Here is a 72,089-nt window from a genome sequence, read left to right as displayed (position 1 = left end):
AAACAAAGATGAGTTTGTGAAATAAACCAAAAGAACACCTCATTCTTTGAGGAAGAAGGGTAAGATTACATTGAACTTGTCTTCAGACCATGAAAGTAAGAAGATAGTGGAGGGAAATATTTAAGGGACTAAAAGAATGAAAATAAATCACAAACTTAGAATTCTTGAACTCTGAATGAAAAGAAATTACCCTTCAAAAGTGAAGGAGAAATAAAGATTATTAGAAAGACAAAAATTGAAGAGACTTGTTGCCAGTGGATGTCTCTTGCAAAAAAATGCTAAAAGAAATTCTTCAAAGAGAAGAAAAATCATATAGGAACATAAATAAAAAAGAGCACTTGGGAAGGAATAAATGAATGCAAAATACAATCAATTTCTCTTATTCTTAATATATTTAAACATTTTGTTCAAAATGTTATTAACAATATAGTGAATAATTATAGCTTATGAATTAAAAATGTATGGTAGCAATGGTATAAGGAATGTTATAAGGGGAGGAATTGGGAATAATCTTTTAAAAGGTGCCTACCAAAGCTGTGGGGTGCATAATGTCATTTTAAAGTGGACTTAGAATAGATGAAAATATATATTCTGAACTCTAGGGCAATCAGTGAAATTAATATTTTAAAAGTGTAATAGATATGCTAAGATATGAGAAAAATTGATCCATATAAATGTTAAATTAAAACCAAAGAAGTCAATGAAATGTTGAAAGACAAAAAAGGAAACAATGACAAGGACAATAAGTATAAAAAGGTTATACATATGGTAAATATTAATCTAACTATATCAATGATCACTTTAAAGTGAATGGTTTAAATCAACCAATTAAAAGACAGAGGTTACTGTAGTGTGTAAAGAAAGAAAGTCCCAACTGCACATTGTGGACAAGAAAACCACTTTAAATACACACCATAGGTAGAATAAAAGTAAAAGAATGGTGGCAGATTTACCATGCTAACACTAATCAAAAGAAAGATTTACATCTCTGGTCAACTAATTTTTTAAAAGATTGTCAAGTCCACTCAATTGGGAAAAAATACTCTCCTCAGCAAATGATATTGGAAAAACTGAATATCCCCCCATTAGGAAAAAAAAATAAAGTTGGACCCCTACTTCACACCATATACAAAAATTAACTAAAAATGGATGAAATACCTAAATATAACAACCAAAACTATAAAACCCCTAGAAGAAAACTTAAGGAAACAACCTCAGGACCTTTTTACAAGCAATGGTTTCTTAAAATTTTAATGGTTTCTTAAAATTTACACCCAAATTATTAGCATCAAAAAGAAAAAAAAATATATATATATGGATTTCAGCAAAATTAAAAACTTATGCACATCAAAGGATTTCATCATGAAAGTTAAAAGAAAACCTACACAATGGGAGAAAACATTTAGAAACCACATATCTGATAATGGTTTATGAAGAACTTATGAAGAAATCTCATGACTCAAAAGCAAAAATCAAACAACCCAATTTTAAAATGACCAAAAATTTGAATAGACCTTTCTCTCAAGAAGACTTAAGGTGAAGAACATGACAGGTTGCTCTACATCATTTACCATTAGAGAAATGCCAGTCAAAAACTACAGTGAGACACAACTTAACATCCAATAGAATAGCTACTATTAAAAAATGGAAAATAGTATATGCTGGAAATATGAAGAAATAGGCATATTTGTTGTATTAGTCAGTACAGCAGTTTGATATTGTTGATGAATACCAAAAAGAAATATTGGGTTATGTTTGTAAACTGATCTTTTCCTCTGGGCATATTAACTTATATTGGATTCATAGGTTTACTTGATTAAGTAATTATGTAAACCTTTTGTGCCAGTAGGGTGGCATGGCAAAGGACAGAGCTAAGGGTTTTTGATTTTGAAGTTTTAATGTTGTAGTTTCATGCTGAAGTCTTAAGCTGGAACCCCAGGGAGAGAGGAACCCTGAACCCAGAGAGAAGCAAGAAACTGGAAGGGATGAACCCAGGAAACCTAAACCCTCACAGACATTACCAGCCATTTTACTCCAACATGTGAAAATAGACTTTGGTGAGGGAAGTCATTTATGGTTTATGTCGTGTTATCTGTAAGCAACTACCCCAAATAAATACCCCTTATAAAAACAACCAATTTCTGGTATTTTTCATCAGCACTCCTTTGGCTGACTCAGGAAATAATTGTATAATATGTATCACCTAGTATATTAGTCAGTCAAAGGGGTGCTGATGCAAAACACCAGAAATCTGCTGGCTGACGTGAGTCAGGGGTCCTCTATAGTTCAGTAAACCTGCAGGGCATCCTCCATTCAAATTCAGCCTGAGAGTCATTCTTAAGATGATGGTTTCTTCTCCTTGGTGCCTTATGGGAACCCACCCTTTCCACCAGCTTGCCCAGTGTCCATTTTCTTGGTTCTACCTCATTAAGTATCTGGGTGTCAACCAAACTCCAGACCTCATCCTCCAAGAGTTTTGGTGTGATTGCCACATCTTAACTAATTTCTGGGTTAGAGTCATGACCCTCCTAGTACAGTGACATGAAGATAACACTCTGCCTAACCTTTGTCATGCAGGCTCAACCCTCTCAGAGCAAGGGGTTGATCACCTGGCCTTCCTAATCCATGGCAGACAGGTCCACCACTCTCAGACCTGTGGAATGCTAATCTTAAATGCCCTAATCCTTGGGGAATGTGCTGCACCCTCTCTGTACACTGGGGCAGCAAAATGCTCTCAGATCATTGAGCAGGAACATCCATTCTCTTCCACTGTTGGGGCAGATACACCTTCTCTGTACATTTGGGTGGGGTTCCTCTCTTGGCCCAAAGTGATATCTTAATTCCAGATCTCAGCTGCCATAGTATTCCTCTTGAAGTCATTTCTCTTTCAATTTCTCCTTTCCACGTTCCTTTTATTCCAGGCTGACAGTGGTTTTGTCCATAAATCCCTCTCAAAAACCTTGTTGGTTTGGCATGCAAGAAGCAGGGGTCCAAGCCATCATACCATAAGACCTTCCAGAAGACTGCATTTTCAATCCTGAATTACAATTTCTAAGTTTAATTAAGTCCTTCAATGGGGCACTTTCATCTAGGAACTTGATTTCCAGAGGCTTGGAATTTCCAGAATCAATTACTGTTTTCTTTGTGCCTGACTGTTCAGTCCTCAGTGTATCTCTCTCATGTAACATTTTGCTATATGCTGCATGCGGAAGCCGAGTCACATTCTCCATGTTTACTTTGGAAATTTCTTCAGCTAAATGTCCAGGCTCACCATTTTCAAATTCTGCCTTCCATAAAACACCAGGAGTTAATCTTGCTAAGTTCTCTACTACTTTAAAACACAGATTGCCTTTCATCCAGTATCCAATAATTGTTTTTTCATTTACTTCTGAGGCATCATAAAAAGCTTCTTGAGCATCCATATTGCTATCAACTGTCTCTTCAAAGCACTGTACATCTTTTCTTCCAAGCATCTCACAATTTCTCCAAGAAATACCCCTTACCTATTTATAAAACCATTCCAGTATTTTGGTAATTGCAAAAGCACTTCCCTACTCCTCAGTACCAAATTCTATATTAGTCATCCAAATGCATGCTGATGCAAAGTACCAGAAATCTGCTGGCTGTTATGAAGGGTGTTTATTTGGAATAGAAGCTTACAGATACCAGACCATAAAGCATAAGTTACTTCCTTTCACCAAAGTCTATTTTTCACATGTTGGAGCAAGATGGCTGCCAACATCTGTGAGGGTTCAGACTTTCTGTGTTCCTTGCTTCCCAGTTCCTGCTTCTTTCTGGGCTCAGGTTTTCTCTCTTCCCAGGGCTTGCTTCTTCTTTGGCTCATCATTCCTCACTTTCTGAGACTTGCTTCTCTTTCCTCTGTGTGCTTATTTCTTGTGGCTCCAGCATCAAACTCCAACATCAAAACTCCAATATTACAAACCCTCCACTCTGTCTTTTGCCATGTCTTTTATCTGTGTGTCTCCATCCACCAAGGAGTGGGTACTCAGTGCCCTAATGCTGTGGCCCAATCAAAGCCCTAATTATATCTTAATCATGCCCAGGTATAGACTTAATTACAAAAATAATCCAATATTGGAATTCATAACCATATCAAACTGCTATACTTGTTCATTTTTGGTGGCAATGTAAAATGTTACAGCTACTATGGACAACAGTATGGTGGTTCCTCAGAAAGTAAGTGTAAAATTACTATGAGACCAATATATACATCCAAAAGATTTGATAGCAGGGACTCAAACAGATGTTTGGAGACCAATTTTCATGGTGGCATTATTCATAATTACAAAAAAAAAAAAAATGATAGCAACCTCAGTTTCCAGCAACAGGTGAATGATAAACAAAATGTTGTATTATATATGCACAATGGAATATTATTCAGCCATTAAATGGAATAAAGTTCTGATAAATTCAATGACATGGATGAACTTCAAAGATTTCATATTGAGGAGAACAAGCCAGGCACAAAAAGGCATTTACGTTCTTACTGATATAAAATAATTAGAATAAGCAAATTCATAGAATAGAGAGTAGAATAGAGTTTACCAGGAACTGGGTTGGGTGTAGGAAATGTAATGCTAATTTGATACAGAATTTGTGTTTGAGGTGATGGAAAGTTTTAGTAATGGGTGGTGATAATGGAAGCACAACATTGTGAGTATAATTAATATCACTGAACTACATATTTGAATGTGTTAAAAGGGTAAATTTTAGATTGTATATATGTTACTAGAATAAAAAATAAATATATATAAAACTGTACAACAGAGTGAACTTAATGTAAACTATGGACTATAATTAATAGAACAAGTATAAAAATGTGCTTTCATTGTTGTGGTTGTACCCCTGAAAAACAAGTCCTTAAACTTAATCCATTCCTTTGAGTTAAGGTGTGTCCTAACTCAGTTAGGATTGGTCTTAATCCTGTTTTTTGAGCACTTTGAAGGCAGACAGAGAGAAAGTCATAGAGGGAGCAGTCAGAAGCTGAAAATAATGGAACATGGAAGAGGAGGGAAAGGACAGAATAGGCTGTCATGTGTATTACCATGTGATAAAGAGCCAAGGACCAAGAATCACCAGCAGCCAAACCCAGAATGACAGTCTTTAGGAAAAAAGGATCAGCCTGATGATGATTTGGTTTGGACTTTTCCAGTCCCCAAAACGGTGAACCAATAAATTTCTGTTACTTAAGTCAACCCTTGCATTGTATTTACTTTAACAATGAGGAAACTAAAGCATTCATCAATTGTAAAAATGTTACCGCACTAACACAAGTTGTTAATAATTGGGAGTTACTTTTAGAAAGATTTTTCTTGCTGAAAAATATTTTTTCATTCTAATTAAAGAATCAATTAACAACAAAAAATTATATTAATTTCAGCCAAAGTAGAATTCAAAGCAAGGAAAAGTATCATGGATATAGAGTGACTTTACAAAATTATAATTGGTCAGTTCTCCAAAAGAATAAAATTCTGAATGTATATGCACCTAAGGACAGAGCATCAAAATCTGTGATGCAAAAACTGATGAAACTTCAAAGATAGAGAAATCCTGTTTTACACTTGGAGCTCTTACAAGTCCTCTATTAGTAATTGTCTGAATCAGCAAGAAGAAAATAATTGAGGATATGGCCATAATAAGCAGCACCATCAATTAACAAGATCTAATTGATATTTATAGATCACTTCATCCTAAAGTAGAGAAAACACATTCTTCTCAAGCTCATACATAATATTCACCAAATTAGACCATATCCTATGCCATAAAACACACCCTAAAATTTTGAAAGAATAAAATCATAGAAAGTATGCCCTAAAAAATATAATAAGCAATGGACTACAGATAGCACTGATATTATAACGATGTTCTTTCCTCATTTGTATCAATTATGTCACAAAAATGCAAAGTGTTGGTGTTAGAACAACATATAGGAATACTGTATGTTATGCATGATTGTATTGTTAACTCAACCTCTGGGAAAAAAGTGATTATAGAAAAATTCTAATTAATAGATAAATTGTCAGAAATTGGAGTTTCATTGGTAAAACTGTATGGGGTGAAACAAAAAGAAGTGTACATTCCTACGAAATTATACATACAGTGGGAAAATAAAAAGAATGTCTATTTTCAGGTTTGTAAGTTAAAAAAAAATACAAATGCGAACCAGTAACAGAAAGATAGATAAAAATCTCCAAAGATTTTGGAAATTATACAACATACTACTATAAAGAAAGGAAACTTATAGTATTAAATGAACATATTATAAAACAAGAAAAATCTAAAATCAAAAACCAAATTTTCATCTTATGAAAATAAAAGAAAACTTAGTCTAAAATAAGGAAAAAAAAAGAAATAAACATTAAAACATAAATCAATAGAATTGAAAACAAGAAATAAGTAGAGAAAATTAATGAAACCAAAAGTCAGTTCTGTGAAAATTTGAATAGAATTGATAATCCTCTAGGCAGTTTAACACACACTCACACGCACACACAAAACACAATTTACTGCTATCATAACTGAAAGACAGGTCATTACAACTGCTCTCATGGATTAGAAGCATAAAAATAGAATATTACAAACTTCCTTATGGCCAAAAATTGATAACTTAAATGAAATGTACCAATTCCTGGAAAGATGTAATCTAACAAAACTATATCTAGTAAAGAAATACAATCAACAATTAATAACCTTCCAAACAGAAAGCACTAAGCCCTGATGATTTCACTGGCAAAGTCAGTAAATTCTACTAAATATTTAAAGAAATGCTACCAATTCTTTATAATCTCTTCCAAAAAAATAGAAGTAATAGGACTGCTTTCTAATTCATTTCCCAAGGGCAGTATAATGCTAATATCAAAACTAATCAGACAATATAGGAAAGGAAAATTAAAGATCACTGATATTTCTCATTAAGTTATGCAAAATTTCTCAAAAAATATTTCCAAATCTCCTCCAACAATGTATTAAAAGAACTCCCCACTTGGGATTTATTCCAGATGTCCAAGGATAGGCCCCTTTCAAAAATCAATGTAATTAACTTCATATTTAGTCTAAAGAAGATACATCCTGCAAGTATATCTATAGATGCAGGAAAAGCAATCAGCAAAATCCAACAAACATTCATGATAAAGATTCTCAGAAAAATAGAAATAGAGGTGAAATTCCTTAATTTGATAAACATCTACCAAAAAAACACACAAAAAACTAGAGTTATACTTAATGGTGAGAAGCTAGATGATTTATCTTAAGATCAGGAATAAGACAAATTCCATTTCAACTCTCCTATTCAACATAGTACTGGACATTCTAGCTACTGCGGTAAGACAAGAAATGAAATATACAGAAAGGAAAGGGAGAAATAAAACTGTCTATGTTCACAGATAGTATGCTTGTCTATGTAGAAAATCCCAATCAACAGAAAAATTCCTGAAAATAGTAAAAGACTGTGATGGTTAGGCTACTGCGTCAACTCGGCCAGGTAATTGTACCCAGTTGTTTGGTCAAGCAAGCACTGGGCTAACTGTAATGCAAGGGCATTTATGGATGTTAGTCACCATTGACTTTATTGCAGTGGTTAATCATAGATAGTTGGTTATAACAACATCAGTCAGGGAGACTACCATCAGCAGTGATTGATGCTTAACCTTATCAGTTGAATCCTTTAAAAGGGGAAGTGATTCCAGCATTGAGAGAGAATTTCACAGCTCATCTTTGGACAGCCAGCATCTCTCAGAATTCATCAAGAATCTCCACTGAACTTTCATTGGAGCTCCTGGTTGCAGCCTGCCTATATAAACTGGACTTGTACATCCCCCCAGCTGCATGAGAGACTCTGATAAATCTCTTACTATCAATGGATATCCCTTGTTGATTCTGTTTCCCTAGAGAACCCTGACTATTACAGGGACCATAGGTAGTTTGTAGGTAAAAGGTTAATGCAAAAATGTCAAGGACTTTCTTATATACCAGCAATGCACAACTGGAATTTGAAATTAAAAATACAACCCAACTGTATTAACAAAAAAAAAATGCTTGGGCATGAATCTAACAGAATATATTCAAGATACATATGAAGAAGACTATAAAACTGTGATGAAAGAAATCAAATATCTAAAAAATTCAAGAGATATTCCATGTTCATGGACAGGGAGACTCAATATTACAATGTCAATATTTCCAACTTGATCTATAGATTAAAAGCAATTCCAGCAATTTATTCTGTGAAGGTATACATATTCTTCTAAAGTTTATACAGAAAGGTAAAAGACCCAGAACAGCCAACATAACACTGACGTACAAAATTGGAAGTGTGACAAGACACATACTTCAAAATGTGACAAAATCCTTACTCCAAAGATAGAGTAATCTAGACAGTGTGTCATTGGTGGAAAAATAAACCAATAGATCAAAGGTAAAGAATGGATATAACAGAGTTACACACGTACACATATAGTCAACTGATCTTTTCCAAAGGAGCAAAGACAATTCAAAGGAGAAAGTATAGCCTCCCCAATAACTTCTGCTGGAACATATGGACATAAACAACCAAAAACTGAATTTAGATATAGATTATACATGTTTCACAAAATATAACTGAAAATGGGTCATAGGCCCAAGTAGAAAATGTAAAAGTGTATAAATTCTAGAAAGCATATAGAGAAAATCTAGAAGACCTGTGTTTGGTGATGACTTTCTAGATACAACATCAAAGATACAATCTCTGAAAATAATGACTGATAAATTGGACTTCATTAAAAAGAAAACATTTGCTCTGCAAAAGACACTTTTAAGAGAATGAAAAGTCAAGCCAGTCTAGAATCAAATATCTGCAAATATATAGCATGGTATCAAAAAATAACAAAGAGTTGGGGCAAGATGGTGGGATAGTAAGGAGCTCTAAGAGTCAGCTCATCTTATACTGTACTTAATATTCACCGAAAACTACCTAAAGCACCTGTTTGGGAGTCCAGGATACCAGAAGAGCTGCCTGCAAGAACCTTGAAAGAATAGACAAAAGAGATTGCACATCTGCAGTGAAGATTCATAAGTAGAACACTCCATGCCATGGAGACTAGTGCCCACCCTCCACTGGCAGTGAAAGCCATCTTGGAGCAATTACATAGGTGGACTTGGAAGCTCCATTTTCCAAAATATAATGGGGGAGAAAGAGACCATTGGGCTCCAATCTCAGCTACTGATTAGTAAATTCAGGTGGCTAGAGTATAATCCTAGGAACAACTAAAGTTTCTTTCAAAGACATTTAAGAGAACAGTAGTCTACATTTTCTTTCACTTTGTTCCTGGCATAAGGGGAAGAGGAGTGATTGAAAATTATAGTGATGTTGAGCAGCTTCTTTCAGACCAGATTGCAGTCATATGACTGCTTATACCTAAGCAGTCATAATTTAGGCTCCAGCTCTAACTCCACCTGGAGGAAGCTAGGGAGACCTGCATCTGCTTCTCTGGGCAACTGAAGGCACATTTGGCATGCAGGGACTGAATTGTTGGGCCCCTGTGGCTCCATCCCTGCCCCTTAATAGAATAAGAGTGGGGTGATGTTACCCCAGCCTCTCAGGAAAATTGTAGATGCTTTAGCTCACACAGACTGGATAGTGTGAAAGCTGGGACTTCATCACTTACCCCTAATAGTATAGGAAGAGAATGTATTTCCTCAGCCTCTCTGGGCAACTGCAGGTACTTTCAACCTTCACAAACTGGACTGTTGGACACTTGTGAATCTATCCCAAAACCGCAATAGAATAGGAGGGGGGCATGTTTCCTCAGCCTCGCCGGCACTTTTTCAGCCTGCACATACTAGAATGTTGGGTGTCTGTGGCTCAAAACCCCACCCAGAAGTGCAGAAAGGACAGTACTCCTTCAGCCTCTCAGGGCAACTGCAGATGCTTTGGGCTCACCCATATTAGGTTTGGGCACTCCTGCCAGGGTAGGATGGGGCCAGTGCTTTGTCAGTCTACCTGGGATACTGCAGTCAGTTTTGACCCACACAACTTAGTTTGCTGCCCATCCCTGCAGCTCCATCCCCATCCCAGGGAGGGGAGGAAAGGGCATGGAGCTTCATCAGTCTCTACAGGCAACTATGGAAGGTCTTGGCTGCCAAAGCTTGAATTACAGCACATTGCTGCAGCTTTGGACCTACTCCTGTCAGGATAGAAAAGCTTTCCTGGGGCAACACAATCAGCTTTAGCCTCCATGGCTTACAAGTCCCAACTGCATCTTTGGCTCTGTGACAGTTTAAAATTATTTATGTATTCCAAAAAAGAAAGATTATATTGTAAACTGATCTGTTCCTCTGGGCATGATACCCTTTGATTGTTTAGATTTCATCTGAGATGTCTTTCATTAAATTATGTTAAGATCAGGGCTTTGATTCAACCATATCAGTAAGGTATAACCCAGTTTATGTCCTGGTCCCCTTGGTGAGCTATATAAATGGATATTCACTCAAGAATACACACTGAAGAAGATACAGAAGAGGAGAGAACTTGATAATTTCATCCTACCATGTGATAGAAAGAAGAAGGTTCAACTAGCTAAAGGTCCAGAAGAGCTGAGACATTTGCCTGATAGTAAATCAAAGAAGAAGACATGATTATCTCATTTGACATAGAAAAGGCATTTGACAAAATACAGCATCTTTCTTGATAAAAATATTACAAAAGAAAGGAGTCAAAGGAAACTTTATCAACATGATAAAGACCTTGTAAGAAAACCCACAGCTAACATTGTACTCAATGGTGAAAAACAGAAAGATTTCCTATTGTAATTGGGAATAAGGCAAGGATGCCTATTGACACCACTGTTGTTCAATATAGTGCTAGAGGTTCTAATAACAGCAACCAGGAAAGAAAAAGAAATAAAAGGCATCCAAATTGGAAAGGAAGAAGTAAAACTTCTACTATTCACAGATCATAATTCTATACTTAGAAAGTCCTGAAAAATCTACAATAAAGCTATGAGAGGTTATAAACAGGTTCAGCAGAGTGGCAAGATAAAAGATCAATATGCAGAAATCAGAATTGTCTCCCTACTAGTAATAAACAATCAGAAGAGGAACTCAGAAAAGAACCAAAAAACATTTTAAATAGCAACTTAAAGAATCAAATATTTAAGAATAAACTTAACCTGGGACATAAAGCATATGTATTCAGAAAAGTAAAATTCATTGCTAAAAGAAATTTTAAAAAGACCTAAATAAATGGAAGAACATTCTGTGTTCATGGATTGGAAGACTAAATATCATTAATACTTTACTTCTACTCAAATTGATATACAAATTGAATACAATCCCGATAAAATTTCCACCAGCTTTTTTTAAAAAAATGGAAAACACAATTATCAAATTTACTCAGAAGGATAGAGGCTCCCAAATAGCCAGAAATATCTTAAGAAGGAAGATCAAAGTACAAGAATTTTCACTTCCAAACTTTAAATCATATTACCCAGCTACAGTGGTAAATACATACATACATACATATATACATACATACATAAATAAGCATGGTACAGACATAAAGTAAATCATATAGACCAATGGATCCAAACGATAGTTCAGAAAAAAAAAATCATATCAATGGTCAGGTGATTTTTGACAAGGCTATAAAGCCCACCCAGCTGGGACAAAACAGTCTATTCAACAGATGGTTCTTGGGAGGATTGGATATACATATTCAAAAGAAAAAAAGAGAACCCCTATCTCACACCTTATACAAAAGTTGACTAAAAATGAATCAGAGACCTAAATATAAAAGCTAGAACCATAAAACTCCTAGAAGAAAATGTGTGGAAACAGCTTTACAACCTGGTAAGAGGTGATAGATTCTTAAACCTTACACTGAAAGCATTAGCAACGACAGAAAACATGAATATATGAATATAACTCCTCAAACTTAAATACTTTTGTGATTCAAAGGACTTTGTCAAGAAAGTGAGAATGCAGCCTACTCAATGGGAGAAAATAATTAGAAACGACATATCCAATAAGGGTTAAATTTCCGTGCTGTATAAAGAGATCATACAACTTAACAATAAAATAGCAAGCAATTCAATTAAAAAACGGGCCAAAGACTTAAATAAATAGTTCTTCCAAGAGAAAATACAAATGGTGAAAAAGCAAATGAAAAAAATGTCCAATATCACTAGCTATTACGTAAATGCAATGCAAATCAACCAACAACGAGATATCATCTTTCACCTCATTGCGTGACCATTATTAAAAAAAAAAAAAAAAAAAACAGTGCTAGAGAGGATGTGGAGAAATAGGAATAGTCCTTCACTGTTGGTGGGAATGTAAAATGGTTCAGCCTCTGTGGAAGACAGTTGGTGGTTCCTCAGGAAGCTAAATATAGAACTGCCATATGGTCCCCACAATCCTTTTCCTAGGAATATATCAAAAATAACTGAAAACTCTGATGTGAACTGACATTTGTCCTGCAATGTTCATAGTGGCAGTATTCACAATTGCCACAAGATGGAAACAACCCAAGTTTCCATCAATCAATGAATGGATAAATAAACATGTGATATAATAGTATGCTTCCATAAGGAGAAGTGAAATTGGTAACATATGATAACATGGATGAAACTTAAAGACATTATGCTGAGTGAAATAAGCCAGAAACAAAAGGACAAATATTTTATCATCTCACTAATATGACAAAGAATAAATGCATGGAGTTAAAATTTAGAGCATAGATTACTAAGAGATAAGGATTGAGAAGCGGTACTGAGGTTTAATGTATGTAGAAATTTCTTTTAGCTTGACTGTAAAATAGTGGAAATGTAGAGTTGATGGTACACATTATACTAAATATAACTACCACAGCTCATTTATAAATGGGATTGTGGCTGAAAGGGGTAGTCTATGGATGTATATGTCTATTGAAAGAAAGCCTGAGAATAATCTAAGATCTGAATAATGTAGTGAACCCAGAGGTAGATGATAATTTTGGATGACAGTACAAATAAATACAAGAATCTTCTATTAACTAGAACAAATGTAATTCACTATTACAAGGTGGTAAAACTATAGAATTAAATGGGAAAAATGCAATTAATGTAGCCTCTGGACTATAGTTAAAGCAATATTGTAATATTCTTAAATCAATGCCCAAAGAGGTATGGTATTAATAATAGAGGGTATGGAAAAAATACATGAAATTTACACTGTAGACCATAATTTGTTGTAATAGTCTGATGATGTTATCTTACATCTGTAACAAATGTTCCACAACAGTGTAATGTATTGATAGAGGGGTATGTATCAGTGATCTACACATTATGCATAATTGTTTCATAAGTTCACGACTTCCTTAATTAAAACTAATATTAAAGAATTCTTAAAAGTCAGAAATAATAAAATTCTCCAATCAGTAAAGATCTGACCTGACTTCTCATCAAAGGAGACAAACAGATGGCAAATAAGCATATGAAGAGATATTCACCATAAGGTCAGTAGGGGATTGCAAATTAAAATAACAATGGTTTAACACTATATACCTATTAAAATGGCAGAAATCCAAAATACTGACAACACTGCTGGTCAAGAATTGGAACAACTGAAATTTTCATTTAGTTTTGGTGGAAATTCAAAATAGTAGAGTCACTCATAAATATAGTCCAGCAGTTTCTTAAAAATAAAAAAAAAAACACTAAATATAGGCTTACCATTTGATCTAGAAATTACACATCTAGATGAAAAAATATGTCCAACAAAAATCTGCGCATGTAAGTTTATAGCAACTTTTCATAATTGCCCCAAGGAGAAAGCAACTAAGATGATCTTCCATAGGTAAAGGGATAAATAAAACTTACAGATGAGTAAGTATTATTCCCTGACAAAAAGAAATGAGCTATTAAGCTACAAATAGACATGGAGATACCTTATATGCACATAGCTAAGTGAAAAAAACCAATCTAAAAAAGCTACAATTCTATACTTCAAATAAATGACATTCTGAAAATAGCAAAACTATAGAGACAACAAAAAGAACAGTAGTTTCCAGAGGTTCAAGAGAGGTGTACAGGAAGGACAGGTGGAGCACAGGAAATGTTTAGGGCTCTGTAACTATTCTGTAGGATACTGTAATGATGGATACATTATTTTATGTAGTTGAAAAACCTAAAGAACTGTAACACAAAGAGTGAATGGTAATATAAACCATGTACTTTAGTTAATGCAATCAATATTGCATCCTCATTTGTGAAAAAAATATCAATGCAAGATGTTAATAACAGGAAAAACTGTAGGGGTTATGAACACTTTACTTTCTGTGAAAACTTTTGGTAAAGATAAAAATGCTCTAAATGATAAAAGTCTATTAAAATATAAGCACTCTTCATTTAAAGAATTCAAACTTTATTGCTATAAAGATATCACAAATATTTTAAAAACTGGTAAAAATGAGTTCTTCGGGTTTTGTCTAAGGTATATAAAGATCTTGAAAATCATTTATCCTTACAACAACATAGAACTGGACACACTGATTGCTTTCCTTGGATCCATCAGAGAACTGAGGTCACAGGGAAAATCACCAAAAGAAAATACAGATATTCAAGTGCACCCAGAATGATAAAGCACTCAAGATTTGTTACTGGAAGCAGAAACTGGTAGACTCCATAAATGGGTAGGAATACTTAAATGGTAATTTTGAATTTTGGCTGGAGACTAAATATGGACTAGAGCAGGGGTTTTTAACAAGGGGACCATGAGCTTGAATTGGAATTAAAAATATTTTTGTGGCAATATTTTGGTGTGAGTATGATATATTTATTAAATAATAGAAAGTATAATGTGGACTTAGTAAGTGGTCAATGGTTTTCACCTGACTGGCAAAGGGGTCTGTGGAACAAAAAAGTTAAGAATCCTGAACTAGAGTAAGAGAAGCAGCGCTGGCCACAGTGTTGTGGGGAGAGGGACACACTTCAGCAAATTTTCTCTCTATGAAGTTATGTACAGAAAAACTAAGAAAGTTTAGCTCATGACCTTGAGGGAGAGAAAAAGTCTAGTCACCATGAAACTCTCCCAGACTCTTTTAACAAGGAACTTTTTCCATGAAAAGGACTTCATCAGAGGGCCCATTAGGAAAACTTGTCACAGTTGGGGAAACAGAAATCCACCCCAATCTATTTTTCCTGCCTCACTTAAGGAGAAATAAAGAAATACAAACCACTGTCCACAGTAGAGAATTCTCATAGGACTATAATAGCTAAGTGAATAGCAGTCAGAGGTGAAAAATATTTCACCCCTGGACACATAGAAAGATATATTTAAGATGGGGAATTACAACAACTCTAACAATGAATTAATCACTGAATATCTGACCTTTCTGTAACTTCTACTCCTAAAAGGTAGAGACTTTTCTCTTACCTTTGTTTAATAGCCTTTATGATTAATTTTCTCTTTCCATTTCTTATCTATTAACATTACCAATATTCATTTTTTTCCCTAGAAATCTTAATATTGACTGAGCTTTTCTATGGAATACAACAAATAAAGGTTATTTTTAGAAAACCACATTTATTATTTGGATACAGTTTATTTATTGTTGCTCACAATGTACTGGGTTTTGTAAACAGCTTTTGGAATAGTATCAAGATTTAATAAGTTTAATTCAATTAAAAGTCCATTATAGTCTTCATTCTACTATCAAACTAACAATTTCATGTAATTTATAACAAAATCCAAAGCTTTCCATTTGAAATTGATAGTTGCTTTGTGTTGTTGCAAAGAATATGCTATTTTTTCTATATTATGTCTGTACCTCTTCAATTATTCCCTTTGGTTAGTTTGCATATGTACTACTATTTTTGGTTGTTAATAAGTTTTAACGAGTGAAGTATTTTCTTTAAGAGGTAAAATTAATGTCGAGCAACTTGACATAATATTATCTATTAAACAAAATTAAAAAAAAAAAATTCAAAGCTTTGCCAGAATTTCCAAACTTCATTTACAGCACTAGCAACAGATGCTGCACTGTCAAGATCCAAATATTCTTCCAAGGTTCACTATTTCAGTTATCAGCTATCTACATATACTGCTTAATAATCTGGTGAATATTGCTTGTTTTCATTAAGAAAATGCTGATTTAAATCCATTTATTTAATATAGTTACTTTGATTATATCCTTTATAAACAGCTGAATTCCTTGACTTAGAATGTATCTTAGAGAAATATATGGAAAATTTTTTTTTCTGAAATTCCAGACAACTTTCCACAAAGATACTGGTGCTGTCCATAAAAAAATTCATTGAAGGTTTCATGTAAATAATTAGGACCAGAGAAAAAGAGATAAGAAGAGAAAAATAATAACTATAATAATAAATTTAAAAGGTAGAAGAGGTACCATACAAGAGGTAGAAAATAAATACGAGTAAAAACTTTTAAAAAGTACAAAGGAAGAAGAAGAATGAAAAAGTGAGAATAGACAAAACAAGAAACAAAATAAAGAAAAAAAGTAGAATGAAATTAAAGGCCAAAATGATGAGAAGAGAGGAAAAAATAAAAAGAAAATGAAAAAGAAAAAGAGAGAATTTTTTTAAAAAAGAAAGCCAAACAAAAAGAGGTGGAATGAAAGAAAAACAACAGAAAACAGTAGAAAAAGAAGGAAAGAAAAGAATGAAGTTCGTAGAAAAAATAAGCAAAAGGAAAAGAAATGAAACAATGAAAGGGGAAAGACAACAAACAAAACCACAAAAACAACAACAAAAACAAACAAACAAAAAACAGCAAAAATAGCCTTCCCTCTTAAGCCCCTAAGGTGCTTATCAGGCTATTGGTGCTTATCAATCCATTACCCTTCAGTGTGCCCTCCACAGGTATTTTATCAGGTTTGAGTGAATAAAATAAAGAAGAAAAAAAGGAACCCATAAATTTTTTTTAAATTAAAAGTAATAGATCCAGGACAACCTAAACCAAAAAAATAAAATAAAATTCTGTCTATATGTTTCCTGTCATAAGGTAACAGTTGAGTGCCTGATAATTTGGTAGATCACTATCTGGATCACTTCTCTTAGGAGACCCAGGAATAGAACAAGGGACCTAACATATAGAAGGCAGGATTCCTCCACTCATCTACACAGTCTCCAAAGTTTAAACAGGCTTCAGAAACTTATCTGGCTCTATCCACCCGCTGTGCCTCAGGCAGGTTAGACTTCTAACAGTTTGCCAAGCTGGGCTGTTTTGTTGCCTTCTCTTCCCCTCTCTACCCTGCTTCCTCTCTCTCCTAATTGGACTAGGTGTGATAGACTGCCTGATGAGATCCCTCCTCTCCTCTCCCTGTGGCTACCTCAGTGTGGGCTGGGGATCCTCTGAGATTCAAAGGGGTTCAAGTGAACGAACTCACCAACCATTCTCTACCCTCTGCCACACCCCTTTTCTGGGAAAAGTTCTGTCCCACTCAATTGGTTACAGTGAGTTAGAGGCATTGAGGGTGGGATATATGTACCATTTCCAGCCACAGGGGCAAGTAACTCATGGTTTTCCTTTGCTTTCTTTATCTGTCTAGTTTCCTCCTGGATGATAAATAGCATTTTCCACTCTATATAACTCCAAAGTAGTTCCTTCAGATAGATTTTTGCCCTTTCTCCATTCCTTTTTGTAAGGGAGTTGGACTCTGCCCACCTACTTTGATGCCATTTTGCCAGAAGTACCACGAACCATTACTTAAATATTCCTTGATATATGAGTCTCTAAGAAATATGTTTCCTTAATTTTAGGTGACAAATGTTTTTCACTAAGTAGGTTCTAAAATTAGTTTAAAATAGCACATCTATATAAATACTATTTCATCAGAATTCTTCAAATATTTAAAAATCTGAAAATGAAATGTTCAATTACCTTAAAATCACAGTAGATAATTTTTAAAGTTTTAATAATTTTAATTTTTTCTTTTGTAATTCTATTTAATAAACTATTTCCAAACTTTTCTTATTTAAATTGTTTTATGATGTGAAAATTATTCATGTTTTCTTCTGTATATAGTTTCATGTTATCTTTTAACCATGAGTTAACAGACTATAAATGATGTTTCAATAAAGAAATAAAAAATTTTTACAGTTTAAACTTTTAACAATACAGCTTTTGAGGTGAATTTCTATTAAATATTTCCATGACATGAATAAGTAACTGTTTTGTCGAAATAATCAAGCTAGTTTACAATCTTGAAATATGTTATTTATTATATTTTGTGTTAATTATTTTCACAGTATTAAGAGGTCTTTACAGTTTCCTCTGATTTTTATGAAACATCAGTAAGCGTTTTGGACAGTTGTATGTTGTACCTTATCTTCTACCACAGACTTGGAAGACTCAGCTTTATATTTCAATGGAACTTTAAGAAATATATCCAAATTTCACTGTCTCTCCATTCAGGGTATTTTTTGAAGTCTACTATATTTAGAGGTAGTAATAGTTTCATAGCTAGGTGTTAGTGATACACTGGCAAGTCTCCTAATTTGAGTTTTGTTTTGTTTTGTTTTTTTTAATTGTGACACTGCTCTATAGTCTACTGCTACATTGGATGAGCTGGCAGATGGGGCCAAAAGAATTTTCCACCACAGGATCCTCAGCTATGAATGTCTTTCCGTCTTCTACAACTGGAAAATGCAATGACGATTTAGCATTTATATTTTAAGTATTAATAGCAAACCCCTTTAAGTCTCCCCTATTTGCCTGATATTATGAAACTATTTCCATATTTTAAAATTGGATAGAGTCTCCTGGTGTACAATAGTTGTATATCAGGCTTGCTTAGAGATGTTGTTTAAACACCACCTGCTTTGGAAACTTTATTAACCTTGAGATGAGCATGGGATATGGTATACTTTTCCAATCCAGAATCAGAAAGAAATCATATAAGTTGTGATTTGTTTCACCACTTTGTAGAAGAGCTCCCTGTTATTACAATTTAATTACCTTAAATAAAACTTTCAAATGGTCTGTTTAATTTAAATATTAAGAAACAGCTCAACAAATCTGTTTTACTCAGATCATGCTATAGTGAAGGGATAGCAGAGATCCCTTTTTATTACAATATCTCTTGGTGTACAGTAGGTCAGACTCTAAAATACACTAAAGAAAAGCTTATCAAATTTAGAACTTGATGACAATGAGGTTGCCAATGATATTCAGAGGTGTTTTCAGTGACTCACAAGTTTCCTCAGCAGCTTTATAGCCACTCGAGGTAATCAATGACAACTCAACCAAAGTTTATCACAAGTATATTGAATTATGACCACAGAGAACTCCTATATCTGGTATAGGATATACACAACTATCTCTTGCAAAGTAACAGTTGTATACAGTTATCAGCTAAAAGGATATGTACTATTATAATTAATATTGTAACAACATAACTATTTGCCTGTTCACTTGTGTGAATAATTATGTTCGTACTCAAAAAGTAATGTATTTGAACATAATGGGATTGAGATCTGATTTATTAACATCTGAATGGAGAGGCAACAAAATTTAAATTATGTATATAATTATTATATGCATATTAATATAAAAAGAAAAAAATCAATGTATAGAACAGAATATGATTATGTAAGGTCATGTACTTGTATGTTTGTATTTGAGTCAATACCAGGTTAGTCACCAGGCTCATGAGTTCTCTAAATGGATTGATCTTTATTCTTTAATAAGAGGAAAAACTTTCAAAATTTGACATTTTTCATCTCTGCTGTTTCATAGAAGAACCTTTGTGTTTATGTACATCTTGCAAAGTATAATTTCAAATAGTGAAAAATCATCACAGTTTTTTGTATATTAATAACCTCTAATATTAATTTCTAAAAATTTGAATCTGAAGAGTCTTAAAAAGAAAATATGTCAAAATATATCTCCTCGGTCTTTCTCCACCCAAAACTTCTCAGGATCAGACTCACCAATATAATATAGGAATTTACTCTATTCAATAATTAATCAGATATTTGAAAATAAAAGAATCAAGAAGAGGAAGATTTTTTTACACATGGCAAATCACTTGTTCTGTGACTCAGTATTGTTTCTTTCACAGGTGTGGCAATTTGAGATTATTTTATGAATCTCAAAAAGAGAAAGATTATATTTGTAAACTAATCCATTCCTGTGGGTATGAGACCCTTCTAACTGGAGTATGTCATTGAGGTGTGATTCATGTTGTTTCTGCCCCTTTGCTGGTTCTAATATAAAGGCAGACACAGAGACTCAGACAGACAGAGGTAAAAAGGAGATGGCATAGTTGATTCTGCAGTGTGAGAGAGAAGATTGCTTAAGCACAACTCCCAAAGAGGCTGGGCCAGGAGCAGATCAAAAGGGAGCGATACCTGCTACATGCCTGATAGCTTACAGCTGAATTTGAAAATAGTGGAATAGCCAAGACAGAGACAAGCCCTATGCTTGATTGCTCACAGCTGAGCTCTAAGAGGTGGTACATTAAACAAGGGAAGGCAGAGACCACCACCGAGATTGGTAGCCATCTTTTTTCACCATGTAATAGCTCACTTTGGTGCGAAAGCATCTCTTATGATGCCTTGAGTTGGCATTGGGAATATGAGCTTTTATTCCAAATAAATACTCTTTACGGAAGACAACACATTTCTGGTACTTGCATCAGCAGCCCTTTGGCAAACTAAAACAGGTTCCTGTGAGAGTCTGCGTAATTTGAGCATCTTTAACTTTCACCTTCCTTCTTGTATATTTTATTTTGCACTTAAAAACTTTGTAACAAATGGAGAGACATTGTAATCTAAATTATAATGTAGTGATTACTAATGTAATTATTTGAAAAACTACTCAGAAAAGAAGCAAAGTTAGAGCGGTTTAATTGTAAACCCATTAACACCAAAATGATCCGTTAACATTTTCAATTTTTGAAAATCCTGGGCTACTTTATGTATCCAGGGACACTATGCTGGATCCAAGTCAATTAAAAAGAGTGCCCCCAAAGAAGGAACAACACCATTTATGCATCCAAGCAAGATGATTCATTTTCACAAATGTACAAGTAACTGGCTTATGGAAGTTAATTTTCAAGAATTTTACTATCATCTATAATTCTATTTTATAGTTCAGAATTTTCAAAGGAAAGTTAATTATAACCTGAATATTTATTTTGATGGGTTCCTTCTGGGGCAATGGATACACCATTTCTGTTATAGCACTGACTTTCATCACCTTAAAATTATTTTATAAAGATGATTGTTACTAGAACATCACTAGAAATTAAAAAATAATTGGACATAGCAAAGTCATAATAGAGAGTTCTATAGATTGTGATAGTAAAAACTCAGAATGAAACAAAAGTTACCAATAAGCCAAAAAATTACTCATTTTAAATGTTCCTTTGGGCTTTAGATAGGAATTTCTGTGTATCTCCTTCCAAACCTTTTGAAGAATCATTATTATTCCAAAATTCTCTCAAATCAATTAACATTTCATGTAAACTTTTCTCTCACAATATTTATGTTATCTGCTTCTGGACTTTTTTTTTTTTTTTTTTTAACGTATGTGCAATTTTATATGATTCAGCCTAACACTTTCTTATTCAGGATCTCCACCATTCCATCTTGTTGGTTGTTATTTTAAAGGCCTCGTGATAACATTCTTTTTTTTTTTTAGGAGGTACCAGAGAATCCAGGACCTTGTACATGTAAGGCAGGTGCTCAACCACTGAACTATATCTGCTCCACATACAAATATTCTTACATTCTAATTCTATACCAAACTTCTCTAGAAGTATGTTCTAGAGAGCCTAATTTATCTATACTTATTTAATCTTGTCAATTCTCATTCACTTTCAATTCTGTATCCTTTCTGGGATGAAATATCTTAAACCTTACCTAAGCTCCTCCACTAAAACTTCATTGAAACCTCATTTCAAGTTTAACCTAGTAATTTCTTAATGAGGACTACATTTTTAAATATGTTCTTTCTTTTAGGTTTTCTTAAATATGTAAAATGAGAAAAGAAAAATACTGGTTGATAAATTTCACAGTTACAAGTTTTCATTGATTACCTAGAGGATTTTTTAAGATGACAAAAGTTACAAATTTAAAATTTGTGAATTCTGCCTGAGAAAGTTTTGCTGATTTAACCAGATTAATTCTCACTGAATTTTTATGAGATATATGGCTGTCAATTATTATTATCTGCTTTTATCTCCTATAATTTGTGCTGGATTATAGTAGAATAAGGAGTATACTAACAAGAATTTCTTTTCAAATGCCAAAATAATTTCATCGCTGTTTATAATTAAATACCCAAACATATATTGCCATCGTAGAGTACACAATTAAACTGAGCATAAAAATTTGCTCCTGCATCTATTTTAGTAATTAGAGTTCTTTTAGTTCTTAGCATAGAATTATCAGGCAACACCACTTAAAGGATGTGTTGGACATTGAGTATTTAATGAATTTCTTTTTAAATATATATATATTCTTTTTAATTTTTAAAGAAGCTTTAGATTATATAAATGTTACATCAAAAAATATAGGGATTCTGATATATCCCCCTCCCCATCCCATACTTTCCCACATAAACTAAATCTTTCTAGTGAGGTACATTTGTTACAATTGATGAGAAGATATTGAAACATTGTACTAGTCAAGGACTATAGTTTACATTACAGTTTAGACTTTGCTCTGTCCAATTCCACCCTTATGTTTATTCATTCCTCAATCTTGGGGATTTGGAGATAGAGACCCCCACCCTGCCTCTAACTGAGGGAAGGCTTAGAATCCCATGGGGAAGATGGATAGAACTATATTTCTTGTAGTTTTAGACATTTTCTGCTTCTTGGAATGGGTGATGTCCATCATCATCCTTTTGTTAGTTGTCCTGGGTGAGTCCAATTAACTGCTGAGTAGGTGTAGCGACTCTGCTGAGATCCAGGGTTCAACTGGCATATGAACAGACTGAAGAATTTAGTCTCTAGGACATATATTTAATAAGTAAATTGCTAATTATAGGTTCAAAATAAAAGGGGCAGAAGAGCCATGTACAGGGAAAATATAAATGAGTTTAATTCGATTTCACTGGAGAATATATACTCCAAAGTAAGGCCCATTGGCAAGATACTGAATTCCTGAGATTGTCTGCCCTGCCTATCATGTCTACTTGTCTCCAAAGCCCTCAGGGACCCTGCTATTTGAGGCACTGTTTAGTGTGGCAGTTAATAAGATCCTGCTGAGACATGCATATGCATAACATCCAGAATAACCACCTGATTCACTTTGAAGTTTCCTAGCCACAAAAACTCATTTGTATTTAATATTTCCCCCTTTTGGTCAAGGTCTTTTTCCAGATTCATTGCTAGTCAGTTTTTGCTAATAACCCCTCAGTGACAGGGAGGCTCATGCCTGGGAGACATGTCCCATGCTGGGAGGAAGGTAGTGTATTTCTATGCTGAGTTTTAAATTATTATTATTTTATTTTCCTATTACTTTTATTTGTTGGCTTTGTTTTTGGGGAGTTTTTGGATTGCAGAAGGGTCACAACTATGCTAGGGGAAGATCATTGGTGTGTGGTGCCAGTGATGGGGATATGGGTGGGGAGGAGTGGACACCTGGAACATGCCTCTATGCCATATGAATATAGTCAAGTAGTCACAGGGCATTGTCTTGGTGGGTGGAATTCCACACAATATTGAATTTCCATTCTCTGAAGTTTTGTTGCATTCTCTAATAGAGCAGGAAGAACCCCAAGTACATGGGCAATGCCTAGCAAAGGAGGGCAGACCATTTTGCCAGACCTTTGATATCAATGGTGGCACTTATGAACTTTTTCTAGTGAAATTGAACTTAGTCTAGTATTATAAATTGTGTAAGAGTTACTTCCTGAAATCCTCCTTGTCATTCAAATGTGGCCTTCTCAGTATATAAATGTACTACCTAACCCCTAGCATGGTATTTCTTAAGAAGAGATGCTTTTAAAGATGTTTAACAAGTTACCCTGGAGGAAATACCTTTAAATTTGTCACATTAATAATGCCATAGATACCTCTTTCCACTATAACTGTCTTTTATTATTTCTTTAAAAGAAATAAAATATAAAAATATAGTGGAAATAGCAAAGGGTCAAATTCATAGAAATTGATAAAATAGTACAGCATCGCAAGAAATTACTAAAGGAAATTATGACAAAAGTAGATCAATACCTTATAATTTGTATGTGAAAGAGCAATGCACAAAAGATAACAGTGGGATAAACAATGCAACTGTCAAAATACGTTTGGTTACTATAGATTGACTGCTTAAAAAATACACTACTTAAGAGACTTTATGTTTATTTTCCTTTTTTTTTTTAAAGATTTATTTTTTTTTTTAATTTATTTAATTCCCCTCCCCTCCCCCGGTTGTCTGTTTTCTGTGTCTTTTTGCTGCGTCTTGTTTCTTTCTCCGCTTCTGTTGTCAGCGGCACGGGAAGTGTGGGCGGCGCCATTCCTCAGTAGGCTGCTCCCTCCTTTGCGCTGGGCGGCTCTCCTTACGGGTGCACTCTTTTCGTGTGGGGCTCCCCTACACGGGGGACAGCCCTTTGTGGCAGGGCACTCCTTGCGCGCATCAGCACTGAGCATGGGCCAGCTCCACACGGGTCAAGGAGGCCCGGGGCTTGAACCGCGGACCTCCCATATGGTAGACAGACGCCCTAACCACTGGGCCAAAGTCCGTTTCCCTTTATGTTTATTTTCATCATCAATATTTTTAACCACTTACTGTTAAGCATTTTGTCAAGTGTTTGCTATAGATTATCTCAATTAATTTTCCAAAGAATCTTATGAAGCATATACTAACATTTTGAATATTTTATAGCTAGAGAAACAGGCTTACAGGACTTAAAAATCCTTATTGAAAGCCACATACCTCGTAAGTTATAAAGCAAATACTCCAAATAAGGGCTATGCTTATTTTCTCTTAGCTAGTAACCCAGAAGATACATTCCTAAGGGTAAAGGCAAATCATATACTGATATCAGCATGATTAAAAGAAACTTGTCTGTGCAATATTTGGCAAGATAGTTATAATTCTTTCCTTGTCCATACCAGCATTTTGTTGAAACCCTGTGTAGTTTTTTGAAGCTGTATATATAGAGAAAACATGCTCTTAAACCTAATCCATTCCTGTGGTTGTCAACACATTGTAATTAGGTCCTTTTGATGAGACTACTTCAGATAAGGTGTTATCCACCTCATTCAGGATGTGTTTTAATCCTGCTGCTAGAGTCCCTTATAACCAGAATGAATACAGAGAGAAAGAGAGAGAGAGCAATAGAAGCACAAAGCTGAAAGCAATGAAACTCAAAGAGAAGGAAGAGACAGACAGACCCTGCCATATGCCTTGCCAAGGGCAAAGGAGCCAAGGATTGCCAGGAGTCAGTCTTTGGGGAGAAAGTATCACCTTGATTATATCTTGATTTGGACATTTTCTTGGCCAAAACACCAGAGGTAAAAAATTCCCAATGTTTAAGCTGAACCATTTTGCTGTATTTACTTTAAGCAGTCTAGGAAATGAAAATATCTTGCATTTAGAGTTGCTAATTTAAACTTGTGGCAGGTTTTTATTTTTTAGGAAATAATTTTTAACTGTAATTACTTATAAATGTTACTAGTATCAAATTCATGGTAGATAATGTAGATTTATTTGGCTTTGAATTTATCAATTTAAAACATGGTCTAGAAAATGGTTATATACAGAAAAATTTAAGACTTATACAGGCAACAGAAGGGGAGTGTACTCTAATTAGTGAACAAGAGAAAGGGAGTCAACCAATACAAGGGACAAATTTTCCAGTATCAAATTAAAAGTGAGCAACACTTATGTTTCTCTGTGATACTGCAATCAACCAGCATTTTCCTTTAAAGATTCAGACACAGTCTAGAATGTTCTGCTTTACATCTACCTACTAGAGAAGTCTTGTCCCTAATAGTAGTTTATAACTATTTTCAAAGTTGTGAAGATGCCCTAATTCCAGCGATGGTGTCTAGCATATATAAATACACAGTGGCTTCCTTCTCTCTGCCGATGTTTACTTCCGTCTCCTCTCAGATGCCATGTTCCCCCATGTTTAAATTGTCCTGGCTTCTGGAAAAGCCCACACACCTATTTTAGTGTGTCTCATTTATGAGCTTCCTTTTTCCAAAAGATAGGATTTGAAATTCAGGTGGTCATTTCTGCTTCTGGGTATTTTGGTTAATCTATCATTTTCCAATATATTATTTGTATTAGTCAGCCAAAGGGTGCTGATGCAAAATACCAGAAATCTATTGGTTTTTAAAGAGGATATTTATTTGGGGTAGAAGCTTACAGTTTCCAGGCCATAATGTATAAGTTACTTCCCTCACCAAAGTCTGTTGCCACATATTGAAGCAAGATGGCTGCTGGTGTCTGCCAGGGTTCAGGCTTTCTGGTTCCTCTCTTCCTGGGGCTCATTTCTTTCCAGGCTTAGCTCCTCTGTTTTCTCCACAAGGTCAGCTGTAGAGTATCAGATGACTTTCTCTATCATTCTCTCCCTGGGGCTCAATTCTCTCTGGGCTCAGTTGCTCTGCTCCTCTGTGTGCTTACTTCCTGGGCTCCAGCTCAAAACTCCCAACTCTGTCCTTTGCCATGTCTTTTACCTGTGAGTCCCCACCCCTTGATGCCCTACTGACGTGTCCCAGTCAAAGCCCTAATCATAATTTAACTAAAAGTGAAACTTCAGACAGACCAGTTTACAAACATAATACAATATCTGTTTTTGGAATTCATAAACAATATCAATCTACTACAATACTGAACTGTCTTTTTTTAAACTTTATATTGTATATGAAAATCCCACATCTAATACATTATATTTTTGCTGCATTTAATTTGTACCCTTTTTTAAAATCAGCACGATAGGTTCCATTGTTCATGAAATACTCTGCTATTGTCTTGTTCTGTGAAAGGAGTAGAATTTCCCTCCTGGTTACAAAAAATGTTGGATGTAAAATTACCTTTGGTCAGTGGTATGTGATGGAAGTGACCTACCACTTGCTGTAGCAGAGACCTCACATGTGCTTCAGGGGTTACTCTGTTCCCTTGGAATCTTTTCATCCACTATGAAAACAGCCTGTGTCCCAGGAAGACCTACCGGAACCATTCCAACTGACCTACAGACCTGTGAGCAAGAAATAAAGGTTTGTTGTTGGAAGTCACTGAGATTTTGAAGTTCTTTTTAATATCACATCATTAGAGCAAGATATAGACAGCATATCACAGATTCTAAGAGATCTGTGTAACCTGGGTTTGAGTCTCGGCAATTCTTTTATTGCTTTGAGTACTAAACTCTTGAAGTAGAAACTCTTTTTATAAGAAGTGATCCATGGAATTAATGCTCTAATTATCACTTTTGGCACTATGTTACTTTTATTGGAAGAAATTTTTTGTGTCAAAGAGTGTGTGACAGATATCATATATCCCATATGAGATTTGGATTTCCACTCACAAATGTCATCTTTGCTTTCTGCTAATATAACATTTGGGTTTGCCCTTTGTGTGTACACAGAGAATTCATTATTTAAAATTTTTCATCTCTTCAGGTTCTACCTTTCCTTCAAATACAACTTTTGTCCCAAACATGCTGATATGCACCACTTTACTGCATTGTTTTTCAATCTTCTTTATGTTAGAAGTCCCATTCTTTCTTGCTGAAGCATACTTTCTTTTCATTCTCATCAAACATCACAATGCAGCTCAAGCAACAACTCGTGGGGAAAGCCTTTCCTGTTCTAATCCTAGATAGATACCCTGTCTAAAACTGTTCATTCTTAAACCATTTTTATTCCTCCCAAATTTTACTAATAGCCTCTAGAGATAAAGAGTTATGTCATATTTGACTGTGCAACTGCCTCATAGATAAGTTCACAATAAATATGAATCAATGATTCTTTTTCCTGTTTTCTGTAAAACTATAAATGTTTTTTTAATCTAGCCAGATTTTCTTCAGCATGAATTTGAGGCAAAGTAAATGTTTTGGTATTTTTTAATGTAGCTGAAAGAACTATCACATTATTATTTATTTATTTATTTACTTCTAAAAAATATTTCTGGCAAAAAATAAAAAATAAAAACAAACAAATGAAAACTAAAAATACCAGACAATGGGAATTAAACAAATAAAATACTGCATTCATAAAGAGCAACAAGACCATTCATTTATAGGTTTAGAATATTACATTTAATATCTAATCCCTTGAATTCATGGAACAAATAGAAAAAGCATAAGAGTCTCATTAAGAAAAGAAAAAAAAAGTTATATTAGGAAGAGCAATTTTCCTGGTAATAAAATCTAGTAAGTTTTCATACTGTATGTCCTTATGTAAATAGCAATAAATTAAACACTTGGTATTTTCCTCAACCACAGTGTTAAAGAAATTGTAAGTAGCCTCCATCTGGTCATTTTTAACTTAAGACCTTGATGAAAGCCAAAAACATGATATAAAGATTAGTCATGATCTTACTCCTACAATTTGTGAATCCCTACAGAACAAGGTTCATGATTTATTCATTATTGTTTACCTCAGGCCAAATACTGTCCCATATAATATAAGAAATAAGTTTAACTGGTACTCCTTGGCCCTAAAGTTAAATGAATGTGATTTAAGTGTAAAATTCATAATACACACACATGCAAGTGTTTATGTATATAATATATTCTATATACTATATAATTTAAAGAATCTTCTCCAATATATAGTTAAAATATCCTTTTAAAATTAAATTTTAAAATTTATTTTGGCTATATTTCTGTGTTCTGAAGCACAAGTATTTAATGTTTTAATATTTTGATAGAAGATTGCCCATATGTTTCAAACATCATAGGTGCATATGACAAAGTCAATGCTATGAAATAAAAATAATAATTTTCATATCTAAGAAAGTCATTTTCCAAATCTACACTTCTATAAGTTTGGGCAGAAAGTATTACTAACGATGACTCCAAAATCCTTGTAATAATTGTTTATGGTGATTGAAGCTAAAAATCTGCAGATTATTTTAAATATTGTCATTTGGAAGCAAATAGTTTATTCAGTTATTAAGAAGATACATAAATATATATATATATCATACATATAAGTCACAATATCAAATGTTCAAGATTTGGAACATTTAAATTGTGATTCATATGCCAGAGAGCATAGAACAAATATTACTTACATCAGCCATGATCAGTGTGCCCATTTTTATCTCCCTCAAAATTGCACTGACAAATAAGTAGATATGTAAATTTATGACCTTTAAACATGATATAATTTTTGTCTAAGCCTCTCAGAAAATGAGTCAAACTATGGTTCTGAAATAAATTTTCCAAATATTGCCCATTATGTCACATTTAAAGAGAAAAACTTTATGATTAGAATGTTCTGGAATGTGCCAAAATTAAGGGAGTGTAAATTTTTGCCTCTTGGATTTCAGGTTTAATTTTATTTTGAAATTATTGTTTGATTAATAAAACTAATTGAAAGGTTGGGAAGAAGAATTACCAAATAGAAAGACGAATGTCTTTGCCATCAATTATTACCTAGTCAAATTCCCATGGATTCTAATATAAGGGAAATGAATTAGCAAAACCTACATATTAATGTAATTCTTCTGAAACTCCGTCTTTATATTAGGTACATTGTATTTGCCAACATATCTGATTATTTATTTACTAAATGCTGATGTTGTTGAGCCTTAAAAAAATGGCTTTTAAATCCAAGTCAAACATAGATTCTCCAGTATAAAGCCTACATACAGTTAAGGAAGATTAGCCAACAATGAAACAACTATATTGCAAAGTTAAAATGGGTAAGTGAAGTAATACATTGATTAAAAAGTGCTATGAGAATTTAGGAGGGGTAGAACATATTTCCTTCTATAGAAGCCAGTTATACATGGAACTCCATAACTCTATTCAGACGTCCTTTAAACTAAGATAATAGGAGTTGCAATTTAAGTATGTGATTCTGATGACAGATCTATAGAGTATTCATGCGTCTCTGCTGAAGTAACTACTAGAAAAAGGCATCCTTTTAGAGGCCTGGTTAAAGTCATTACTAATTACTGCCCGCTGGCCTAATACTTTGTCATTTAAAAAAATATTAGAATTTGTAGGAAAAAGAGTAAAAGGACAAAATGATGCAATATTAATTCACTGAAGAGACTACAATTGAAAAAATTCAACCAATATCCCGAACCAATTTCTAGACATGCTCAGATTTTAATGAATTAAATAACTGTATTGGTTAAGCAAAGCTTTTTACATCTTCTATAGAAGAACCAGAGTTATTTCCAGTGAGAACTGATGAAGTGGACCTGTGGAGATCCCTAAGTGTAAGGTTGCCATTATTTGAAATGAGAATTAAGAATTAATATAATAGAAGCATTCAGCTTGCAACTCTTGCTAAGGAATGGACAGTTTTTAACTTGTAGGGAAATGAACAAGAATCTGTTTCTAGACATACACAGCTGTTCACTCCTGGGAATTCATAGGCATTTCTATTAAGGCTCTACCCTAACTCCATTTTTTTCAAAACAGAAATATAGTGAATACTCCAGAGTTATTACGACTTGATAAATTCAACAACTCAATATCAGCATTGATGTATTGTTCCATTATTTTACACTATTTACCATTATCTATGTCTAGTGATTTATTAAATGATTACTCTTTTATATCTCATACCAGATAGAAAGAGGTTAATAAGCAGCACAGCATGCAACAAGCTACCTTTATCTTTGCCCTCGTGCAAACATATGTGGGTCTTGATAGTTAGCCTAGATTGTTTTATTCATACAGATAAATCAAGGTATGTGGAAAGAGCTAGAGATACGATTATATCTACTAACAAAGCAGAATAGTCCTAGCTTAAAGGTTTGTCCCACTTACTTTGGGCAAGAATACATTGATATAATTATGACAACACCAATGATAATAAAATATCTGAATTTAATCTCTATGTGGCTAGAGATATAGAAATATAAATAGATATAGATATATTTAACTTAGGGGTAGTAGGCCAGAGCCCAAGTGGGTAAAATTCTTTTAACCTGAAAATTATTTTGGTGAACTTTTCTCTTGTAACTCAATGCATGAAATACTAGAAAAGCTTCGGAATTGATTTTCAAAGAATATGCCTTACATATTACAGAATATTCAAAATCCCATTCCCCTTTCTCTGAAGGAAAGATAACTGGTACTGCTATTGCTACAGGTTTTTCACTACTTTTTATATTTCTTTGGAATTTAATATTCATGTCTATAAATCTTCAAACTTTAATATGTTTTACATTAAAATCAGGAAAGAGTATGGTTAGAATTTCTTCTCTTATTTAGAGATCATTTGGTAAATTCTTATGTTGTCAATTTATTAAAACTTAAGGAGTATTCTATTCCTCTCAACAATGAAACTTTCCCACCACCCACAACCCAAGTTGCTTCTCACCATTCTGTCTGATTTGATGCTAACATAATCTAACATAACCTCATTATACCATGTAGCAGTTTGATATGGTTATGAATTCCAAGATTAGATATTAAATTATCTGTTTGTAATCTGGTCTGTACCTGGGCATAATTAAGTTATGATTAGGGCTTTGATTGGGCCATGTCATGAGGGCATTGACCACCAAGGGGTGGAGACTCACAGATAAAAGGCATAGCAAAGGACAGATTTGGGGGTTTTTTTGATATTGGAGTTTTGATATTGGAGTTTGATGCTGAAACCTTAAGATGGAACCCCGGGAAGTAAGCTCACAGAGGAAAGAGAAGCAAGCCTCAGAAAGAGAGGAATGCTGAACCCCAGGAAGAAGCAAGCCCTTGAAAGAGAGGAACCCTGAACCAAGAAGAAGCAAGACCCCGGAAGGGAGGAACTCAGGAAACCTGAACCCTGTCAGACATCGGCAGTGATCTTGCTCCAACACATGAAAATAAACTTCGGTGAAGGAAGTAACTTATGCTTTATGGCCTGGTATCTGTAAGCTCCAACCCAAATAAATACCCTTTATAAAAACCAACCAATTTCTGGTATTTTGCATTAGCACCCCTTTGGCTGACTAATACATATCTTATGAGAAACTTATGAGAAAATAGTGTCAGGATTGAACATATGCATGATATTATTTCACATCTATTGTATAAATATATTTCCTTTGATCTATTTGATAATTAATTAGTTGCCAGAATTAGAACTGGTTTAAGAAAAGTTATTCTATTTTTACCATAACTGTATATCAAGTTCTGAGAGAGAGAAACAAAATTGTTTTAATAGGTAGAATTTGGAGTAAGGTCAAAATGAGTTAAAATTAATCTAAATTTAAAGCAAATATGACTTTAGGCAAAGCTGAAAGTCTTTGAATATTTGAGTTATTATTGTAACATCTAAAATTTGATAATATTTACCTCTAACACCTAAATTTCTAACTTTTTCTGTCATAATGGTTAAATTAAATTTGATATAATTATACCCTTATTACCACACACAGTAACAAACAATAGTGAATCATATATCATTGTATTTGGTTCTCTTTGGGTGACTAGCCTTTGAACTCAGGTAGATAAATTAAATGGAATCTTTCTTGAGATCTTGAAAGATTATTGAAGCTGTCTAAGCAGAGAATAGTAAGATCCCCACCAAAATATCATCCTCTTTGGTCATTAGTAAGAATAATTATTTTCTCTATATTGGCTTAAAATATGCTTTAACCTGAAATGAATGTACATTGATTTATTTACATTACCCTCACTAAGGATGACTCTCCCTGAGGATGGGCTGCTGATGGTCCTAGGTTCTTCTCTGATATGGCAAGACACATAGTGAGGTGCATGGCAGCATCCTCTCATCTCTCTCTTCTCCCCTGGGCCTTGTGGTTTTCAGTTTCTGGCTGCACTGGTTTCCTCTCTGCTTCTGTATTTCATAGTTTTCAATTTCTGTCTCCCAGAGCCTTCTTTCTCAGATTCTGGGGGTTTCCTTCTGTTTCTGTGGCTTTTTTCTCTGTATATTCATCTGGCTTATAAAGGACTCCAGTAAGAGGATTGAGACCCATGCCATACTGAAGTAATCTAATCAAATGACCCTTAACTGAAATGATCTAATCAAAGCTCCCACATAAAATAGAATCACACCCACGGGAAGGGATTAATTTAAGAATATAATTTTCTGGGGCCCACAAAAGATTCAGACTACCACCCTCTACCCTCTGGACCCCAAAAAGACATTACTTCTATATGCAAAATAAATGCATTTCATCCTAATATTTCAAAAAGTCTTAAATCCTTTCAATGTAAAGTCTTATTCAAATGAATTATGAGTGTAGTCTGTCCTGGGGCAAAATTTCTCTCTTTTTGACCTGTGAAACTTACAAGTTATCTGCTTCCAATATACGAAGAAGGGACAATCATAGAATAAACATTCCCATTACCATAAGGATTTACTGGAAATGAAATGGGTCACTGGTTCCAAACATTTCTAAAAATCTACAGGGCATACTCCATTATATTTCACTTTCTGAAAGTCATCAATAGAATGATGGCTTCTTCTTCTTGGGGCTTGATGGAGCAGCCAACCTACCCAAGGGCATTCCAAGCTTACCGAGTGGCCATTTTCTCCATTCCACCTCCATCAAGTATCTTGGTCATGGCCAAACTCTAGGTTCCACCCTCTTTGAAGACGAAAATGACAGCCACACTCTCCCCAATCCCTGGGGCACAGGCTCAACCACCTAGCGTGATGGCCAAACTCTCCCCAATCCCCAGGAAGAATGTTCCACCCTCTCTGAAATCTGAAATAGCAACACTCTTCTTGAATTACAGGACAGAAGCCCAGTCCCCTCCAAGCTCCAGGTTATACTCACCTTTTCTGCACATATGGTTTGGGTCCACTCTCCTAGCTCAAGAATAATCCATACCTCAGTTTCCATTGTTCTGCTTTTGAAGTCATTTTTCCTTCAATTTGTCCCTTCCCATCCCTCTTAGTCCAGGCTGGCGGTGGTTCTGTTCTTACAGAGCTCCGCAAAAATCCTGTTGGTTTTGCATGCAGACAATAGGACTTTCCACAAATCCTTCTGGAATAATTGAATTTCCAATCCTGAATTACACGGAAAAAGCTGGTTGGTTACATGTTCAGTTAAATCCTCACACGGGGCTCGTATTATTTGGAGACTCATTTTCTGGAAGCTTGGAATTTCCCAAATCATTAATTTATGGTTTAGTTTTCAGTTTATCCCTTTCTTACCACTTTCAGTGAACAAGAAGCAAGGAAAAACCAGGCCACAGTTTCCACACTGAGATTGGAATCTCCTCAGCTAAATATCCAAGCCCATTACTTTCAAATTCTACCTTCCATCCAAAATCAGAATAATACATTTTACCGAGTTTTCTTCCACTTTCTCTCAGTTTCTGGTGCCCAGGGACTGCTTCTTTCAGGTTCTGGGGATTTCTCTTGTTTCTATGACCTTGTTTATCTGCATATTCATCTCATTCATAAAGTACTCTAGTAAGAGGATTAAAACCCACCCTGGACTATACTTTACTGAAGTAATCTAATAATCTAATCAAATGGCCCATAAACAATATAATTCAGTCAAATGTCCCACCTACAATTTAATCATACCCATAGGAATGGATTAATTAAAGAAAGTAATTTTCTGGTGCCCACATAAGACTCCAACTACCACAAGTCTTCTTTTAGAAATCGTTTAAAATAACCCCAAAGGCTTCACATTCCACAGGACAGAGTTTAGTCCCTTAGTAGAGCAAGAGATCCAGGATGGGAGTAGAAAGTACTGAGAGAATATAAAAGATTCAAGGAGTTAGAGCAGACAACAGATAACAATTGCTAATATTAATTTAGTGGTTATTATGTGCAATGTACAGAATAAGACACTACCCTGGTATTGTTGGTAATATTATTTTGTATTATTATTTGACATAATGAACACTATCCTCATGTTTTCATGAAGAAACTGAGGATACGTAACTTTTCAACAATTACACAGCAAGTAATTATTAAATTTGAGATTTTTAAATTAGCAGTGTCTCAAAAAGTCATATTATTAAGCACACTGATATAGTATTTATTCCTAAACATTTTCCATCACCTTTTCAGGAAGGTTTCTGTCTGAAATAATAAAAATAATAAAATTGTCCTCTATTTATCTTTAAATAAGCATTGAAACCTGTTCTAAGTTTCCAATAGAATGAATACACAATGAGCTACCTTGAAACAGCATAGTTTATTTTGAAAAAATCCTCTTAGCATATTATTTTAGATATATCCCACATGAAGATAAGATCTTGTGCCATACAAAGTAATAGACTTACATGTAAAATTATTTTATGTAAAGAGTATAAAACTTGGATAATCTTGTCTTGTGAGGTATCTTGAAATATCAACTAAGCAACATCCCACTGATGTTCATTTTTTCAATTAAATTTGTGCAATTTCTATACAAATTTTCACATTAAAAATACTCTTGAGAGCATTTTAATTAATAAAAAATACTAGAAACATATACATTCCATGATTTTCACCTCGAGGCTTTGGGGATGCTGCTCTATTTCTGAACACAGCCCTTTCCCTGATTACCTGTCAAAAAATACCATCTTAAATTAAACCTTTATCTAATCAATTCTTTGTGTTAAATTTTATGATTAATGTATGCTAATATACATTTTATTTTTCTAAAAATTTGCCACTTCCTGTGTACTCATTGGATGGTAATTTTTTGAGGCCTTTCTGGCCTAATGATGGTACTAAGATTTATTTGAAAGGTGGGCACATAACCCCAATCAAGGATAATTATAACCCCTCTATCTCTTTTTCCTTGTATAATTTAGAAAGGAAAAATATACTCCATTGCCTCTTGTGTTAGTAAGAACTTTTCACCATCTCTTTTTTTCCATGTGCAGATTAGTAAAAAACACCAGGTCAGCAATACAAGAGAAATGAATTTGCATGCAGAGCAAAACTAATGTGAGAAAAAGAAAAAGAAAAAGAAAAAGGAAAAAAAAAAAAGGCCTTGAGACATCAAGACCCTTGTTTTAAATATATCCTGAATACATCCTTGCCCTTTATGATTTTACAAGCCCAGTAATTCCCTTTTATGCTTAAACTAATTTGACATGGATTAATGTTACTTGCAACCCTTGAAAGATTCCTGAGTAATATGTGCATACCTATGTTAAGATTATGATTTAGTTTTAGCAGTGGCAAACTTTAGTTCAACTGATTAACAGTTGATTTTAAAACATTTTTAACCACATTTTCTATTTGATTACATATTAAGGCATGAAAGAGAGGGTGTTTTGTTGGGGATTTCTTTTATATTGAAAGGACAGAAAATTATGCAACAGTATTCATGAAAGAATGAAGCTGAAGGAAAATATAGAATTCAATGCTAATCAATTAGTAGTGTAAGTTAATAGAGGTAAAAATATAAAAGGATATCATCAAGAGGGAAAATCTTCATGTTCTTTGGTATAGAGAGTATCCTGCTCCCTCTATAATTATGTACATAATAGTGAAATCCCATTAAAAATCACAATGCCAACAAAGGATATATTGAAGTTGTTGGTGTTTATAAATTTTTAATTAAAATGTTTTTGTTGTACTGAGGAAAAGGGCATTTTCAATTTTCTTATATAGTAATAGTGGATAGGGAATTACAAATGGTAAAAATCAATTACACTTGGCTTTACCATATGGAGAGCAAAGTATTTCAGAATTAGTTTTTCCTGGCATATGCACCTTTGTCTTTTACAAGGCACCAAGAGAATATGCATTGCAAGAAATAAAAAAGAGAAAAGCTTTATTGTATTGTCCTCTAGAGGCTAGTCAATGTGAAATCTTATCCTGTGGGTTGGCATTTTCTTTTTCACCAGTTTACCAGCATCATATTGTCACAGAAAAAGACTTTTTGCTACAGAGTTAAATTCAAATTATTTTTACCTCTAAGATTTTACTTCTTCCTTAAAATCTAACTTAGAATACCTCTGCAATAGTAGAGTTAGTATGAGTACCGATAATCCAAAGAGAAAGCAAAACAGAAACACATTGTATATTTATGCTTGAAAGAAGGAAACCAACCAGACATAGACCCATAGAAACACATCCACATGGTCACACACACAAGCTGACTAAGCCATTTTGTTTGTTCTTTGTAATAGATTTTGCACACTGTGGTTGCCAAGACAACAGTCAGAGAACAACAGAACTTTACAAATAATGAAAGTGAAGGATAGTGATAAATGTACAGAAATTAAAATAAAATCCACTGAATAAAACTGCAATGGCATAAATTTGACATCTATATAAAACTGTCTTTCTTTTAAAGTTCACTCATATTTCTGTCAGTAGGTCTAATTCTGAGCATATTGCTGATGTGATTTGCCTTTCAACCAGCCTGAAGCATATCTTCATTTACAGAGCAAGGGAAGAGGGGAGGAGAGACATGCATCAGAGAAATCAAATCAGCTGGGACTATTGTGTGGTTGCTTTCTATATGCCAAAAGTTGGGAATATTTCCAATAGTATACTATGACTACCTTCTATGCCCTAATAACTTTTGATCAGATAAACTTCGGTTTTATTAAATAAGACATATCATATAAGCAGTTTTTACAGTTCATGTTTTCGAGCATTTGTGCTTAGAGTGGATAATATTTTGGCATCCATACATACATCAGTAACTTTTATTATTAGGGAAATTGTGAACTCATAAAACAATTACACCTAACACCCAGAACTTACACATATTATTCCATCATCAATTCCCTGTACTGCCATGGAACACTTGTTACAAATCATGAAAGAACATCATCAAAACATCACTGCTAACCATGGCCCAGAGCCTACACCTGGAACACTCTTTCCACAAACAATCCCACTCTCAACTCCATGCATTAGTACTGTACACTTGCCATAATTCATGAGAGAACACCTTCACATTTGCACTGCCAACCACAGTACATCATCCACCATATGGGTCACAGTGCTCTACAGTCCCATGCCTTGCACACTCTATCCAAAGTGTACACTCAATGACCTTCAGTCCCACCACAGGACCTCACTGTCACTGCCATAGTCAACCCCGGAACAGTTTCCCTAAACCAGTAACATTTTGACCAACTATTCAAAACTCTAGGATTGGGATACTTCTGACACATCTTGACCTCTTGAAAATTGACCTTTGGGCATTGCCAAGGGCTGAGATTTAAAAAAAAAAAATACTGTAAACACAATAGTTTGAAACCTAACATATTTACAGGCATTTTTTTAAAACCAGAAGATAATATCTTCCTCACACAGTGTAACTACCAATCAAACATTTCAAGACACACTTGCTAAAGAGATTTTAACAGTTAAAGATCAGAGAATACTGTTTCTGAAACTGAGAAGAGACTATTATAATTCCTGAATCAACCATAAGATTTTGAAGAAGTTTAACTTTGAGTCTTTGGTGCCTTTCAGTGTTGACAAGGATTCTCTAAAACAAAGCCTGCATATGTCAAGATCCTGTAGTTTACTCTGTGTATATTTGGCCAAAGTTGCTCAAAGTTTTCTATTATATTGTTCTTTTGACCAAAATTAACATGAATACCTCTCTTCTCTATTAAAAATTTCCCACAAATATTAATTTGTCAGATACCTCTTCTATTAAATGGAAACAAAAAGCAAAAAACTTGGCTCTCAGAATTTATATGAACAATCTGCCTCATGTTGAGCATATTTCCACAGGAAAGTTTCAAAAGGAAATTTCCTCCAGGGAAATGAAATTTCTAGTTCAAACAATCTTTTATCAGAATATTTTTGGCAGGAAAAATGGTGGTTGTACTACTCATGATGCAATTGAATCCACATGAATAGTTTATAATGGTATACTGGGTTAATTGACATGACAAGCATGTAATCAACTTGAAAATGCTTATCTTTTTCTGACATGGTATGGTAGTTGGCTGAGATCTTTCAGTTCTTTGTTCTAATTTGGCTGTAAATCAATTGGATTGTGTGGCACCAGGGGTTTTGCATTTTGTAGGCTTGTAATAATAATCCTAAAATGTATTGGAATTCAACCTAGTCCTTCTCTTTTGTATATAAGCTGAAACAAGTCTACATACTAAAGCATGCAGAGACAATCTAATATGCACACCCCTCTCATTTATCTAGTCCATTAAAAAGTCTATTTTATATGATTATAACAATGAAGAGCACTTTTAAATGTAGGAAAGTTAAGAAATATTATTAGGTAGTAAATAGAATATAGATACTATCCAGAAGTAAAGAAACTGCAATATGCTACAGTATTTAGATAAAATTGATTTGAAAGAATAGCTTCAAACAAAGTGCTGAAAGAGGTACTGGTAAGGTAACTAACCACAGTTAGTAGATGTGCACAAGAGACAAGCCCAAGAGGGAAAAAAGGGAAAAGGAAGAAACAAATTAACATTTGCATGGCAATGAGGGAAAAAGCCATTATGTTTGTCTGGGATGGAATGGTATATTCATTCATTTATTTATTTTTTAAAAAACTGTCAAGAACTCATTATATGTTAGCCCTTTTAGTAGTTAGTTTTGCCAGTAAAATACAGAATGCACAGCTACATTTGAATTTTGGATAGACAGCGAATATATTTTTAGAATAAGTATGTTCCTTGCAATATTAGGGACATGCTTATACTAAAAGCATACCTTTGTTTATCTGGAAATCAAGTTTAAATGGGTGTATTGTATATCTCATTTGTGAAATCTGGCAACCCTAACTAGATGTGGAGATAGAATTATAAACAAAGCAGATACAATCTTTGATATTGTGGAATTTACAAACATAAGGATGGAAGAGAATCCACAAATCAATTTTTATACATCAATTATTAATGGAATTTAAGTAGAAATTTTTAGGGAATTAAGTGGTTGGACTCAGAACCTCAAACTTTGCTTTTAATTCTGTCAAAACAAAACTTTTTTTGACCAAAAAGGTGGAGGATGTTTTCTGTCTCAAATATAATCTGTGCAACACATTCACAAAAATAATTCTTTAATGAACATCTTAAGTCATTTGAAATAAGAAGCATTATCAATACATATCTTAACTTTCTTTCTTGAAACTCCCATTCAACTTTCTAAGTGGGTGGTTATGCACATTTTTTCCAATTTTTTAAAGTAATTTTTAAACAAATCAATTTTATTGAGGCATATTAATAAAATATACAGTTCATCCAAAGTGCACAATGGTATTTTGTATAATCACATAGTTGTGCATTCATCACTGCAACCATTGCTAGAGCATTTCCATTATTTTAATAATAATAAATGATAAACAGGTAAACAAACAAGAAATTTCCTCACCTCTCAATCTCTATTTCCCCTGTGTACATAGCAACTATCTCAGGCTATTCTTGCACAATTATTTATTTGCTTATTAAGTAGTTTTTACTGAGATATAGTCACATACCATACGATCTATCCAAAGTAAATAATCAATGGCTTTTAGTATAATCACAAGGTTGTAATTCATCATCTCAAAAATTTTAGAACATTTTCATTATTTCAGAAAGACTCCATACCCCCTAGCCCTAAATAACCCCTAATCAAATTTTCATCTTTATAAATTGATTTAAATTTACATATTATATAAGCAGAATCATCCAATATGCAGTACTCATACTCTGTGTCTGGTCTCCTTCAGTTAGTATAATGTTTTGTGTGGGTTTTTTTTTGGTCTGATATTCACATTTTGTAGTATTAACCTACATTTGTTCAGCTGCAAAGAAATATATATATACAATTTTACCCATCCATATACATATTTCACATAATTTATTTATATTTCACATAATATAATTAGTTCATAATAGGGCAGTCATATAGTATTTGTCTTTTGTGACTGGCTAGCTTCACTCAACATAATGTATTCCAGATTCATCCATGTTGTTACATGGTTCATGACTTCATTTCTTACGGCTGAATAATATTCCATCATGTGTATATATCAGTTTGTTTATCCATTCATCAGTTGATGGACATCAGGGTTGTTTTCATCTTTTGGCAGCTGTGAATAATGTTGTTATGAATATCGGTGTGCAGATGTCTGTTCATGTCCCTGCTCTCAGTTTTTCTGGATATATACTTAGCAATGGTATCTCCGGGTCCCATGGCAAGTCTATATTCAGCTTCCTTAGGAATTGCCAAACTGTCCTCCAAAGTGGCTCTACCATGTTACATTCCCATCACCAGTAAATAAACATTTCTTTCTCTCCACATCCTCTGCAACATTTACAGATTTCTGACATTTAATAGCAGAGAGTCTACTAGGGGTGAAATGATATCTCATTGTAGGCTTGATTTACATTTCCCTAATCTTAGTATATCATTAGTATGCACATTTAAATATGAATGATAAGCTAAAATTTAGTTAATAAACAAAATTATATTTGCCAGTAATTTTAAAAAGTTTTTCTGTATAAATTTAAATACCTTTACTAATAAACAATTGTTTAAAATTACATTTGACTCTAAGTAACGAGAACATCTCAACAGCAGTTATAAATAGTACTTTCTCTCTTTCATATAGGCATGGCTGAAGCAAAGACTTTCTTTTTCTACTCTGCTTTTTTCAATGTATGCCTTTCATTCCAAAGGTCCCAGAAAGACTCCTCCAGCTCAAGGTACTGCATCAACATTTCTTGGAATGAATAAGTAAATCAACCAAAGCATGTTTCTTTATGAAACATTAATATGTGTGTGTGTGGGTGTGTTTGTTATGTTTTATTTAATTGATGCAAAATACATTTAATATAAACTTAATTCCTTTAAAATGAACAATCTAATGACATTCAGTACATTCCCTATATCATGGAGACAAGAACTCCATCTATTTTGAATACAGTCTCATCACCCCAAAAGGAAATCCTTACCAGCTAAACATTCCCCTCTCAGCCTTCAGGAAGCACTAATATGTTTCTGGCTCTATGGATTTATGTATTTTGGATATTTCACATAAATGAAATCACAAAATTTATGACTTTTCATGTCTTGTTACTTCCACTTAACATAATGCTTTCAAGGTTTATTCATGCTTTAGCATGTAACATTACTCTTTCTGGTGGCTTAGTAAAATTTGATTGTATGTAATCTGCCTTAGCTTTGCTAGATTTTGATTACAAATACTACAAACTGGTCTGGACTTAAACAACAGAAATTTACAGGCTCATGGTTTTATAAATTAGAAGGTTTGCTTCCTCCCTAGATTGGTACTGATCTTTCTGGCTGACAATTCTTGGATTCCTTGGCTTTCCCATCACTTGACAATTTTCTCTCCGTTGTTTTAAAGGTTTCATTGACTTCCAGCTTCTGTCTCCTCCCCATGGCTCTATCTTGTTCACTCTATCTCTCTGTCTGAAATTCTTCTGCTTATAAAGTACTCCAGTAATCTGGATTAGCTAAACCTCATTCATTTGGGCCACACCTTACCTAATATAACAGCTTCAAGAGATCCTACTTACAATGAGTTTAAATCAAAACCAAGAAGATGTCTAAATTGGGGTATGTAATTGAATTCACAATATCATGTTTTTTAATTTATTAATAAGTTGATAAACCTTTGTTAATTTCTACCTTTTGCCTACTGTGAATTCTGCTGCTATGAATATTAGTACATAAAGTATTTGCTTGAATATCTGTTTTAAATTTCAAGGGATATAGACCTAGAAGTGGAATTTCTGTCTCATAAATTAACTGTTTATTTTTTTGAGGAAATGCCAAAATGCTCTCCACAGCAGCTATACTATTTTACATTCCCCCAACAATGTAAGATGGTTCCAGTTTCTCCATATTCTCAACAATACCTTCTATTTTCCATTTATTGTTATTACTGACATACCAGTGGTTAAAAAGTGGTATCCTATTGTGCTTTTGAATTGTGATTCCCTAATGACTACTGATGTTGAACATCTATTCTTGTGCTTTTTGGCCATTTGTTTAACTTCTTTGGAGAAATGTCTATTCTAGTCCTTTGCTCATTTTTAAACTGAGTTAATTTGTTTATAATTTGTAAGATTGCTTCATATATTCTGGGTATAAGATCTTTATCAGTTATATGATATGGCATATATCATATATCTGCTAAAGTTATATGAATTTTTATGAATTCTGAAAATAGATATTGGCTTCTGTCATGGAGAATCCAACTTGTAAACTGGTCTGTACCTGGACATGATTAAATTATGATTAGGGCTTTGATTGGGCCATGGCTGTAGACCATTGGGTCTCTGCCCCCTTGGTGGGCAGAGACTCACAAATAAAACTACATGGCAGAGCAGAGGAGTTAGTTGGAGTTTTGAATAGTTGGAGCCCAGGAAGTAAGCATACAGAGGAGCAGAGCAGCTGAGCCAAGAGAGAATCAAGCCCTGGGGAGAGAGACAGAACCAGTCACTTGATAGCCTATAGCTGGCCTTGTGGAGAGTGGCAAAGCCCAGAGAGCCTTATAGTCTACAGCTGACTTTGTGAAGAAAACAGAGGAGCTGAGCCCAGAAAGAAATGAGCTCTGGGAAGAGAGGGACCCAGGGAGCCTGAACCCTGGCAGACATCAGCAGTCATCTTGCTCCAACACATGGCAATAAACTTTGGTGAGGGTGGTACTTATGCTTTATGGCTTGGTAACTGTAAGCTTCTACCCCAAATAAAAACCTTTTATACAAACCAATCAATTTCTGGTATTTTACATCAGTAACCTTTGGCTAACTGATACATACAATTTGCAACTATTTTATGCCAATGAATAGGTTGTCTTTCCCTTCTTGATAGTGTCCCTTGAGGCACTGAAGTTTTTAATTTTTATTAAGTCTGAATAATCACACTTTTCTTTTATTGCTTGTGATTTTGGTGTCATATCTAATAAACCATTGTGAAATCCAAGGTCATGAACATTTATCTTTCCTTTTTCTTCTAAAGCTTGTATAAATTTAGTTTTTACATTTAGATCTGGTCCATTTTGAGTTAATGTTTGTATATAGTATGAGATAGGATTCCAACTTCAGTATATTTTTTGTGGAAACCCAGTTTTTCCAGTATCATTGGAAGACACTGGCCTTTCCTTACTGCATGGTCTTTGTACCCATGTTGAAAATTAATTGGCCCTAAATGTATGTGTTTATTTATGGACTCTCACGGATCTATATGTGCCAGTTTCACACTACCTTTGATTACTAGAGCTTTCTAATAACGTTAAAATCAGAAAGTGTTAGTCTTCTGTGTTATTTTCCAAGACTCTTTAAGCTATTTGGAATCCCTTCCAATTTCTATGAATTTCTGTATCTGATTTTCTATTTCTGCAAAATAAGTCTATGGGGTTTTGATTGCATTGAAACTGTAGATCACTTTGGGTAGTATCATCATCTTAACAATATTATTTCTTCCAATCCATAAACAGAGATATCTTCCAATGAAACATTAATTTTTCAAATTCTTTCCAATCATCCCTATTTACATATAATCAGCCCCAGCCATGCTGTATTCCTGTAACTGCAAGGGAAACTGGGAGATTGAATTTGACTGCTTTCTACCCTGAACAAAAGTGTGATTAAGTTATAAAGCAAGAATAGGAATGGGATAAATTGGCATAGTGCAATTAGAAGTGTCTGTCCTACCTTACTATGGCAAAATTGACATAAGTTTGATAATTTCTAGTTCCATTTTATATGCAATCCCAATTAGGCATTCAGACTGAGACTTTGATATGCCTTTATTATACTCTAATGCAAAGAAGGTTACTGTTTCTATACAATATTCTCTTTTTATAGGATCATAACAAGAGCAAAAATCTATGCATTAGGATAAATAGTAAAAGTGTTAGTTATTAATAATTTGAAAATATATGATGCAAATTATATTTAATTCTAAATTTAAATTGGATTTTAGGTTGCCATTTCATGTGTTCTTAATGCTAATTGGTTTAATATCTTTGCAAATCCATTTTTTCAAGTCTTACTGTCTGATGCCTGTTATCCCTGTTTTCTGCATGTGAAACTAAATAGTTTTTTGTGAGATTTGCATGAATGAAACCAATGTTAGCCTAGACTGAAAGAGACAGATTGAAGGAAAAATAATTTCAAAGGCATAACCATGGAAGTTGAAGTCTGGATTAAACACATCTTGGGCCAAGAGAAGGTCGCCACCCATGTGTGGGGAAAGGGAGAGTTTTCCCTGGCATTTGAGGAGGGTGGGCCTTCTTCTATGTTCTTAAGGAAGAGTGTTACCATCCCAGCCTTCAGAAGAGTGTGATGTGTTCCTTGGGGATTTGAAAGAGTTTGGCTATCACCTCACTATGATAAGGGGGATGTGCCTGTGCCCCAGATATTTGGGATAATGTGGCTGTCATCCTAGCGTTATCAGAGGATAAAGCCTAGAGTTCAGAAGACATCCAGGTCCTTGATGAGGATAGAGCTGAGAACATGGCTGCTGAGCAAGCCCTTTGAAAGAATGGGACTATTGCTCCATTGTGCCCCAAGGAAAAGAATCCATGATTCTATAGATGACTCTCAGGCTTTGAAATCTAAGGGAGTATGCCCTTCATGTTTCAGAACTGTTTAGGATCTGTGACCCGTTCTCCTTCCAATTTCTCCTAATGGCAATGGGAATATTTGCCCTGTGACTGTTCCTCTTATGTATATTGGAAGCAGATCACGTTTTTTAAGTTTCACAGATCCATAGCTAGAGAGGAATTATACCCCAGGACAGGCTACATGCCCATAAGTGATTCTGATCAAGTTTTGTACTTAATATATTATTAATGAAATCCTTTAAGGCTTTTGCAATATTGTGATAGAATGAATGTATTTTGCACATGTAAAAAACAGGTATTTTGGGGGTCCAGAGAGTGGCATGTGGCAGTTTGAGATTTTTGTGGATCTCAGAAAATCCCATCTTTAAAGTATATAAACTTATTATTATAGAGAATTTTTGATTAAATTACTTTGACTAAGGGTCTTTGATTAGACTGCATGACCCAGCATAGGTCTTAATCCTTTTAATGGAATTCTTTCTAAATGGAGGAATAAAAAGCCATAGACACAGGAAAAACCTGCAGAGGCAGAGAGGATCCCAGAAGTTGAGTGCAAAGGCCCCAGGAGCCAGAACCTGGGATGTCGGAGTCACGGACCCAAAAGGTATCGGGAATGAAAGACAAAGAGAGATTGGGATCAGGGGATCTGCGAGCATTGGTTCTTCAAGCTCATCAGACAAATTTATTAGTCCCAAGGTCTTGCTTATATACCCCAATAGGTCGTGAGAAGCAGGAACTATTCTAGATAACTATTACCATTACCTCACTCTTACTAACACAGTGAATTAGATAGTTACTAAAGCTCATAATGTTCTATTATATTATTGAGACAAATATACTCATTAATCTTTTTGCTCAGGTCATTCCGTTCTAGCAAGTCCTTGTTCCACCAGAATGTTACATTTCCCTGATAGATTTATGACCTGCACCTGTATCTCCAAGGACAGCGTGACTCAGTGGTTAAGGAGGTAACTTGCTATTATGGAAACAACATGCCTTTGTTTCCCACACTGGAAGGATGCCAGTTTAGCTAGAAGGTGAAAGCAACAAGGTCCAGACGAGAAGAGAGAGATGAGCCAGTGCTGTCATTTTACTCTTCCATATACCTGATCACCCACAGCCTCAGGTTGGGAGAAAGGATCTCCTGATAATAACTTCATCTGGGCAATTCATGGCCTCATAATTTTAAATGTTTAACCTAATAAATTTCCCATTATAAAAGCCAACCCATTTCTATTATAAATTTTCCCAGCAGCTTTGGCAAACTAAAACAAGATCCATGAGAGAAAGTACTATCTCTAAATCTTTTCTTAAAACTAAACTGAATTGATATCAGAATGTTAAAGCAGCTTCATCCTCCTTAAGACCTTTTAGACAATTGCAGTGGCCAAGAACCACACAAAGGCAGCCGGTTCCTTACTTCTTCTTTCTATATCTTAACAAGAAAATGCAATTGATAAGGTAGCTGCAAGGAGTATAGGAAATGTGTTTTCACTTCCAGTCCTTTACAACAAAAGGGAGAGTTGCTTTGCTGGCAACTCTGACACTTGCAAATCGGGGAGTAGGTTGAGACCCTAGGATTGCTCTCCTGGTGGCAGGCATTTTTATGCCCTTACCATTCTAATATAGTGAAACTCCTTCCTTGGAGGTGATAACAGATGTTTCTTTCCGACCAACAGTTTGGCACAGTGAGCAGAATGCTAACAGTAACCATATTTTAGGACGTGCTCTTGTCTTGAGTGCTCTCCCAAACATACAATCATTTTTAAATTTTTCACTCAGGATTTGCTTGCATCACCTCTGCTTATATTCCATTGGCTTACGTAAGTCACAAAGACCAGCTGCAGCTGAAAGGGGTGAGGACATTTACTTTTTCTTCAGGATAACTCTGGTCCCTGCCACAAACACTGGCCTCGAGGAAGTCTTATACTTCTGCATTCCATCTTAATGTCTTTTTTAAAAATTTCCCCTTATTGTTCCTCATGAGAAATTTCCTCATGTTAAGCTGGCCTAAAAGAAACTTTTTTACTTGCAAAGAAATGAGGCAAATTAAAACCTTTTTTTTTCATTTCATTTGAGTTTTTCAAATATATGGTTCATTATTTATACTCTTTGTTTTAGTAAGCCAAAGGGGTGCTGATGCAAAATACCAGAAATCGATTGGTTTTTATAAAGGGTATTTATCTGTGGTAGGAGCTTACAGATACCAGGCCATAAAGCATAAGTCACTTCCCTTACCGGAGTGTATTCCCACCTGTTGGAGCAAGATGGCTGCCAGTATCTGTGAGGGTTCAGGCTTCCTAGGTTCCTCCTTTCCTCAGGCTTCTTTTTCCTGGCTCAGGGTTTCTCTCTTCCTAAGGTTTGCTTCTGTTTCCTCTGTGAGCTTATTTTCTGGGGCTCAGCCTAAGGCTTCAGCTCCAACATCAAAACTCCAACATTAAAAGACCCCAACTCTGTCCTTTGCCATGCTTCTTTTCTGTGAGTTCCTATTCAACAAAGGATGGGGACTCAATGAGGCACAAGAGGTTTACATAATTACTTAATCAAGTAAATCTATGAATCCAATATAATCTAATGTGCCCAAAGGAAAAGATCAATTTACAAACATAATCCAATATTTCTTTTTGGAATTCATCAATATTATCAAACTGCTATGCTCTTTAAGTAGTGTTTTAGCACCTACTAGAGTCTCAATAATGACTCTATAACTAACAGTAGTTTTTTATATAGAAACCATAGCATTTTTATTGACAAAAATACAATGAGATAGGACCTATTATTAGCCCAAATTCAAAGAAATGAAATTTGAGCTTCAAGCATTTAAATAATGTACCCAATATAACATAGCCAATGGCAAAGCCAATACATAAACACAAGCAATCTGATTCAGAAACCATCCACTGGACTAAACACTATGCATTTAATTGAAATAAAGAAACATTTTGCTGAACTAGAATGTGGTAAACATAAATGATACATATTAGTTCCTTTTATAGGTTGTACATGTAATAAATATAATTGTTTTTTTAATTTAAACTTTCAACAAATTCTTAGAAAATATTTATTTATGCCACCTTTTAACTGAAGATTCTCTTATAACTCCATTTAATGCGTCAATTTATAGGATTGTGGGTAAAGTTTATGGAAATATGGCCACAATAAATTCTTTACTAGTTTCCATGCTTCTTTGAAATTAACTTGGATTCTCATCCTATCAAGAGTTTGCTCTGTTTCTACTTCTGAATTTGAGTTTGGGAAATACAATTAATGAATACGAGTGCTACTTCAGCATTTCTAAAAGCAGTCTTATTAATTCTGCAAATAAGAAAAAGCTTGTAATTAAAGGAAAGTTTGGTTTCCACATTGATTTTTGTTAGTTTGGTATTGTTTTTTTATTTTGGGGGTTCAGAAACATAAATTGTTAGACTAAAATACTACCATATATTCAAAGAAAAGAAACAGTAGCTAAATAGAAACAAGCAGTGTTACAGAAAGGATAAATTCTAAACTAAGGATATACGTTGTCTCAACACTTTTGTACCTATCAAAATTGTTTATGTTTATATTTCCTTTTGTATATAGTGATATTTGTCATAATTTTTGTTTAAATTCCCTCATTGGTAACAAATGAGCTTTTGTTTCTTTTTTCCCAGCTACATGAATAATAATAAAAATAATAATAATAAACAGGGCTTTTTTTAAAGCTCCTCTGCACAGTCAACTTAAAAAATGACTGTTTTTAGAAAGTGCACCTCTCAATGGATCTGTTAAAACTGACATTTGAAAGCAGAGTTATTTCTGAGATGACAGAAATTACCTAATAGCACAAACAAAAGTTATTAAATTTTGTACAGTTTATCTCTTTAAAATAACAGGGGAAAAACTTTTAAATGATATATTATAGACATATTAAGAGTAGAAAACATCTGAAAGAAATATAGCTAAGGATGATCACAGTGTTTTGAGCTAAATCAAATGTTTTAAAAAATCCCCTAAGTTAATAAAACAAAGAGGTCAATTTTCTCCTTTACTAAATAATGTTTGTAAAATCATTTCAGTTGTGTATTCATAAAAATTATTAATTTGTTACAAAACATTTTTCTATATATTTAAAATAATAATATGAAATAAATAGAAAAATATTTTCATACTTCAAATTTTACCTAAACATAACTTTTGATGCAATAATAATTATGCCTTTATCAGATCTTTCCAAAATATTGATAAGCAAAACCATGAAAAGAAAGGTGTACAAGGATTTGATTGTACCACGATTTTCCTCAAAAGACTGGTGAAGACAAAAATACGCATATATAAGAAATTGGTTTAATGAACTATGGAAATCTATACAGAAGAGTACTCTGTAACTGCAAAAAGAAATGAGCAATTTACCTATTGAGGTAGGTTAATATATGTATCCAGGTTTGGACATATGAACAGTTTCAGCCAATAGGGGAATATATGTGTGTCATCTCAGTGGCTGGTGATTCTATACCACTCTCTTTTTCTCCTTTTGAAAAAGAAAGTAGAGGATGAGGAGGTTCTAGGACATTTCAGCACCTAAAGATTTTCAGAGCTTGGGCAAGAATCAAGAATCAAGGCCAGAACAGAGGTGCCCCACTGTCCAGAAATACACATATAAAACTGTTATGTTACTGAGAAACTCACTTCTATTGTGTTAAGTCAAGAAAATTTGGAGATTTCATGTGAGTAATATCTGTGTGGCAGTGTCAGAATAGCACTAGTGTGCATTTTTGGACAAGGAGGCCGTCCCTGCTCCCATTCAACTTGTGTAAAGACAGAAAGTGTCACTTCCATCTATATTCTCAATTTGGCTATGGCTTGATTAGTCACAAATGAGAGAGAAAATTCTCTAAGAGATGGGGTTCTGATCCTTTAAATTGTCACAATAAGAATCAGTACCTACTTACCAGAACACAGATATTAGGTCACCATAAAGACTGTACTCAAATAGGTACTCACAGCTGGAAACATGGAGGTCAGCAGTTGAAATAGTGTAAATGCACAATGCCGAAATATCTCCTTAAAACAAATTCCCCTCTTTCAGTTTCCCTAGGCTGCTCCAACAAATACAATGAAATAATTTGGCTTCAACAATAGAAATTTATTAGTTTACAATTCTGAGACCAAGAAAGTGTCCAAATCAAGGCATTGTCAAGGTGATGCTTTCTTTTCAAAGACAGGCTGCCAGCAAATCCTTGGCTCCCCCACAACAGGACAGGACACATGATGGCATCTGTTGGTCTCTTCTTTTCTTCCTGGTTTTGTTGATTTTGGCTTCCCATTTATGTGACTTTCTCTCTGTCTGTATTCAATCTGTTTATAAAGGATTCCAGTAAAAGGATTAATACGGTTTTTGAATGAGATGGGTAATACCTTAACTGAAGTAGTTTCATCAAAAAGTCCTGCTTAAAATGGGTCCACACCCACAGGAATGAATTAACTTTAAGAATATATTTTTCTGGGGTACATTCAGGTTCAAACTACCACATCTTCTGTCTTGAGCCAATTATTATGGACAAATAAGGACCAATATTAGAATTGCTATTTTAACATAAGTAAAACTGGTAATATCAAATGGAAAGCAAAAAAATATTACTATATAACAGCACTTTAATATAAATGTGTATGCTGGGGATTGATTCATGTCTCCCATAAGACATGTTCATATTCTAACTCATTTTAAATAGGATTTTCAAAGATTCTATCAAGAAGAAGACAAAACTGAACCAGGATGAGCCTTAAACCTATAAAACTGGATTATTTATAAGCAAAAGAAATCTTGTTAGCACTAGAAGCCACAGGTAGAGACAGAAAGAGACACCTTTCCATGTGGTAGAAGTAGAGGCCAGTTGTCAGCAAGCCACCATCAGAATGCTCTAGACTTGGAGAAGTCATGGCCTGCTGAAACTTCAGTTTTGAATTTATTGCCTCTGAAACAGTGAGAACATATATTATTTGTTGTTGAAGCCAATCAATTTGTGGTATTTGTTAAGAAAATGGTTGTATGTAATACTCTCCTTAGTATGAAGTCAGAATATTCTAAATCAGCTATATTTCATGTGCTAATAATATTCCCTAGGAATGGGTACACTTGTATTTGGCTTGGCCTAGTAACTAGTGTGGAGGCAGGACAAGGAAAAGACAAAAAATAAAGAAAAGGAGGAAAAGAAAGGATTAGAAAAAAAGAAATTTGGAATTCTGGAAAATATTTAAGATGTTTGTAACTAGTTAAGGTATTGTAGCACAGGAGATGAAAGGCATATGGACAGAACTTGAACAAGAATTTTCAAATAAACCATTACTAGAATTTCTTATAAAATGCCAATGTATATAGATATGTGAGTCACTGAGGACCTTAGCAAAGCAAGGAAGAAAATTTGAGACAACTTAGCCAAATTATTTTTTCATGGTTGTCAGACAATTTGAAGCAAAAGAAGATGGAATTCTTTTCCTTTAATAATCTAGATTAAGAAGCTCATTCTTCACATTACCCCTGTAGTTGAGAAGGGTGTATGTTTAGACATAATCAATGTAACACTACTAAGTTTGCCATGGTCTTATATACAAATTGCCATTTTTGATTCCCCAAAACAGTTTGAAAAGAGGGATATACTAATTTCTATTTGAACACTTTTAAAAATTAGAAAATGAACCAAAGATCTTAATCTGAGGGTTTTGCTCTATAATATATCACAAACAGGTCAGAATGACCAGCAAATATATACCTGAACTTATGGTAAACAAATAAAAATTAAGGTATTGAAATATCACTTCATATCTACCACCTGGAACAAATTTTATGGAGGGAAGAGGGTCAATGTCCTCATATAATGCTGACAAAAATGCATGAGTTTCACCATATATTAGAAAGTTTAAGTGTAACAGCACTTTTGAAAAGCATGGTAATACCTATAAAATAAAAATACACAGTAAATGCAAAATGCTTCTTCTTACAACTTATTTAATGGAATTCAAGCATCAGTATGTAAGATTAGATGCTCCTATAAATGCATTAGGATGTCAACTACCATATTTTAGATATCAGTTAAAAAAAAAAAAGCTCAGAAAGGAAAAAAATCACACAAACATAAGAATCAGTATATAATAGTATACCTATACAATGTAATATGATGCAACCTTTAGAAAGGATGGACTATTGACTTATATTATGGTGACTCTAAACAATGGACCTTTATGTACAACTTTAAAAGAATGGAAGTATACCATTGACTTGGAGGATATCCAGAAAATATTGTTGAATGAGATAGTTGCAAAAAAAAAAAAAACATGAGTATAACAGAATTCCAATTTCTGTAACAGAGACAGTAAAAAAATAAAATATTTCATTGTGTGTGTGTATATGTGTATGCATGGGTGTGTGTATCATTGTGCACTCATATGTACAATTGTATAATGTTATAATGGATACTTGTTTTAGTTCCTTTGGCTGCACAAACAAATACAGTGCAATGATTTAGCTTGAACAATGGGAATTCATTGGCTCATGGTTTTGAGACTAAGAAAAGTGAAAATCAAATCTTCATCAAGGTGATGCTTTCTTCCAATGATTGGCATTCTGGGTCTAGCTGCCAGCAGCCCTTGGTTCCTGGTCCTCCCAGATGGTGATGCACATAAAGGCCTCTCCTGGCCTCTTCCTTCTCTTCCAGGCTCCATTGACTTTTAGCTTCTGGCTGCTACCTCCATGACTTTCTTTCTGACTTTCACTCTACTTATAAAGGATTCCATTAATCTGGATTAAGACCCAACTTGATTCATTTGGGCTACACTTTAACATCTTGATATGATCTTATTTACATTGGCTCCACAACCACAGGAATAGATTAAATTTGAGAACATGTTTTTGGGGGATATGTGGCTCCAAGCCAGGACATGGTAAAATATGAAAGGATTCATTCTAAGTTAGTGCATGAATAATTTTGACAGAAGATGGAACTGAATGGGGTAGATAAGAGAGAAGACAGGAAGAACAGGGTCAAGTCAGGAAAGAAAAGATAAGATGGACAGCAATTTCAATTAATACATATGATCACATTTACACATGTATGTAAAATTAAACTTATATCTATCTACTAAAATTTAAAAATCAAACAATCACAATGAAAAAATAAATGTATCCCTTTATCAATATTTTTTTCTTCTTCTAGACAATGGTTAAACACCACTAATGTTAAAAGTATAAAATCATTCTTATTGAACACACAATTAAAACAAGATAGTTTAACAACAATTTGGTGACTGTATTCTAGAAAAATTTATTTACTATAATTCTTGATTCACACTAAACAATATTTACTTTTTGTAGAGGGAAGTTTTGTTTCTCTTTTAAAACAATTTTGCTATTAATATTCAGCTATGAGATATAAAAAAGTATGCATTTTTCCTATAAGAAAATTCAAGTTCATATTTTCTTATTCTTTTAATAGCTCTCAGATAAAATTGAAACAAGATTGAGTCAGATTATTTTATGCACAACTCAATAGCTTTAATTGCAACATTTATCATTTAAAACTCTAGCTGCCAAGAACATGTTGGCACTTGGTAAAAGTGTAGCTTCCTCATGGGGATTTTATTTTACAATATCAAGTAATATCTGCAACATAGTGTTCATAGTCACCATGAGCCTCCCCTAAGCAATAGAATAACAAGTTTGAGGAGAAAATACAGTGAAATTTAATTTTTAAGATAAATTTTTGGTATAGTACATGTTCACATTACCCTTTTTTAATGGATTTCCATGTATAAAAAATAATATACCAAGTCACCATAGACCTTAAATCATTGCTATTAGGCCAAGTAACAAGTCTAAGTATACCCAGCATCAAATTAACAATATTAAGGATAATTTTCTAAGACTTTACTTCTCATATTAATTTATTGTTACATAAATGGCTGTGATACATTTATATCTATTCTTAGAATGCTTTTACTTCATTATAAATAAAAATGCAAGCAAAAAAGAATGAAGATATAGTTTATTCCAAACTAACATCTAAAAGGAAAATAAAATTATTTCATATCAAGTGGTTATGATATAGAATAAAGCAGAGGTTCTCACTATGGGTTGCAAGTAAATGTTTACTGCTGAAAATATAGCTAAGTTTGGTTTGTTTTAGAAAGTACTAGAGCATGGAAATCAACTGATTAAGCTTATAATATGAAAAAATCTTATATTAAAAATATGAAGATATGTAATGAAGTAGAAAGAAACATTCCTGCTTATTTCAATATAAATATGATTTTTGAACAGGAAGAAACAAATATGCTTATAATTATATGTCAATTCATTTTCCCTGTACTGTACATCTAATCTGAGAAAAGCAGTAAACTGTAGCATTTTGAATAAATAAACTAAAGGTCATTAGCCATGTAGGTCTCTACAGAAAAAGCAAGGTGAAAAATAATTACATTGTTGACAGTCAGCGTAAAGTAAAAGTTATAAGACTTGGGCTCTGATCTGGGTTGCTAAGAAGAGTATCAATAACCTCTTGCATTTCCAACACACCTTCTGACACCAATGGAAAATACTGCAATAACTCAAGTTAATTCAATTCTTACAAGTTACCAAGAGATAAGCCCCACTCCATAAGTTCTTCTATAAGAATTGCCTTCAGGTACAAATTACAAGTTTGGGAGCCCAGGCCACCCATACTTTTGACCAACTGGTTACAAATTCAAGAGTCCCCACCCTACTATGTCTCAGGTTTAATAATTCACTGGAGTGACTCATATAACTCACTGAAATCACTATACTTGAGATTATAGATTTATCATAAAAAAAGATACAAATAAATCAACAGAAGAGACTCATAAATTGAGATTTGGAATGGTCTTAAATACAAGCTTTGATGTTCTCTCCACATTGAATCAGAGTGCATTACCTTCCTTGAAATTTATTTTCTCAATCATGAAAGCTCTTTGTGACTTCTAGTGTCCTAAGTTTATATGAGGTCTCATTATAAAGGCATGAATGATGGAATGAGTATGCACATGGTTGAACTCAATCTGTAGCTCCCCTCCTTCCTAGAGATTGGGGAGGTAGACTCATATGGCATGGCTCAAGCCCCACCCCAAAATCATGTGGATGGTCCTGGCAGGTCCACCTCCTTTATAAGACCTCAGGTGTGGCTGCCTCCTACCTGTCATCTCATTAGCATATGAACCATCTGGTGTTTACCTGAGCAAGCAGGAAAAACAAAAGATACTCCTATCACAGGAAATTCCAAAGATTCAGAGATTGCTTCCCCAAGGACAAAGGTCAGCCATGTTTTTCATTATTTATCACCACAGTTGTCTCTGACTTTTTATAAAAAGCTAGTATAGTGTGTATGTATATGTGTATGTGTGTGGGGGGGTATAGAGGTTTGGGACAGTCTGATGGGGGAAGAGAAGCACAACATATTAGAATAGGTACGAGAAAATACATCACCAGTATGAAGTACATGCAAAATATGTGCTAGGAGATTCAGAGAAATACATTTTTTGTGTGTGATTTACTCATTCACATATGATCCAGGTGAAGCTGGCTAGTAAATCAGGTCAGGGAATCAATAGATGGATCTGAACCTGGTAAAGAGTACACGTGGACATCAAAAACCCCATCATGGTGGCTGAAGACCCCCCCATTCATAAGATTCTGCCATTCAGATCAAGATTTTCTCTGGAAGCCAGGAGAAGCCTGGGATATTCCCTGAGGACTTTGTCATTGAGCCCTCCTGGAGGATTGATGGGTGGGGTAATCAATCAAAACAGTAAACAGCTGGGCCATTAGCAAAGGGATGGAATAATTAATGATTCAAAAAGCAGGCACAAGGGCTGAACTCACTCACGCCCCCTTGGACCCCAATTCTGGCTGCCCTCTCCTCCCATATGGATCAGCACACAAGTAAAACCTGGGCATTTATAATCTATAAGGGGAAATTGTACTCTGTAAATCAGTGCACTTTATCACTTTTCAGGCCCTTGCTCTCTACCTGGGACCCATGATCTGTTATTTTCTCCCATTATTCTTACCTCCCTACCTGAATAAATTACTGTCCTAACTCATCCAACATGCTGTTGATATTCATTTCTGCAACATAGTCAAGAACTAGACAAAATCCAGTAACACAGGGATATGCCAGAGGGCTCAGAAAACTGCAAGAGAAATATGGAACATCTTTCAGGAATGTGCATTTTCTCTTAAGTAGAAGATGAGCAAAATACTCATTTCCAACTACTTTCACCATTGTTGATGCATACTAGAGAGGACTGGGAAGAAGCTGTGTAAAATAACTTGGCCCAAGAAAATGTGAGAGAATGTCTAGAAAAACATCATGCAGTTAGTGTTAATACTTCACCTTTATCTTGCCTTGAGTAAAGATATACGCTGGATTTTAATAATCCATTTTGCAACTGTGAGTTAGGGAACTTACATGACAAAGATGCTAAAATAGAAATTTAAAGTCTTTTTCCTTTATGAAATCATTAAAACCTAAACCTAAGATCCCTTTTCTCCAAATTTCTTATTTTGTGAGAAAGAAAAATAAAACTACTTGTTTTATTATTTGTGAAATATCTATTATTATTATATACTTGCAGTTGCAAGTATACCTCAGTGAACATGAAGGAAGTCAATTGATTTAACTTAAAATTTAAAGCATTTTATATTCATTATATATTGACATCACAGAGTGGAAATTCATATTTACTTTTATTTTTTAAAGTTAAATCAGAAAAGTTTAAAGGAATCATACTTGTTGTGGACTACTTCATAACACAGTCTAGATTTATGGAGGAAAATTCCACATTACTGACACATTTAAGAATTATATATAGTGATACAAATTTTTACAAACACAGCACCATCTCTTCTTAACAGGCATATGCTTTCTATAGTTTAAGATAATTATTGTGTATCATTGTTATTTTGATCATATTTTATTGGCATTAGTAGTAATATTATTTTATAGGACCTCATATTTAGGGATTAATCATGAAAAGGAATTACTTTACATGAGACAAAAGTGAATTGAAAAACAGAGAGAGAGAAAGAAAGAAAGGGACATAATCATGCCAAAAAAAAAAAAAAATTGGAGAGAAACTGAAGTCAATAATGAAGCTTAGCAGCCAGAAGTCAGGGAGTAGGAAAAAGAATTGGAAACTCACAAATTACAGGGCAAGAAATATCAAGAAAATATCAAACACATTCTTCCTTTCGAAGTTGTGACTTAGAGCTGAAGTTGAGCCTTTTCTGGGCTTCAGAGGACCCTATTCCTCTTGTGGTGCCATCCAGCGGCTCACTCCCAAAGAGGTAAGGATGAACAGAGCAAGACAATATACAATAACTGCTCTGGAGATGCAGGTTGGTGGCGCAGGTCTGATTTATTGAGGAAGTGTAGTAGCTTTTATAGACCATGAGGCAACGTGCAAGCAGTTTACTGGCTATGCTAATTTAGCAAGGCTGATTGGTTCATGCACTCTAGTTGCTGGGGGGAAGGCAGATTTCTGAGGGACATGCCCGGGCATGCCCAGGCAAGTCCACCACATGCCTCAGTGCCATCTTTTGGGTGGAACCGCAAAGGCCTTATAGTTAGAGAGGTTTTCCTACGTCTAATAAGGCATCGGCAGCTTGCTCACAATTCCCCTTTTTTTCTTTTATTAGAGGCAAGGCGAAGCACCGGTGTTGTTTTGTGCCAAGGTAACTGTGCCTTTCTTAGGTTGTCATCCTCCGAGGATCTTACCCATCATTGGCTACCAGCCAAGCTCTCTGGCATGGTGTTTATCTCTGCATTTTTTGCATGACTGTGAGGCCGTACATATTCGCAGCTTGAGAAACGGTTTCTGCAGTGCCTTCTTCTGCTTCTAGAGCACTGACCATAGCCTGCTGGACAAGTACAAAAGTTTTAACATCTTTGCGGAGGTTTTGCACTTTGCGCAGTACATATCTTATACAAAGTATACACATTAGAAGAACAGATCCAATGATGGCAAATGTTATAAGATTAGAGGGAGTGAAAAGGGATTGAAGTTTAGCTAGAATATTGGTGATCAGTGTGGTGACTATGGTAGTCGCTTGGGTGCTGTTAAGGGTCAGAATTTGATGGGTGAGCTGAGTGGTTAAATTTAAGAAGTCATTGTTCCAATGTCTGAGTAGGGTTTGTTTTAACATTGCTCTGGCTGTGGTAAAGTTTGCCATGCCATTGGTGGCACTGATGGGGGTAACACAAATGTGAGGATAATTAATGTCACAGGGCAGTCTTGTCAGTTGCATTATCATTTGTACTTCTTCTAGTAAATCTATTTGTTGTACATTAAGTAGGCTGCCATAAATATGATTATTGAGCAGGTTTTGTGTTTGCAAGGGGGTGGCCATTTTTTCTACTAAGTTGTTTATTGTGTTAGCATTGGAATTGGATTGGACTATAAAAGTGATACTAGTGGCAGCACTGCTAGGCTAGCTATAATAGCTGTGATGAGAGCTACAACTACACCAACTGCTCTTTTTTGCCTAAAATGTAAGTGTGTAATTAATTCAGAAGGGCCAGTCCACTCAGTAGCATTAACAGGAACCCATATTAAGGAGGGAATTCTAACAATAATAGCATAGGGATGCTTGGTATGGTTCCAGCAATTGGAAAGGATGCAATTGGTGATGTTACAGTCAAAGGATTGGTTGCTTGAGTCTATAAAAAGAAAGGGAAGAGTTACGCAGGGTAAGGCGTGCACAGAGAGGGTGGCGTTTGCAGTCTTATTTAGGCTGGCTGCCCAGTCTGAGTCATTCGTGTGTGAAGAAACCCAAGTTCCATTAGTGAGCGTGGCATTCATCATTATGAATTGATGAAGATCTAAGCAGGCATTTTCTCTGTAGAGCGTCCATTTTCCAAAGACTGTCCTCATGGCATAGCGGGGGTCGTGGCCTTGATTTGGATGTCCCATGGCTGGAAGGGCAGGACTCGAGGTCCAGAGGAATGGAGTGATCCAAAGGAGTGTGCCTGAAGTGGTGTGAGCAATTATTAAGAGAAGGATACACCCAATGAATAACGGTGGTCCTGGTGCGTGTAATTGATGCAAGAGTCTGGAATCATTCTTTCTCCTCGGTATTTTGGTGCTGTGTATCGACTTCATCTCTGGTAGCTGGTCAAACGAGCTGGCTAGGGACCCAGGTTGGTTGTTGTGCATTCTCTGGAAAGACACAAGAATACCCTTGTCCCTGGGCTAATAGAGGATGCGGCCCTTGCCATGCATTTGTAAGAGGGTCTTTCCATCTAACTAATGGCATGGGGGTTGGAGTATTTCTAAGTCCTCCCCAGTGTCTGACTGCTGGGGTACAGTGTTCATTGGTGAGAAAATTCATAGTGATTAAAGTCTTATTTAGAACATCCCTGGGGGTATCTCGGGGATATTGCCCCTTCATTTTTTATTATTTGGTTTTTAAGCATGACGTGGGTGCATTCTATGATAGCCTATCCCTGGGGATTGTAGGGGATACCAGTTTTGTGTGTGATGCGCCATGAGGCACAGAAATTTTGGAAGGATTTGGAAGCATAGCAAGGTCCATTATCAGTCTTTATGGTCCATGGTAGGCCCATTTGGTTGAAGGCTTGAAGGCAAGCAGTAATGACACGTCTTGAAGTTTCTCCTGCAAGAGCAGTGGCAAAGGTATATTTGGAAAAGCTGTCTACTATGACATGTAGAAATTTAGTTTTTCCAAAAATAGGTATGTGTGTGACATCCATTTGCCAAATGCCATTCGGACGAGGGCCACAAGGATTTATTCCCTGAGGTTGAAGGGGGCCTAATGGAAGGAGAGGGCCACATTGTTTACATGCACGAGTGAGGTGTTTGCATTGCTGCTGTGTTAAGGAGGGGAAGAGATGATGAAGAGAAAGAGTGGACATGTGAAACTTTGCATGAAGGAGTCTTGCCTGGTCTAGGTCTGTGGTTAATAATTTTACTGTGGGTGAAGAATTGGCTAAGGCATTGCCGCTGGCAAGAGGTCCTGGGAGCCCAGTGTGGGAACGAATATGTTGGATGAACCAGGGATGTTTGCGATTTTCAAGGAGGGATTTCAAAAAAGCAACATATTATCTTGAATGGCCATTTTGTTTTTAAGGACTGCATGTGGCAGCGCATGGATTGTATTGGCCGCATATGCACTGTCAGTGAAGATATTGAGAGGGATGGATTGGTGATGTAGGAAAACTTGGAGAAGAGCACGTAGTTCTCCTTGTTGAACAGAGCTGGTATGTTGCTCAATGTGGATGAAATCTGAGGTGCCAAGGGATTTTACTACTATAGAAAAGTGAGTTTTGTTAGCATTGGTAAAGATTGTAGCAACGTGAGGGATAGAAGTTGTAGGAAAGGAGTGAGAGGAGAGAACAAATGGAAGAAGAATCATGGCAGTGATGAGTTTGTCTTTTGGCAAATGGTTATCAAGTTGACCTGTTAATCCTGATAGGAGAGTTTGCATATTCAAATCAGTTTGGGAAAGATGTTGTATTTGTTCTTGAGTGAATGGTAGAACTAAGGTGTCGGGTTTGAAGCCATACAAGAGAACAGCTGTTTTTCTGCGTTTTCTCCCAAGGATACATATGGCATCACAATAAGAGGTAATTTTACCTAAATGACTAAAAGATAAGTGTACCCAAAAGAGGGGGGAATCCTGATATAGAAGACCTGGGGGCGTCCCAGGGGAGTTGATGACTACAGTGGAAAGAGGGAGTTTTGGTTGAAAGCGGGCTTTTAGTTGTTCTAATTTTACTCGAGGCAGTGGCCACTGGTTCGTCCAAATAGAGTTTTGCATTTTCCATGTTAATCTTATAGGTTTTGGTTGGGATAAAGTAAATAAAGGTGGATGGCCAGTGACCTTTATGCTTGGGGGTAATTTGTAGGATTAGTAGTGAGGACAGCTCCCACTTTGGGGAGAACGTCATGCCCCCAAAGGGTATGAGTAAGGTTGGGTAACACAAGGGGGTGGAAGGTGCCTGTTCTGCCATCTGGGTCTGTCCAAGTCAATGTTAATGTAAGCTGGTGTGAGGGTCTTAGGCCTCCCACACCTTGAACTAGGGGACCTAGTTTTAGCGGCCATGAAGGGTCTGTGTCAGAAGAGCAGAGGACAGATAAGTCAGCTCCTGTGTCTATTTGCCCAGTAATGGGCTTGCCCTGCACTATGAGAGTGAGAAATGCTTTACCTTGGGTAATGCGGGTAATGTAAAAAATGTCGGGTGGGGAGCCTTCTCAGAGGAGGAAAGATTACCCATTCCAAGGGTCACTTACCGACTGCAACGCTGAGCTGCACTTGATAGCTCGCTGATATTGTCTCTGGGGTTTTCAGGTCCCTGGTCAGACGCCAGATGTTGTGGTGCCGTCCAGCAGCTCCGCTCCTGAAGCGGTAAGGACGAACAGAGCAAGACAACACACAGTAACCACTCTGGAGATGCAGGCTGGTGGCACAGGTCTGATTTATTGAGGAAGTGTAGTTACTTTTATAGACTGTGAGGCAACGTGCAAGCAGCTTACTGGCTATGCTAATTTAGTGAGGCTGATTTGTTCATGCGCTCTAGTTGCTGGGGGGGAGGCAGATTTCTGAGATTTCCCGGGCATGCCGCGGCGCTACCTTTTGGGTGGAACCCCAAAGGCCTTATAGTTAGAGAGGTTTTCCTACATCTAACAAGGTGTCGGCAGCTTGCCCACATATTCCTATGAGGAACAACATGGGACCTGGAAGCTAAGGACCTCAGACCCTGCCAAATTAGAAGAGTGCATGGGTTAATGCTTACTGACACTTGCCCAAGCCATTTTTTAATTTACACCAAAACGTGAAATTGCACCACTGCCAATCATTCCATTTTAAATTTGTGTTGTCTTGATGCTTCCATTTCAGTTTTGACAGAATGACTGGTACCGGATGCACTCTCCTGCCTAATTAACTGTAATATACAATAACACCTAGTTTCATGCACTGGGCAAGAGCCTGCATAGGACTATGATCCCTCAGAGAAAGGAAGCACATATTCCCTCATTTCTTCCAGGGTAACTTTTAAGCCATGGTGGAGGGAGATGGAGACCAAGCAGGACATAGTGGACTTCTGCGTGCCTCGGAGGCAGAGATTAGATTTAAGGGCTCCTATGGTAGCTGAAATTTTTGGCACAGGTTATCAGAGGGAGTTTATCAGCTACACAGATGAAAAGCCCAGAAATCTTCATGGAGGTTCCTCTCAGGTGTTTGTTGGAGGATGGGGCTACACATATGCAGCTCAAGATTCTATTAAGTCACTTATGTGGGAGGTGTTATAGTGCCAATCTAATTAGAGTACAGAAATCTCACTGAGTACTTAATGTATTCAGTTAAGACTCCAAAAAAGCCACTTCTTAGGAGCTAATGACCATGTCCCAAGGGCAAAATCTAGGACAAAAGATAAAACTGAAATATAACAAGGAATAAAACCAATCTTGACAAGCTGGCAATTTAATTGCCTTCTAGAACAAAACTCAAAACTCTTTAAAGCAGAGGTCAATAAACTTTTTCTGTAAAGGGCTAAATAATAAATATTTTAGGCATTGGCCCCACAAGGTCTTTGTCACAATTACTCACCTCTAACTTTGCAACTTGAAAGCAGCCATAAGTAATAGATAAGCAAATGAATGTGGTTGTGTTCCAATAAATGCTTAATTACAAAAATAGGTATTAGGTCAGATTTGACCCATGGGCCATAGTTTGCCAAACCCTGCTTTAAAGAAAGACAACACAATCCAGATACCAGAAAACATATCCAAAACATCCAACATAAAAAATATATATTGTTGCCTAGTATAAGGAATTTCTCTTTTAATCTTTGGTGTGGGTCAAATGACAGGGGTTAGTTAGGACAGGGACTTAACCTTTGACTACATGATCAAGTGTCAGATATTTGGAAATTGTTACCTCACATTAATGAGTATCTTTACATAAGTATAGAGATAAAATTCCTAAACAAATTATTTTTACTTTCTAATAAATGCTTGAAAATTAGTAATGTGACAGATGTTCATAAATTTAATATCAACTGTCACTTAAGGATTAAAAATGAGAATTGAGGGAAGGGGATGTGGTTCAAATGATAGAGCTCCTGCCTACCATATGGGAGGACCTGAGCTTGGTCCCTGGGGCCTCCTGGTGAAAAAGAAGAAGAGAAAGCACGCCTGCACAGCAAGTCTGTGCCCACATGAGTGTCCACATGGTGAGCCAGTGCCCTGCACAAGTGAGTCATGCAGCAAGATGATGATGCATCAAAAGAGAGACAAGGGGAGAGTAAAGATGAAGCACAGCAGAAACCAGGAACTGAGGTGGCCAAATTGACAGGGACCTCTCTCCCAATCAGAGGTCTCCAGGATTGAATCTTGGTGAATCCTAGAGAAGAAAAAATGAGAAGAGAAGACAACACAGACAGAAAGAACAGCAGGGCAGGAGGAGGGAAAGGGGGAAAATAAATGAATAAATCTTAAAAAAAAAGAAAAAAGAAAAATGAGTTTCCTAACAACCACTCCCCATCCTACAACTATTTCTATGTATAACCACTTTACTTGTAATTTGTTTACATTTTCATACATAAGTATTATTTGCCTATGTATTATTTCTTGGTATATAAAATTTAGTCATCATATGTTTATATTTTGCACTTTATATGTATGAGATTTGCCCCCCAAAAAATCCCATGTATTTTCATCTATTCTATACAATTATAATCTAATTTTATTTTTTAAGCAATTAAACCATTACATTTTTGTAATCACATGGTAATTGTTAATTACAGTGCTAAAGCATACATTATAGTTATGTTTTCTTCATAGTTTTTATTATTACTGTTATTATTGTACTTTTCCTTTTGCAGAGCTTTTAACAATGATTTTTACATTTAATTAAAAAAATGATATCATTAGAAATTTTATTGTACTCTTAATCTACAGCATGTGTGTATGTGTATGTGTGCACCTTTGCTCTGTATTTTTACTTCTTGTTTATTTTTTTTATTTCTTTTTTTTAAATTGATTTTGTAAAAATATTACATTAAAAAAATATGAGGTCCCATTCGACCCCACCACCCCCACCGCACCCCTCCCCCCCCCAGCAACACTCACTCCCATCATCATGACACATCCATTGCATTTGGTAAGTACATCTCTGGGTATCTCTGCACCTCATGGTCATTGGTCCACATCATGGCCCACACTCTCCCCCATTCCATCCTGTGAGCCCTGGGAGGATTTACAATGTCCGGTGATTGCCCCTGAAGCATCATCCAGGGCAACTCCAAGTCCCAAAGGCGCCTCCACATCTCATCTCTTCCTGCCATTCCCCATACCCATCAGCCACCATGTCCACTTTTCCCACTCCATTGCCACCTTTTCTCTGAGGTCCTTGGATTGGTTCTGTCTGTTGTACCTCTATGTCAAGAGGAGGCTCAGATTCCACATGGTTACGGATGCAATCCTCCTGCTTTCAGTTGTAGGCACTCTAGGCTCCATGGTGTGGTGGTTGCCCTTCTTCAACTCCATCTTAGCTGAGTGAGGTGAGTCCAATAATTCAGATTGTAGGAGCTGGAGTCTGTTGAGGCTCAGGGCCTGGCTATCATATTGTCAGTAAAAAGATTCAATCCCCTAAATACATCTTAAACCCCAATACCAACTTCAATTCCAGTAAAATAGCATGATAGTCTTATGAAAAGAGATCCCCTCTGGGTTCAGTTTCATCACGCAGAAACACCAGCTCCATAGAAGGGCCATCTGACATGGCAGTGAACCCTATCTGCCATGACCGTAGAACCCGTGGATCCCTTTAGCCCTCAAAGGAACCAATACCTGGGGATTGTATCTACTTTATCTGTCTCTTAGACTCTGCTCAGTTGTGCATAAGGGAAATCCTTCTGACAGCCTCCAGACTCTTTTTTTTTTAGAGACTCATAGCCATACTTCTTGTTTATATCTACTAGAGGCCTCATTCTCCAACCTGTTCTATTTTTCCTTTAGACCTACTCTATAGCATCTTCTGGGAGTTCTCTTAAATTCTCTTTTGTGATTGCATTTTTTTGAGTCTTTTAATTTTCTTTTTAGGTTAACAGTCATTCACAAGAAATTATCACTTTATAAACAAATTTTGGGAAAATTACTGTATTTCATCATTTTAGAGCTAACATTTTTTTAGCATTTCTGAAATAAGGATACATTTTTTACAATTGATGGTGCCTTACGATCACATTCAGCCAAGCAACAGTATTGATACTGTGGTCATTGTTAGTGCATGCATTAAACTTGTTGAAAAAACATCTATTTCTGAAAGAATAACAAACCAAAATTTACCAAATGTATAATATGGGCTTTTTGCAGCATCACTGTTGTCTTGATGGCATAGAGAACAATATTGTGTAGAAAACCAAGAACATTGATTTCTCTGGGACAAAAATGATTCAGAGAAATCACACTCTCCAAGTAAAGAAATTTTAGGAATTCTTTAACCCTCTTAGTCAAGATTTGCCAAATTATGTTAGAGACACAAAGAACCTCTAAGTTGCTGTAGGTTATTATACCAAATGTATATTTCCTCATGATATACATTCAAAAAGATTATTCTGCAAATCAACAATCCAAGATTCTTTCAGCTTGGGAATCAATATCATCATCATCACCTTACCTGTGTCTACCTCTACAATCACTGTAGAAGAGTAGAAGAGAGAGACTGGGAAATTGTGCATAGATTTTACTATATTATCATTGGCAAAAAATTGTTACATGGGGTTATTCAAGTTCAGAGAGTCTAGGATGTGATTCCTTTATTGTATGGAAGCAGAAGTGAACTTGATATTAGTGAACACTGTCAATGTCTATCACAGGCCACTCCTTGGTCATCAAATATTTGGTTCACTTATCTTCATTAATGTCAAATACATTGATACAACTTGCCCCAATGAAGTTAATCCCCAATATCCATTCAATTTTAAGATTGAAATCAAGTGCTAAGAGTTGTAATACACAATAATTTTTCTATATTTATTAGGACAAGTGCCTCAATTTGAGGACCTAGGTACTAAATCTTAAACAGAAGAAGAAAAATTGTATGACTGACAGTCATTGATTCATTGCACCCCAAAATCCTATGTGCACCATTCTAGAGAGAGAATGTTTCTTATTTTGGTTCTCATTTTATTCTCTGTGAGTAGCTTTGTTGTTTTGCTTTGGGATCACTGGTTTCACCCATTAGTGAGAATATTTCCTTTCTATTAACTTCCTTGGCCAATGTGAAATGGACATTGGAGACTAGTCCCTCCTTGGGGATTGACCAACTCTCTAAGCCTCCAGCCTGCTGAAAAATGAATCAGGATGATATTTTTTATCTTACATATATCTTACTAATCCCAGCTTCATGTTGTTTTATTTTGGCAACTATACAAGAACCCTCAGAGCTGCTATATATCTTTGCTTCCCCCATCTCCCATGTATCTTGCTCATAGATTTGATAGAGGCAACTTAGAGGTTATTGGGATTTTAATGAAGGCCCCTACCCACACTTGTTGACCACAGTGATACATGGGTCTTCTGGAACTTATGTCATTTCAGAGCTAGTACCTAATAATCCCTTAAATGTCTGATCAATTCATTACTCCCAATGTACAATTGCCTTGGTTAAAATCCATTGGTCCCTTTGGGGATAGCTTGGAGGATGATTAATGTTTGGTAGTGTAAGGATCTTTCTCAAGTGAACGCTGCCTTCCTCTCAAGTAAGGGATGCTGGGTCTATAAAATGTATCAAGACAGGGAATTGATTGAGGGGTTGTAACTCCTTTTGTGATTCAGTTTAGAATTATTTACTTGACCTAGAACACTTGCTTGTATAGATCAATTTAGAATTTATTATATTGCTCATCTATTACATTTCTAGTTACCCCATGACCAACTAGCCAATGTCATAGGTCACTGAGTCAGATGATTTTGATTACAGCTTTGACTCTTTTGGGCATTACATTAGCCATGACCACACAATATTTGGCAATCAAGTGCCATGAGTTGGCTCCTTCTAACCCATGATCCAATTTGAATTAGAAAAAAAAATTTATAAAGAAATGCTAGTACTGCATTTCTTTGAGAAAATAGCAAAATGCCAAACACATATTTGAGATGAGAACTAGATTGGAAGTAAAACAATTTTTTTGGAAGAAATAATGGCCAAAAGATCTCAGATTTGGTGAATATCATAAATTCACAGATTGAAGAATCTCATATAATCCTAAACATGGTAAATTAATATAACTTCAATTAATATAACCTCAAAAGACAATGGAGAAGGTACAAGAACATATCTGATTGCACTTTATATTTCTTGTATCTCTATATTTATAATTATGTAATTATTATAATCTCTAGAGCAATCACTAAGAATAAAAGAATTACAAACAAAAATTAAAAGATAAGTTAAAATGTAATTGTTAAGTATTCAAATATGCATAAAACCTAAGTCTCAAAACATATTCTGCAAAATGTGCAAATTCAGCAATCACCCATCTCTCAGCCACTGATAGAATGACTAGAAAAATAGAAAACAAGCCATTATAATCCAAACAGAAACTTAAAGACATTAAGTAAAATTTAAAAAGATTAAAAATAAATTTAAATCACATGCAAATATACCATATAATTATAGAAATATACAAAAATGTTTAACAACATTTTAGCAAGCAAGTCAAATATAAAAAATTATTAAAAGATAATATATCAGAGCAAAGTAGAGTTTATTCCAGGAATTAAATGTTGGTTTAATATTGTAAATCAACCAATGTTATATAGTAGTACTAGAATAAAGTATGATAATTTCAATATATGTAGAAAAAGTGACAAAATTCAACACTCATTCATAATAAAATCTCTCAGCAAATCAGGAATGACAGGAAAATTATTTAAACTGTTAAAAGGCATCTATAGATAAAATTGCACTCAATTCAAAAATACTGAATAGTTTGCATCTAGGATAGGACAAATTAAAATGTTCATTCTCATCATTTCTTTTCAAAATATTTTGGAAGTCCTAGTTATTCTAATAATTAAGAAAAATTGGAAAAATCAACCGTGTTTGAAAAGAAAAAAATAAAATCATCCCAAGTAACAGGTGAATGATTGATTATAAAGAATATCACAGAAAATCACAAAACAAATTTTAGAACAAACAAATGAATTTAGTAAGATATCAATATGAAAGTTTAATGTAAAAAAAATAAAATGGGTTGTTGTACACTATGAACAAACAATTGGAAAGGGAAATTAATATTAAAATTCTATTTATAGTAATGTGAAATAATATCAAATACTTAGAAATAAAATAAACTAAAGATGATCAAGATCTCTATAGTGAACATTACAAAGTACTACTAAGAGAAATTAAAAGTAATATTAATAGAGAACCAGCAAGATGGCAATGTACTAAGGAGCCTCTAGAATCGGCTCCTGATACAGGGCAGTTAGTAAACACCCAATCTATCTGGAGCTAGCTGAAGCACCTGTGTATGGGCTCCAGGAGACCAGAAGAGCATCCTGCCACATCCTTGAAGGAATGGAAAGAGAAGACTGCTCATCTGCAGGGAAAATTCATAAGTAGTGCACTCCACATCACGGAGGCCAGTGCCCATCCTCCTACTGGAGGCATGAGCCATCTTGGGAGCTGTTCCATGGCTGCAATTGAAAGCTCCACTTCCCAAAATTGGTGAAAGAAGAGACAGCTGGGCACCAAATTGAGCTACTGATAAGTAAATTCAGTGGGCTAAAGTATAATCCTAAGAACAACTGAAGTTTTAACCTCTCCAAGTCCGAGAGGCCAGTAGCCACCATCTTACCTCCATTCCTGGCATGAGGGTAAGCAGGGTGGACTGAAAATCAAAATGCTGGTAGGGAGCAGCTTCTTTCCATCTAGGTCAGATTGCAGCTCTAGCATAAGCCCTGGCTTCACCTCTGGCAGGGAGGAAGCTAGGGGCACAAGCACCATCATCTCCAGGAAATTATCAGCCAAGCAGCAGAGGCCAGTGATCATCCTACTTTGGCAGTGCAAGCCAACATAGGAGCTATTCTGTGGCTGGAATTTGAAACTCCATTGCCCAAAAACAGGGAAGGAGGAGATGGATGGCCACCAATTTTGGCTACTGATTAGTAGACACAGTAGGCTAAGGAATAACCCTAGAAACAGCAAGGGTGTGAATCTGTCCAAGTGAAAAGATGCAGGTGGCTGCCATTTTGAATCCATCCCTAGCATGAAGAGAAGCCAGGTTGATCAAAAATCACAGTGACATCTCGAAGCCAAACTCAGCATGTAAATGCAAGGCCTTCCCCCCAGCGTGGGACATGACACCCGGGGATGAGCCTCCCTGGCAACGAGGGACCACTATCAACTACCAACTGATGATGCAACTGGAAAATGACCTTATACGGAAGGTTCAATGCGGATCAGCAGAATATCCATGTCTACATAAAATACCATGACTTTAAAATGCTGTTTGACCTAAAGTAAGGGGGAAATGGAAAGGAGAAATGAGTTTATATGGCTACGAGTTTCTAAAAAAGAGTCTGGAGGCTGGCAGAAGGTTTGCCCTCATGCACAACTGAGCAGAGTTAGAGAGACAGATAAAGCAGATACAACCCCCAGATATTGGTTCCTTTGAGGGCTAAAGAGACCCATGGGAGTTATGGTCATGGCCGATGGGGTTAACTACCAGGGCAGATGGCCCCTCTTTGGAAATGGTGTTTATGTGTGATGAATCTGGACTCAGATGGGATCTCCCTTCATAAGACTTTCATACTAATGTGCTGGAGGTGCAGTTAATGTTGGGGTTTAAGATATATTTAGGGGATATGAATCTCTGGACTGACAATGTGATAGCCAGATCCTGAGCCTCAACAGACTCCAGCACCTACAATCTGATTTATTGGACTTACCACACTCAGCTAAGATGGAGGTGAAGAAGGACAACCACCACACCATGGAGCCTAGAGTGATTACAACTGAAAATGGGAGGATTGCATCCAGCATCCAGGTGGAATCTGAGCCTCCTCTTGACATAAAGGTGCAATGGACACAACCAATCCAGTGTCCACATAGAAGAGGTGGCATTGGATTGGGAAAAGTGGACATAATGGACAAAGTGTATGGGGAAAGGCAGGAAGAGATGAGAGGTGGAGGCGTCTTCGGGACATGGAGCTGCCCTGGATGGTGCTTCAGAGGTAATCACCGGACATTGTAAATCCTCACAGGGCCTACATGATGGAATAGAGGAGAGTATGGGCCATGATGTGAACCAATGTATATGAGGTGCAGAGGTGCCCAAAGATGTACTTACCAAATCCAATGGATGTGTCATGATGATGGGAACGAGTGTTGTTGGGGGGTGGGAGAGGGGGGGTGGGGGGGTGGGGTTGAATGGGACCTCACATATATATTTTTAATGTAATATTATTACAAAGTCAATAAAAAATAAAAAAATTAAAAAAAAAAAAAAAATCACAGTGACAGTAGGAACCCGTTTCTTTCACTCAGATTGGCCTGTAGTGATAGTCTTGGCTTCAACCCCAACTCTGGCAGAGAGGAGGCTGGTGAACCCTGCAACAGCCTATCCAGGTACTGTAGGTACCTTAGGCTGGCACAGACTAAATAATTGGAAATCTACTGGGTAAACTGTTGTTGTCATCTTGGACCCACACCGCATAGATTGCTGCCTACACCGCAAATCCATCCCTGCCCCAGGCAGGGGAGAAAGAGGCATGAAACTTCATCAGTTTCTCCAGGCAACTACAGCCTAGGCCTGCACAACTTGGATTACTGCACACAACTGTGACTCTGTCCCCACCCCTGGCAAAGGAGAAAGTTAGGAGAAGCCTCATAGGTCCCTGGGGCAATGAAGGCAGCTTGAGACTCCACAGTTTATAGCACCAACTACATGCTTGGCTCCTACTGCACTACCAGCAAGGGAAAAAGGGCATGAAGCCCTAAACTAAAGAGAAACACTGCACCCAGAATAAATATTCTAGTAAGCCAGATGCCAACACCAACAAAAAATTACAATTCACACAAGGAAACAGGAAGATATGGCCCAGTTAAAGGAACAAGATAAGCCTCCAGATGACATAACGGAGTTGAGACAATTAATCATAGGTGTTCAAACAAATCACCTTAATAAATTCAGTGAGATGACTAAAGAGATTAAAGATATTAAGAAGATATTGAATGAGCACAAAAAAAGAATATGAAAGCATACATAGAAAAATAGCAGAGCTTATAGGAATAACAGGTATGATAAATGAAATTGTTTTAAAAAATTGGAATCAAATAATAGCAGATTTGAGGAAGCAGAAAAGTGATTGGTGAGCTTGAAGAAATGACCTCTGAAGGTTGACATACAAAAGAACAGATGAAGAAAAGAATAGAAAAAAAATGAGCAAATTCTTAGGGAACTCAATGACAGCAAAAGACATGTAAACATTCAT

Source organism: Dasypus novemcinctus, chromosome 1, assembly GCF_030445035.2.
Source record: "Dasypus novemcinctus isolate mDasNov1 chromosome 1, mDasNov1.1.hap2, whole genome shotgun sequence".
Classification (NCBI taxonomy): Eukaryota; Metazoa; Chordata; class Mammalia; order Cingulata; family Dasypodidae; genus Dasypus; species Dasypus novemcinctus.
The sequence above is the reverse complement of the archived record's forward strand: the minus strand, read 5'-3'. Positions refer to the sequence as shown.